The sequence below is a fragment of the Equus przewalskii genome, unplaced genomic scaffold (genome assembly GCF_037783145.1).
Source record: "Equus przewalskii isolate Varuska unplaced genomic scaffold, EquPr2 ChrUn-1, whole genome shotgun sequence".
NCBI classification, from domain to species: Eukaryota; Metazoa; Chordata; class Mammalia; order Perissodactyla; family Equidae; genus Equus; species Equus przewalskii.
In genome coordinates, this window is record NW_027228758.1 from 70,806 (window position 1) to 140,428 (window position 69,623).

Consider the following 69,623-nt stretch of genomic DNA (forward strand, 5'->3'; position numbering starts at 1 on the left):
GTTCAGGCACCCATCTGAGGATGGGGCAGCAGAGGCCTGCCTCTCCGCGGCCTCACCTCGCTGCTCTGCGAACGCCCTTGCCCTGTTGCAAAGCCTAACCTCTGGATACAGTCACCTGGGATCTGCCTCCTGTGCTCCCATGGCTGTGAACAGCTACTTGTTTGGGGCTCTGTTAGTAAGAAAGTGGCGAGCATGCTTGAGATTACCCTTCTCATTAAATCAGAGAGGGAAACCAAAATTGCTAAAACGCAGCAGGTGAGCAGCTGTGTAGAAGCCTTGTACAGCACTAGACACAGGATGGGACCTGCCTTTCTTCTGCCCCTGCTGGGACAACCTCTCTCCTTCCAAATCCAGCTGGGCTCAGAGCTCCCAGCCTCACCAAGCTGTTTCCTGCTGGATACTAGCTGGCTGCCAGCACCTCCATTCCAGCCACCGTCGTTCATTTTCAATTTCGGACTGCATTTGCACAATGCTCATCTGCACACATTGCTCTGTGTGCTCGCTGCTTTGCATGTGCGTCCTCCGTGTGCACGCTTCCTCCTCAGGAACTTGGAGTTTCCTGAGGGCAGGAACCATTTTCCCCCAAACAAGACTGAAGAGCCCCATCCTCCACCCCTGACAGTGGGCACCTTTGATGGCTCTAAGACAAGGTGGACAAAAGGTGTTCAGATCCTGGGGTCAAGTGATTGATTTATTACCCATAGATAAAGGGCAGTGAGTCATGGGGCAAGTCAGACAAGGGGAATCTCTGCAGTTCTCACTCTCCACTTTTCCTCCCCACCCCCTGGCTCCAGTGATCCCACAGGGCCCCTCCCCGAGGGAGGCCCGCACTGGGCTGTTGAGGGGGGGATGGTACAGTGGGCAGGAAGGTGCCCTCCCTTGGAGCTGGTTGTTCTCACTGAAAGTAAGGCACTTGAGAGTGACACCTAAGGCCATGGTCCCACTGGGTAAACTGTGTGTCAGCAGAGGTCAGCTGCTCCTTAGGTGCTGGCTAAGATGGGTCCAAAAATTTATTCTAAGATGTATGGGAGATCCAAGGCTCTTCCTCAAAATATCCCAGATCCCTCTGGGAGTGGGGATGGAGAGTGGGGAGGACTCTCCCTCTGGTCATTGCCTCTGGCTTTGAGCTCCTATTTTCTCAGGTGTGATCAGTTTATGACTTGTCTTGCTGATTGTGAACTGTGGATTTCAGCCCTTTTCCTTGCAGATTCCCCCTGTTTCTTTTTGTAGAGTAATTCAGCTCTTTCTACTGCCTACCCACACTTCTAAGCCTCTCTATGAATTCCGTGAGGAGGGTCCAAAGCTTCTGGGTGTTTCGGTCCTTAGGCAGCCGCACCAGACCAGGGGTGGGGGGCGGTCTTCCTGGGCTTACACAACATCTCTTACATAAGCACACTTACTTACAACAAATTCCTCTTTGAATTCAGAAGCTGGGGGGCAGGGAGTTATCTTTATAGGAGCAGACCCAGTCCCACTAAGAGTATCATTTTGCCCAAATTTGGGGGCTTAATCTTCTCAAAGCCCTCTTAGATATATCTCATAACATTCCTCTCTGCACTGACCTCTGGAGCGTTTGCTGTGGGACCCACCTTGCTTCCACACAACTCTGATGCTGGAGGGAGGCAGCCAGAAACACCTGGAGCCCCCCTCACTATTTGTCTGACTCGGCAGGACTCAACCCCTGACCTCAAGGGAGCTTCCTGAGCCCGGAGGCAGGGAAGGAAGCCCTGAGCAGAGCATGGAGAGAAACATGGAGAAGACCCTGATTGTTATTTTCCCAGCCCTTAGCCCGACCCTGATTACTGGGCTCTCATTAAAGCCCGATTGAGGATGATGCCAAATGCCGACAGAATAACTTCAGATGCCTTGGCTCCAATGTTTCGACATAGGGATACACATCATAAATTCCTCCTTGAGTTTAGTATGTGTGGATGTGTGTGTGTGTTGGGGGGGTGCTATTTTAATAGACTAACTTGAATGCCTTCTTATATTTTATGAAGAAAACTATACAATGCATATATTCCTTTTTTTGCCTTGGCTTCCTGGAAGCTCAGGGGTAAATTTAGGGGTCAATAAAGTAACGAATTCAAACACATAAGCAAATACCTACCTTTATCTCTGTCTCTCATACTACTAATTGATTTCTGATCGCTAATATAATGTAAATACCCACATATAATTTCCTTTTTTACATGTCTTTTAATATTTTAAACCATTGCAAATTCTTGGAAGGAAGCAAATTATAAATTATAAGTCATAGTAGTTAATATATACTATTATAATACACCACTATTGCGTGCTAGGCACTAACCTAAGTACTGTAAACTTGTTCAATCCTCCTAACAGCTCTATGAAGTAAGTAGTACTATTAGCATCATATTATAGATAAAGAAACTAAGCACAGAGAGGTTTAATAACTTGCTTAAGATAGCACAGCTAGGATTTGAACCTGGGCAGTATAGCTCCAAGGCATGTGCTCTAACCACCACACTCGAATAAATAAATCATAAGCTAGTTCAAAAGTTTAATTAAGAGCCACTCAGGTCAATCATCAGAGCATGGCTGATACAATAAGCAGCTCAGATCACCCATTCTTAGTCCACAGAGAGACCGCTCCTCACCAGCCTATTAGTGAGGGGATGGAGGTGACAGGATTTAGAATCCTTTTCGCCCCTTCTTCAATCCCCTCCCCACCCCACCACCCAACCCCTTTTAGTGTCTTTTCTGACGTGTCCGTTATCCTATCTGTGCTTACTTTTGCCTTCAGTAGTCTGGGAAAGATAATGTTTTCTCTCTTTCTGTATCACTTGCACGGAGATAATTCAACTAAATTTAATAAAGTTTTGCTGATTACCTACTATATGCTTATTGCCAAGATGTGGGCTAGGCACAGAAGTACAAGTGTGAACCTGGCCTCTGTCTTCAAGGGATCTCAACCCCACAGGTCTACACAGCGAACTGTAAAACCAGGATATGAGCTTACAGACTTATAAGCAAAGGAGAAAGTGATTAATTGCAATAGGGAGTTGGAGGTGGTGGTGAATCTGAGAAGCCTTCACACAGGAGGTGACATAGAAGCCAGGTATGGAAGAATGAGTAGGCTTTTTGACGTGCAAAAAAGCATACTAAGAGAACGTGAGGCAGAGCAAATACTATGAGCAAAGGCACATGGTATCAAAATGCAAAGTGTGTGTTTGAGAAATTCTGAGGAGTGGTTAACTGAGTTGAGAGGTTGGATATAAAGGCCTTGAAAGCCCAACTACGAATGTGAACTTCCTCCTGTAGGGAGCCTCTAAAGGTTTTTAAGCAGGAGAGAGACAAGAGAAATCTATAGTTGGAAGGAGCTCTGCCAGCAGAGTGTGGACTGAGGGAAGGGCATGAAGGGGAGAACTCCAGGCAGAAAGACCATTTAGGAAGATGTACTCACTCGAGAGAAGTCTGATGGCAGGCAGCTCTAGTGGTGCTGAGTAGAAGACATCTCACAAGGATAATTGACAGGGCTGGGCCTCTAACTGCACGTGAGTCATCAGCTCAGGAGGTAGGCCTGCTGGATGTCCGTACGGTGGCCATTGATCACGTGTTCTGCTGGGGCCCAGAAGTCATCAGCATGGACCGTAGATCGCAGATGAAGGAAGAGACAGGGTGGATCTCCTGGCCCACACTCTCTTGTTACAGATAAGCAAACTGAGGCTCAGGGAGGTGACTCGCAGTCTGACCGCCAGGCTCCTTCCTCTGAACCATATGGATCAAATGCTTGGCCTCCCCTGACTCTGAGCCACAGAGCAGCCGGGAAACACTTTGGGCCCAGAGTCTGAAGGCCAGAGGTGGGAAGCTGGAGCACTTCTTCAGATTCTTCCTTGTGTCCCACTTTCTTGCGTCTGTCTTTCTCCACACTGCAGCCTCCACCCCAGGGGGTCTCTGGCTGTCCCAGCTGTGATGCCAGCTTCCTGCCTGCCCCAGACACTCAGCCCCAGGAGCCCAGCCCCATTATGGCTCTGCCAAAACAATATCTGGAGACGCTCCACCAGTCTCAGGGCCTCTTTTCTTGTTTTCTGTCTGGAGATGAAGGAGCTTTATCCCGGGCCCCCAGGAGTGAGGGTGAGGAGAGTTTACAATGTGTCTGTCCTCTAAGTTTGGGAAAGAGGCAATATATTTAGCTTCAGATCTGCAGGGGTCCATGTGGTCCCCTGTTGAGTTTCTGGCACATTCAGTCACACCTTCTAGTACTATTGGAGAAAGACAGGATGGTGAAAGTGTGGGAGGTCACATTCTCGGGGGACCTCCAAGATAACAGACTTTTAACAGACAGTTTCCATCCTTTTGCTTCTGTGATACACCTAGGGAGTCACAGACGCAAAAACACATCCCTGGGGACCTTTCCAGCTAAATACGGGTCTGGCCGTCTCTCCACATCTCTCTCCTCCCCCAGCTCCTACTGCACCTCTTACATACTCTCTCTCTCAGACACCCTGAACCATTCCACCTTCCTTTGCCCTTCCCCGACATAGGGCCAGACTGGCAAAGGAGGGGAAAGAAAGCAGAGCATTCCTCTGCCTGTGGGCCCTAGTGGGTCAGTGGGGCCCAGCAGCTGAGAAGAAACCCTCAGGGGAATATGTGTCTTTGAGGGAGCAGATTCCCTCCCTAGCTGGGGCCTAGAACACCGTCAGCCTCAGTTACGAGTTTGACGGATTAATAACACTTTCCAGCTCTCCCTCTAAGTAGAGTGAGAGCGAGTCTGTGTGAGCCAATGTGACGCAGGATGATGTGGGGTGATGAAGACATGAGTCTGAGGAGCACAAAGCAGCCCCTCTAGAGCCCAAGTCCAGGAACCTGGAGGCCTTGACTCTCCAAGCCACAGAGGTCACCCTGCAGTCTCTTTGCTGGCCCTTGAGAGCAAAAGTGGCAGTTCTCTGCCTCGCCCAACACTCTGGGTGTCATACCTCCATGGCTGAGCCTCTCCCTCCTAGGGCCCTGGGTCCTGTGGTCTCCCAAGGCCTAGTCAGGACTAAATCTTCACTGCTCTTTACACTGGCCACTGTCCAAAAGGCAAATGCCCTCATCCCCACACCACTCTATACACGCTGTCTGATAATGACTCCCACCACCTCCCTCCCACTGGGCCCTCTCTGGGTCCAGCAACCTCTCCAAGCATTTTCTTTACCTCCTGACCTTAAATGAAAGCAGCTGTCCCCTGAGGGTCCTCTCAAGGGGAGCTGTTTCTCTGTCACACTCCACACCCCTCAGGCTCCCGTGGTGGGGCAGAGTCTTCCTGGTTCTGCGTTCCCTCTCCCTGACCGTCACTCCCATTGCCTTCTCTGAAGTTTATTTTATCTTGCTGGACCATCATCTTTGGCCCTCCAGGTCACTCCTTCTCACTGACCCGAGATCTTGCCCCCCTCCCCACCTCAAACTCCTGCCATCACCTGAGGAAACATTAACATGTGTGTGAGCAGCTGAAGTCATTGTGCCCCCTGGCTCTCAGCCTCCTGACTACACGTTGCCAAGTGACCACGGCCTGCCCTCAGCCTCTCCAAAACCCACCACCGTATCTCCAGAGCCTGGCACCCAGGGGTTCTTGATAAATATTTCCTGAGTAAGTGAATAAATGAATGAGTGAACGAATGAAGCCAGTGTCACAAGAATGGAGTCTGACACAATGGAAAGAGCACTAGACTGGGTGGGAGATTGAGGTGCTGGTCCCAGCCCTGCCACCAAGCAGCTGTGTGACTTGGGGCATCTTTTTACATCTCATGGCTTCCTTTTCTTCACCTGAAAAATTAAAAGTTTTATGTAGATGATTTCTGAAAACTCTGCTTCTGACAGTCAACATAATAAGAGCTGTGGTTTGTTGAGCGTCTATGATATTCAGGCATTGTGCTAATAGGCGTATTTCTACAGGCGCGTTCTATGACCTCTCATGTACCCAATAACTGTGAAGGACTTACTGTTCCCATTTTTTTTTAAAAGATTTTATTTTTCCTTTTTCTCCCCAAAGCCCCCCGGTACATAGTTGTGTATTTTTAGTTGTGGATCCTAGTTGGATGCTGCCTCAGCATGGCTTGACAAGCGGTGCCATGTCCGCGCCCAGGATTTGAACCAGCGGCACCCTGGGCTGCAGAAGTAGAGCGCACGAACTTAATCACTCGGCCATGGGGCTGCCCCGCCTATTTTAAAAATGAGAAAACTGAGGTCAAGAGAGATTAAAGATTTGCCTTGTCATAAGATAGCAGGTGGCACATTCCTGCTTAACATCCAGGTTGGCCAAGAAAGCAAGTCTGTGTAAATGAGATCCAAGAAGCCTCATGTCTAGAGAGACTACCATCTGCTCTTCAAAACTAGGCCTCCGATAATTGAAGGTCTCTCTGGGGTGGCAGAGGCCTGCCTTCAGAAAGCTGGCTGGAGGCAAAGGCCTCCCTTGTCACACCCTTTGCCTGGCCTGCTGCCCACCATTCAGTTCAGCTGACAGTTCTGAGTGAGGTGCCACAGCAGGGAGGCTGGGTGCGATCATCACAGGAGACCCAAGAGGGTGGAGCAGCTTGTGGGCAGACACATCAGGTAACTGTGAGCTTGGTGCTGTAAGAGTGCCTCTAAGATAGCATGTGCTTAGTGGGGTCCGTGGGCCACTGCCTCAGAATGGCCTGGGTTCTTATTACAAATACAGATGCCTGGACCCCACCTCATACTACAGAATCAGAATCTCGGGGAGAGGCTGATTAATCTGAATTTTTACCAAACTCCCCAGGTGATCTGAATTACTCACCTAAGAAGTCCCATGGTATAGGGACTCGAATGCCAGATGAGAGATTTTTAATGGATGCTGTAGGCAACGGGAAGCCATTGAAGGTTTTTAAAGCAAAAAAGTGACATGATTAGAATATTATTCAAGGAAAATTACTGTAGCAAGGAGTCTTCAGCATGGAATGAAGGGAGGAGAGACTAGAGGGCAGAATACCAACCAGTAGGCTGTGGCAATAGTCTAGAGGGGACAGACGGACTGGGGCAGGGAGGGCAATGCCATGGCAAGAGGTGAAAACAGGAAAGACATTGCAAATGTTGACTGTCCAGGCCTTAGTGACTGATTATTAGAGGCAGGGGTAAAGATGTCTGCCGGATTGTGAGCCTGATGGCTAGAAAAAGAATAATGATGCTGTTGAGAGAGGAAAATCAGAAGTGAAGAAGAAGGGAGAAAAGTATTTTGATTTGTTACATGTTGAGATTAAAATGCCAGAAAAATGTTTCAAGGATGTCCAGTACAGCAGTAAAGTGAGGGTTAGACATGATGGTTGGAGATTTATTCTCTATCAGGAGACACAAATTCAGATACCTTCAGGGTCAAGGCAGGTGATGCAAATGAGGACTGAGGGTCAAGGATGAAAAAAACCCAGCATACATCCATGATAACTGGATAACCACCACTTGATCTCAGCAGGAATGCCGTAGAAAGAGGTGGGGACTGTGGCAAACTGGAGGACACACCCCCTGTCTTAGGCATCAGTCATTGCTAAGCAGGAATGTGGGACCAGTGTTAACAGATATTCTGGTTTTTTTAAGAGAAATCATAATTCTAGGGTTTTTTTAATATGACACTTACTAATAGTTAACTGTTGACAACTACTTTTTAAAATGCTTAAACACTATGCAAACTAAACAATATATATCTGTGATTGAGTCAGCTCTGCTCATAGCCTTCCAATTTCTGATGTCTGAGCCACACAGATGGAATTCAGGAGAGAAAGTTGAGCAAATTAAGAAGAAACCCAGGGACGGTCTGTGGAGGACCATGGCCATCTGGTGGGCTCCCAGGTTGGTGGTGGTAAATGGAGGCTGACTGGCCATGGCTATTTCTGGTCACTACATGGAAGTCATACGAACAGCCACTGAGCTGTGGACACTTCCCAGCTTAGGTGCTGCCTTGGGGAGGAGCCTGCGGCCTTCACCCTACCGCCAACCTCTGTGGCCGTTTTCATCCTCCACGGTAAAGATGCCCTATACCTTGGAGTGTCTGGGTCCTGGCTGGAAGTGGCATCTTGCTTAGCACATCCTAGATGCTCACATTCCTATCAGAAGTTTTTCTGTTGCCTAATTTAAGTACTTTTTGTACTTGAGTCTTCTTTTTGCTTCTGTCTTCAGAGCAACTGGAGGAATGGGTTACTTTTTTTTTCTGTACTTAACTTTTTTTTACTTTTTATTGAGATTATGATAGTTTACAACCTTGTGAAATTTCAGTTGTACATTATTATTTGTCAGTCATATTGTAGGTGCCCCACTGCACCCTTTGTGCCCACCCCCCCCCTTCCCCTGGTAACCACTAATCTGTTCTCTTTGTCCACGTGTTTAACTTCCACATATGAGTGGAATCATACAGAGATTGTCCTTCTCTATCTGGCTTATTTCACTTAACATAATACCCTCGAGGTCCACCCATGTTGTTGTGAATGAGACGATTGTATCCTTTTTATGGCTGAGTAGTACTCCATTATACATATACCACATCTTCTTTATCCAATCATCAGTTGCTGGGCACTTAGGTTGCTTCCACGTCTTGGCTATTGTAAATAATGCTGTGATGAACATAGGGGTGCATGGGTCTTTTTGAATTGCTGATTTCAAGTTCTTTGGATAGATACCCAGTAGTGGGATGGCTGGGTAATATGGTATTTCTATTTTTAATTTTTTGAGAAATCTCCATACTGTTTTCCATAGTGGCTGCACCAGTTTGCATTCCCACCAGCAGTGTATGAGGGTTCCTTTTTCTCCACACCCTCTCCAATATTTGTTAATTTTTGTTTTGGTTACTTTTGCCATTCTAGTGGGAGTAAGGTGATATCGTAGTGTAGTTTTGATTTGCATTTCCCTGATGATCAGTGATGATGAGCATTTTTTCATGTGCCTATTGGCCATCCGTATGTCTTTGGAGAAATGTCTGTTCATGTCCCCTGCCCATTTTTTGATCAGGTTGTCTGATTCTTTGTTGTTGAGTTGTGAGAGTTCTTTATCTATTATGGAGATTAACCCTTTGGGGAATGGGTTACTTTTTAGCTTTGAGACTCGTCTCCAGTCCTCAACATGTTCTCGGAAATGATCCTTATAGACTTGAAAATTGTTGTGACCTAGAGATTAGAAAGTCCTTTGCATATTTATATTTTACCAAGCCTGCCTTTAGTCCAGATGGGTAGTTTTCCACTTACCCTCAACACTAATCACCTTTGCATTATCTATTTCTGTTCCTGTTCTCAGTTCACTTTGGGGTGGGGGAAGGGGTTTAAAGACAGAAATTTTTAGAAGAGCTAAAATCCTCACTTTCCTACAGTCTTCATTAACAGGTTTTAGGGACAATGTTATTTTCTTCTGTCTTTGATTTCCATTCCTGATTCTAAAGAATAACTCCCAGGTGGCTGGCCTAGAGCTGATTTTGAAAGGTACAACTTTGTGAGATGATAGAGAATCCTAAAAGATGTTCTGAGGCTGGCCCTATGGCCTAGTGGTTTGGCGTGCTCCTCCTTGGCAGCCTGGGTTCAGTCCCTGGGCGCCAACCTACACCACTTGTCAGCTCCCATGCTGTGGCAGCAAACCACATACAAAATAGGGGAAGATCTTAGCTTAGGGCGAATCTTCCTCAGAGAAAAAAAAAAGATGTTCTGGACATTCCCCAATGATGCTTACAAAGACTTATGAATCTATTTAGCAGTATTTCCAGCCTGATTAGGAAGTGAGGAAGAGGCATTTGGTCCTCCCTGGTTGATGGTTCTTATCAGCTCTGGGCAGCAGAGGAAGGTTGCCAACTATGAGGTCTGAAAAGAGGAAAGATCAAACTGGCATCTATACCAGCCACACTCAGACATACCCTGCCAAAATGTACTCTCCCCACCAAAATACACACTCCACCAAAACATCCACACTTCACAAAATGATGTCCTTCCATATGTACTAAGTGCACATTAACATCTGCAAACACACATCCATATTCCCTCCCATACACAGACATCAGAACTCACATACACACTTAAGTAGGCATACTCACTCAAATAAACAGACTGCCCTCCCTGCCCACCCTGATACACACACACGCAAAGACCTACAAACACCACATGTTGTACAGCACAGGCGTGAGCTGACGTCATCCTCCTAGAATAGCTCAGCTCAGCCTCAGCCTGCACATTGGCTTTACTCAACCGCAGGTTTCTAGAGAGGTCAGGAAACTGGGAGGTAACTTGGCAAACAAGCCAACGGCCCGCGGGCCCAACAGGACACTGGGAAAGACAAGAGTCACATAAAACAATCTGGTTGCTCCTGACCGTGGAGTGGAGAACAGGCGTGTGTGATGACCCCGCAGGCCAGAGCTGAGGCCTGAGGAGAGGGACCCAGATCTGGGCGGGGATTTGGTCTCAGGAGGGCAGTTTGGGATTTGAAATCTGAATTGTCCTGGAAATTTGGGACATATAAGCATAATAATTTGTTTTTAAGCAGCCTGCAAACTGTTGTTGAGACAAGATGTCAATCTCCAAAGAGATCATTAACAATGCCAAATAACAGATTATAAATGCCAAATAAATGGTATGGATAACATTAATTCTGTAGTGGAAAATAGCACAGGTTTTCCAGGTGGAAGCCCAAGCCAAAACTGGGCCTCTAGGGCTCTGGGGACAAGGAGTGACGGGAAGGAGGCAGTGGGGCAGCCAGGAGAGAGTGGCACAGCCCAGGTGGAGCAGGCCGGGCATGCTCAGACAGGCATGAAGTGCGGCCATGTGACAGGGCAGGCATGGGGACCAGGGGCAGCATGTTGAAGGCTCTGGGCGGCAGAGCTGCCCTGATGATTACAGAATAGTGAGGAGAGTGACCCTGGAGCACACAGTGGCAGAAACTTAAAAAGGTAGATGGGACCAAATTATGAAAAATCTTAACTATTAGGCGAAAGAGTCCAGACTTAATGCAGTAGAAAAATGGGAGAGGGTGGTGTCTCATAACGATCTGAGCAAAAGAAGAGCAAGTGAAAGCAGACCTTCAGGAAGAGCGCTCTACCGACACTGGGAAGGGACCTGACGGGGTCCACTGCAGTCATCTAAAGGTGAAGCAGCAACGGGCCTTGGGACTGGAGCTGAGGGGCGCAGTGCAAGGAGAGGCCAAAAGTGAGTCTGAGTTTTCTGGGTGGCGTGACTGGGGAAATAAGAGTATCTCTGCAGAAATGGAGATCAGGCAGGAAGCTGGCTTTGGAGAAGACAGTGGGCTTAGACTGAGGTGGACATCCAAGGAGACGGACAGAGCAGATGGTAGGAGGAGCAGGATGAGAGGACAGGAGGACAGACTACGTAGATGCAAAAGCCAGTTGTAAAAAAGTAAACACCAATGTAAACACCATGAATAGGATCTCTCTGAGGAAGGAAGGAGGACAGCAAAGGGAGTAAGCAGACACAGTGATGGACCGGGGGCAGGAAGGGGGCCAGGGCAGACCCAGCAGGGAAGGAGGCAGAGAAGCCTGGGGTTCCTACCTGTCAAGGAAGAAGGAGAGACTGCCTCCAGAAGGTGGTCAGCAGGGCCCTGAGTTCAAGGAAAATAAGAATTTACAGAGGCTACTGGGTTTGACTCATTTTACAAATACGTATGGGGCACCCCTGCATGGATGGCGGTTAGAAATTGCCCCGGTTCAGCAGACATCTATGAGCGCCTGTGATGGTGCCAGGCCCCGAGCACCGTCCTGCATGCCGAAGAGGGAGACTGAGGCTGGATTCTTTCCCCTGAGGAGCCCGTGTTCGCAAAAGCGCCACTCCACAACAAGGAAGGATGAGGGCTGGGGGGAAACGGGAGGAGGAAGAGGGAGTGGATGGAAAAGCGAGTACAATTGAGAGCAGACCACTTACTCAAAAATTTGGGCATTTAAAGGAAAGCAAGGGGCTGGCCCCGTGGCCGAGTGGTTAAGTTCGCGCGCTCCGCTGCAGGCGGCCCAGTGTTTCGTTAGTTCGAATCCTGGGCGCGGACATGGCACTGCTCATCAGACCATGCTGAGGCAGCGTCCCACAAGCCCCAACTAGAAGAACCCACAACGAAGAATACACAACTATGTACGGGGGGCTTTGGGGAGAAAAGGGAAAAAAATTAAAAAAAATAAAAAATAAATCTTTAAAAAAATAAATAAATAAATAAATAAATAAAGGAAAGCAAGAACTAGAAAAATAACCTGAAGGCACAGAAAGTCTTGCAGCGCTCTCCCTGTCCCGAGCCCCGCCATAGGTGAGACCGGATGTTTCTCGGCAAGAGAAAAGGCATAGAAGAAGAGCAGAACCTGGGGGAGGTGGGATTATTGTGGAATAAATCCGAGACTTAGTCTCCTTTTCCCAAGAGTCAGGAAGAATCCATTTCTGCCTAGTTAAGAAACACAGCAAAGCGGTAAAATGCGGACAAAGCGTCCGGGTGAGCGGCTCTGTCAGTGAGTGGTTGGAAAATGTGGGAGTCAAAAAAGGGGCCCGCTTGGGAGAGGTGGTATCAGCAAAGTCTTCTTGGAGGAGGTGGCATTTAACCTAAGACTTGAAGGATGGGCGGAGAGGAGAGGCCTGGGCATTCCCAGCCTGGAGCTAACCAGGCGTGGCTCTCGTCCGCCGAGAGCGCCGGCCCTCCCGAGCTCCCCGCTCCGCTCCCCTCCCGCCCCACTCCGCTCGCCCGCGCCCCACTTCCCGGCACTGACGTCAGCGGGCGCTGACCGCAGCGCGGAGGCGGTGGCGGGGGCCGGGCCTTGGGGCGCGGGGGGCGGGAGGTGCTGCTCCTGCCCGCCCCCGCCGCAGCGATGGCCAATGGGCGGCGCTGCCACACACACCCCCACCCTCCCCGCCCCCCGCCCCGGCTCCGGGAACGGTATGAAAGGCACCGCCCGGCGAAGTCAGCTCAGTGTGAGCTGCCGAGCCGCCGACGTTGCGGAGTGGAGAGTCGCGCCGAGACTTCCCGTCGGTCCCAGAGCTGCCACCGCTCTCCGCAGCCGCGCACGACAGGAGCCAGGCCCGCTGGACCGGGAAGAGAACGGACATGCTCCCGGAGATCGCTGCCGCCGTGGGCTTCCTCTCCAGCCTCCTGAGGAGCCGGGGCTGCGTGAGCGAGCAGCGGCTTCAGGTTTTCGGCAGAGCTCTCCAGGAGGCACTCACAGGTGAGCACGCGCGGAGGGTCCTGGCGCGCGTCGAACCCGGCCGCGGGGCTCGGCCCCCTCCCTGCCTGGGCGCGCTTCCTCTCCGCTTCGGGGAGGGGTCCGCACGCGAGCAGCTCCGGGACTCGGTTTCCCTCCAGTCCCCCCATTCCCTGGGCCACGTCTCCGCTCCTCGGCCCTGCGCTCGGCTCTCCTTGGCAGTTCGGATTGGGCGCGCCCTTCCTCACTGTCGCGGGCGCAGCCTGTTGTCCTAGAGCGCGATCCCCAGTCCCCAGCTTATGCCCCAGAGGAGGGGGTACCTGCGTGTCTGAGTGCGGCCTCATCTTCCTCACTGGACCCTGAGACCCGCGAGGGACGCTGCGGGAGACAAAGCCCGGCCGGCCCAGGGGTCTTTATGGGAGAAGGCGGCACAGTTGAGCCCTCTCAACAACTGGAAGCCGCCGCGGGGCTTTTTCCAGCCTTGCGGGACTGCGCTGTGTCTGGACTGCTCGTGGAGTCGCTCGAAGTTGGGATCCGGGCTCACTTAGTGTTCTCTGGTCCCTCTTAGCCATCTACTACATATTATGGTCCACAGAAGTCCTTGTAGGTAGTAACTGCGCCCTACAGGCATGTGTGTGGAGGGGTCGGGGTGCGGCGGAAGACAGCAGGGTTGACAGCCCTGGGTTGACAAGAGATAAGCAGCCTCGCTGGGGAGAACCCTATCTCCCAGCTGTTTCAAGCCAGTTGGCTGGAGGTCTTGAGGAGCCATAGCCATCTCTGAACGTGCCGGCACGTATCTTGCGCACGTGTGAGGAACAACATATGTTTCAAGACAACACCACATTTGGACTCTAATAGCCACTGCTAAGATCTCTGAATTTTGAAAGAGGAAGTGGGAGCCACTGGGCGGAGGGTTGAGGAGTAGTAGCTTACTGTAGATCCAACAGTGACAGCAGCCTTCCTGGCCTTGCAACTGCAGCTCGTAGGTCTCCAGAGGCCCTGCCTGGACACGCTGGCCGCGGTCATATCCCTCCTCCTTAAACTGGGGATGTGCCAAAAACAATACACTGGTTACTAAGGATTGCCCCAGAACTCTGGGACCCCATCCCAATATACTCACACACCCCTGTCCTGGAAGGGGGGCTTCCTTCCAGATCCAATAACATTTTCTCTGCTACAGTGGCAGGAGTCCTGGAACTCTGGAAACCACCTTGCTTACTTGCTCACAGGGTCCGTCCGTCCTTCTCCTCCTGTTCTTTCATCCCCATCCTCTGTTCTCATAGCATCCCTGGCCCAACCACTCTAACCAGGGCCTCTCCCCATTGTCCTGTCTCCATAGAGCACTATGAACACCATTGGTTTCCTGAGAAGCCATCCAAGGGCTCTGGCTACCGCTGCATCCGCATCAACCACAAGATGGACCCTATCATCACCAAGGTGGCCAGCCAGATCGGACTCAGCCAGCCCCAGTTGCACCAGCTGCTGCCCAGTGAGCTGACCCTGTGGGTGGACCCCTACGAGGTGTCCTATCGCATCGGGGAGAATGGCTCCATCTGCATCCTGTATGAGAAGGCCCCAGTGGCCGCCTCCTATGGGCTTCTCACCTGCAAGAACCAAATGATGCTGGGCAGGAGCAGCCCCTCAAAGAACTACATCATGGCAGTCTCCAGTTAGACCCCCTGCCATCCCTCTCCGGCATTCTACTGTACTCATTCTGCTGTGACAACAGGACACTGCATACCTCAACCTGGGGAACAGTATTTTAAATGAAAAGCTATTTATATATATATATATATATATATATATACACACACACACACACATATATATATATATATATATATACACATATATATATTTTTTTTTTTTTAAGAAAATGGGAGGAAAAAACCAAAAGATTTTTTTAAGAAGAAAATCCTTAAGGGGAGTTGCTTGAAAGCGGCCTCCCCAGGTGCCTTTTTGGAGAGAACTGTTGTGCACTTGAGTCTGGGAACCAGTGTCTGCCTATGGGAGGGGGTCATAGCTGGGGGTGTGCCTGGCCAAGGTGAGGTGGGAGGAGCTTGGCTAGCACCCTAGGAGGCTGTGAGAAGGAGCAAGCAAGTTTAGCAACTGTGAATGAGAGGTTAGGATCTGCCCTGGTCGGGGAGAGAGGCTGAGTTCACAGCTCTCACTCTCCCCACTGGGACATCTGCATCCCTGGCTCGTCTTACTCAGGGCGTTCAAGCCTGGACTTAACTCTTACTGTGCTGCCTAATCTTCTCTCTTATTTTTCTGATGAGATCCTGGGCAGAGAGTGAAAAGGTCTCTCCTGGTTCCTCCTGTCCTAAGCAGCTTTTCTTGAAATCATGATTTGTTTCTACTTCTATCCTCAGGGGCCTGTAGACGTCACTTCCCAGCTGGGACTCTCAAGCTTTTTGTTTTGTGGGGTCTGGAGGGAGCGGGGTGGAGGTGGTTGGGGTTGGGACAGTGGGCACTCCACACAAAACCTTTGCTGCATTATTTGCTGCTCTGTGAGTAAGTGTGGCGAACAACTTGAGAATGATTTGCAATGGAATTTTAGGACCCAAAGAATATCCCCTGGGGATGTTTTTTTGGCCAAAACCCTTCTTTTTGGAACCATGTGAAAGTCCTGATGTTGCTGTCATTATCTCTTTGCAAGGCAGCTCAAAAGCTGCAGGGCACTCAGGTCTTTTATTACTGGCTTCTTTTTAAAAGCACAACACTCCTCTCTAACTCTCCCTGCTCCGCTCCTCTTCTGGCTAGGTCAGGGAGCTACCCTGTTTTCTAGGACAAGAGTTCTCAGTCACTGTGCAATATGACCTCCTGGGTCTCAGGCAGGTCGGAAGAAAACTGGCTCTAGGAGCCTCCTGTGCCCTGGTGGTCTTGGGGAACGAACTCTCCCTCTGTCCTTGGGACTCTGGCTGGCTGAGCAGCCTTGCGGGTGTTCCTTGGCCGAAGGGGAAAATGCCCTAAGTTCTCCAGGACTGCTTGGTGTTCTTGTAGGGCTGACACTAAAAGCCAAACCTTGGGCATTGCTTTTTCTCCCTGGTGCTCAGAGCCCTGTGGGAGAGGTTGTCGTCTCTCTCGGTACAATCCAAGTTTGTCTCGAGTTGTGCAATATTTCCTGGAGAAAAATGGGAAACTACACTGGAAACAAATCCCCTTTCTTGGGTTTCTCAGTGACATTAGTGAGGGGTCCTCAGAAGGCTGCCAGTTTCCCAAACCCAAATCACCTTGAGAAGGATGCAGCTAGAGCACAGTCAGCCTGGCTGCCCTTCTACTGTTGTGCTGAGTGAGGAACCTTCCTCCAGCACCACCCCACCCCCTCCAGACCCCTTCCTCGATTTCTGAACTGCTCAATTCTGACTACAGGTGCTATTTACCAAACCCTCTACTCATTCCTGCCAGTTCTGCCTCCTTTTCCATTCTCCAGATTCTCAGCTGCCTTCCCAGACCCTGCTTCCAGTCTTTATTACTTTCAAGTTAACTTCGGGCCCACAGACCCGAGCTCGGTTTCTGGCCTGTGAGTTGAAACAAAGCTGTGAATCGCTGCGGAGCACCCTGTTGCATCTTGTCTGCAAACAGATCCCTGCCTTTTTAGAAATGACCTCATGGTCTCATGCCTAATATTTTCTCTCTTGTCTTCTTTTTAATGTTCACTTTAAACATAAAACACCCAGAACTGGACTGTTGAGCAGGACTGTCTCTCCTATTAAGTAAAAATAAATAATAGTAGTACGTTTGTAAGCTATTAAAAGACAAAGGTTACTAATTGTGTAATAGTGTATTTATGTAGAAGAATGTACAGCTTTATGGACAAATGTATACTTTTTTGTTTCTTTAATAAAAATGTAGTGGATGAAGTCTTATGTAGAGAAGTTTCCCACATTCTAATTTGCATGTCTCTCAGATCCGAATCCTTTCTTTGTTTCTTACAGCATTTCTCTTCAGTTGCACTCAGAAGATCCATAGCATGTGGCTGGTATAAAAGAAAAATCTAGTTGTGTAGTGGGGCCATTTCCAACCTTCCCTCTTCCCTGGGAAGTTGCTGTCCTCCCTTTAATGTGTATTCTAATGTTTCCCTGTGAAAATGCTGGGCGGGGCAGGGTTATTCCAGACTGAACTTTCCTTAGTCCAGCCAGGTTGCACTTTACGCATCTTACCCCTGCTAGGCCTCAGTTGCACTCACTCATCCATTCATTCAGCAAGCACGCGTTGTCAGGAAGTGCTAGGCACTTGAAAATGCTTATAACGATTAAGACACACAGCCTGCCTCTCACAGACTAGGGTTGTCAGCAGAGGGCACTGAACCCCTTCCCAAGTCGGGGCAGGATTGTTTGAAATTCCTGGTACAGGCTCTCTTGTCTTATTAGACGAGCAGTTGGGCCCCAGGATCTACACACTTCAGCCCAACAGTGAAGGGCAATGACAGTCAGCTAAGAGCAGCTACTTCTGACAGCAAACACTGTGAGCCAAAGATTTGTTACCAATTTATAACTCCCTTTGGCTATGTTAATAGGATCTATGTAAGGAAATGAGAACAGTCTTTATTATCCCTGACTCCTGGGTTCTTTCCATGAGGTTTTGACAGATTTCCCAACCACCACCCCACTTGATGGCTCAGCAGTTCCCACTGAGGTCACAGGTACAGTTTTGACCTGGGCTAGTTTTTTTTTCTTGGCCCTAGTGAGCTGTATTTAAACCAAATTTTAAACAAATTGACTCATGAGCAGTGGCACTGTCCTCCCACTTCATTTCATTTTTCCATGACCCTCATCAACAAACATGCAGTTTGACCCAGGTGTACTAGGTGGGAGGTGGGCCAGGGAAGCTGTGTGTGGTACACTGGGAGGAGAAGGGAGCTGGGAGATAGGGATGCGGGAAGCTAGTTCATCTGCATCGTAAATAGAATTGGTTATGGGGACCCACTTGGTGTCAAAGGAACGATCCCATTTTCACTTGTAGCTTCTAACACAAGTGTCCTTTGTTAAGAACCCACTTTTTTGGCTGTTAGGGTTGAATTTTTGCCCATTCTGGCATGCTCTTCTCTTCTTCTGTACAAAGTCAGCATCTATCTTGTTTCCCAATAGGCCCCAAACATGAATGGTATTTCATTGTTTAGTAGAAAACCTAAAATTCAGGGAAGGTCATTTGAAAGCTGGGGAAACCACAGAAAGGCAGATTTAGCTTGGTGCTGCTCTCGGCTCCCAGTGGACTAATTGTCCCTCAATTTGCATGAGAGGGTTCTGTGATCAAATAGAGTGTTATTTATTTTAGATCTGAGCAATTTCAGTTGGGGTAGAGAGTGCCCCTTCTACAGCTGGGGGACAAGGGCTGTGGACAGGAACTGCTTAAGGAGTTGCAGTTGGTGGCCTTCATATGTCCAGAGACTGGGCATTGATTGGTCTGTTCTGCTTCCAGCTTCCCCACTTGGTAAACAGTGCCAGCCTGGGAGAGCTGTGGTCCGTCAGCTGTTTCTGGATGATAACGCACCTCCCCTGAGAGTGTAGACAAGGCCTTGTGAGCTGCAGATTAAGAGCCCGTCCTGGCTCCTGATAAGGCGTTTTGGGTGGGGGAGTCCTTGGTGCTGCAACAAACAAGCCCCAGAAAGAGGAATCCCACTCCTGTGAGTCTGACATCTGCTCCTATGGCAGCCTGTGTTAAGGAAAGATGGTGCGAACTCCTGGCTTCCAGGCTGGTAGCAGCACCCCTAGCCCAGCAAAGCATGGTGCAGTAGAAAGAGTTCTGGGCTGGGAGGGAGAATATATGGGGTGTGGTCAAAATTTCTCTTCCTAACTAGCTGTGTGAGTTTGGACAAGCCCTTCAATTTTCCTGTCTCAGAAATTAGGCGTTAGATTAAATGACCTGTTCCTTTTTTCGGCTTTTGATTCTAAATCATCTCCATTATCCTGGCAATCACTGGAGGGCAAATTAGCACAATTATGATCATTATTCTCAATTAGTTGAACTGAAAGGTCACTTGGGGTGGGAGTGGGGTAAGTAATAATCTGCTCTTACTTGGATCGGACTCCTGCCTGATGAAGTTTTAGTTCCAAGCGTTCCGAGGCAGTGCTGCAAAGAGGCTGGCAGCTCAGGCTTCTCAGAGCCTGACCTCAGCTCCGCCGCCTCCATCCTGGGTGGGCAACGGGGGGCGAGTTGCTTCACCAGCCAGGCCTCTACTTCCCCATTTGTAAAATGGAATTAAGAATAGAACCCATCTCCATGTGTCATTATGAGGATTAAACAAAATCCATAAACTTCTTAGTTAGTGCTTTGCACATTTAAATACTCAATAAATGAGAATTGTGGTTTTCAGTTGAAGTTAACCTCATCTCTTCAAGGGCTCTGAACGATCCTGAGATAAATAAAGACACTCTGACATTCTGAAAACTGAAATCATTGTTAGAGTAATAGTTCCTCGTGCGTCCAAGAGCGGCTGCAGTTAACAGCATCCAAGCAGCCTGTGGCCTCTCCCGTAGAAGGATGATTTCAGTTCTTTGTTTAAAGATTCTCACAGTCCAAAAGCTCCTCCTAGTGCCATATGTAGCCCATAGTAGGCACTGTAAGTATCTGCTGAATGAATGAACAAACTCATGTCTGAGCTCTCATTCTTGGTGAGTGTACAGTATCTTTGCCAGATCAGATCTCGTTGGACACGGGGCAGCTTTGACCTTTGGACTCCATGGTCTGCTTGTGGATTAGTACCAAAATGGGTTACGTTCTCATTCACACATAAAGTGGTCTGGGAAAGGGATTTTCCAATAATAATTTTACCTCCATTCTGCCCACCTGTGGAATCACGCTCACGTACTCTCCCTTGCCAGAAGAGAGAGCAATGGGGAGCTGACAAGGGCAAGCCTGATGAGTTCTGGCTTTCTCTATGCACCAGTTCTTTGCAGAACTGGCAAGAAAAGCATTTGAGCTCAGCCTAAGAGGACCCCCTGGATAACAACATAACACAGTCGAGTATATATGTCCCAGGGGTGCAGCCATCCTCTCCCCTTCTTTGAGAGGAACATGGCTCTCTGGGCCCCCACCGGCTCCAAGTCACTTTATTCCCAGCTGAAGCCCGGCTCTATCACTCTCCACCCTGACTCCTATGAACAAGGCTGGGCCTCAATTCAACCCTTGTTCCATAAACCTGACAGGCTGCCCAGAGCACATCAGATAAGAGGAAGTTATAGCTGGGCAGGTTGGCAAGGACTAACTTTATTTACCAGCACCAGCAAGGAGAGGCCATTTAAAGGTTTTTGGGCACCAGAGGAGCAAGGATGGGGCCAGTCAGTCAATGAATGAGGATAGCTGGACAGAGGCTGTGGTGAACTTGGAAGGCAAGCTCAAGCCTTGTCTCAAAAGGGCTCCCTCCTTACCTCAAGTCCATTGTCATCCGAGGAGACCAGAGATATCTGATATTGTGATTTTTCAAGTAACCTAAAATATAGACTTTTATTTGACATCTCGCTAAATTCTAATGACCGCAACTCATTTTTAAAAAGTGTTAAACATAAGTACGTATCTGCATAGGCCCCCAGTTTGTGACCTATGATGCACCTGGGGCCACCTGGCAGTGGGAGTGTAGGGTTTTCTGCCTCCCATACTAGGAGTAAAGCTCTGCACTGAGGACATCCAAGGCAACCAACCTCATGGTGGCGTGATCTCCAGGAAGGGGCAGCCCAGCATCTTTCTGATAGAATCGAAGGCACACAGGGGGCCCCTGCTTCCCTTCCAGGGGTTCGTCTAGAGGCAGCTCTCCCCACCTTCCGCTGGGATCCATTCACCTGTGCCTGGGACTGCGGCCTCGGGCCTGTCCCCAAGGGATGCCCTGTCTCCCTCCTGCCCACCCACTTTTATTTGGTTAACTCTTGTCTCTCAAGATTCGGACAATCTCTTTAAGGCAAGTTTTCAGTGACATCTTCCCTTCACAGTCTGGGCTATGTGTTCCCATGATACTCAGTTCTTTCTTCTGCCCTAGTCCTTACAACTCCAAATTTACAGCTAGTCTGTAGGCCGGGGACCTTGCCTGAGCAGTATTTGGTGCTTAGTAGGTGTTAGTGAATATTGGGTGAATGGATGAATGTCAAGGTTGCCAAGAATAGAGGCTAACAGATGAAAGGTAAGTAGATCAGGTGGAAGAAAAACATCAAGTCTATTCAGGGTTTGCCAGCCAGGGGTCCCAGCTCAAAGCAGCCAACCTGAGATTGCACTTTCTTAGGAAAACAATCCTTTGAATCTTGCAGGCTCTTAGGTCTTTAAACACCTGCCATTGAAATGTAAATATAACTTAAAGGGGAGTGGACACACTTTAAATTATAATATGGGAGAACCTTAGTTATCAATTAACTCCCTAAGTGGGTTTATCTGGAGAAAAGGCTGGGCCGCTGTCACGAAGGAACTGATGGAGGCGGCAGGAGAGAGAGGATAGACTGCAGCTACTGCACACCGATCCTGCCCTCAGGAGTCCTCCTTCCCAATGTCTTTGTTGGAGGCCAGCTTCAGGGAGGGGGAAGTAGCTCTGGGCTTAGGAGTTGGGAAATAGGGGCCCTAGCTTCAGGTCTGACAAAACTAGTGATAGATGTCTTTTCCTGGTCCCTTCCTCCTTCCCAGCCTCAGTTTTCTCATCTCTCGCCATTCCATTTGCACTTCCAGATGGAAAAGGAAAATCTCTGATTCTCAAGTTCACAGATGAGGACAATGAAGCCCGGGCAGAACCAGGGGGAGGTGGTGGGAACAGGCTTCAACCTTGGGTGTGTCTCACTCCAGCCCCCTGCAGCCTCTTCAGGACGCCTCCCCTCGACAATTCCACTGTCCTCTTGAAAACCTTCCTACCTCATGGCTTTTCAACATTTATACACATGGTTTAAAACTGCTCACAGTTTTACCACATATTTCTTACTCCAGAGCCTCTTAATGATATATACACATAGTTTATTGCTGTTCACACTTTTATAACAAATACAGTCAGCACATTTTCACGTATCACTTTTGGTTGATGTCTGGTGGCTTTGCAAGCTCAAGTCCCCTCTCCATGTGTTACCACATGCACCCCCCCATAGGAGGAACCATTGTCTTCTGTTTCTTTTTATTCTCCCATGTGCTGTCAACACAACTTGGCACAGGCAGTCTGGGTATACTGCCTGAGTGCACTGGCTGCTGAATGAAAAGATATGGGTTGAGTAAACCGTGATATGCTCACAAGTGGCTGTGGGATAAGTGCCCTCTCCTCTCTGCCCCGCTCCAACCCTCTCACTCCAGACATAAGAGGGAAAGTGCCTTATTTGGGAGTTTCCTAAGAAGGGGTGAGGGAGCCCTGTGAGCTGAACCCCGCTGCATACACACATAGTTCCCAGCACACGGTCTACACGCTAGCAGACATGCTCTTGGGTGGATGCTGATGGTAGGGCTTCATTTGATCATCCTGGTGAAGTCTGTTCCATCCTGAACCACAGCTACTTGGAATCATAAACAGTCAGTGGGCGGATATGGATGAAGATCTAGATAAATAAGTTTGGAAATAAAGGAGACGCATCTTTGGAATACGCTTTCACATAACACAGGCCGAGACATTGGTTAAGGATTCTGTCTTCACGCCTGGACCACGGGTTTAAATTTACATGGTCCAAAGACGATCAGATTCTCTGGCTGGGGGTGAGGAGGCCGTGGAAGGAAGGAGAGGAGCAGAGGCAAAGCCCTCTGCAGAGCCTCCTTTATGAGTGTTCTTGCTTTGGCTCTAGGAAGCTGGTGCTAGAGGGGGCTGATTCCTTTACAGTGGGGGTGGGAGTGAGGGCACATTTGAACAACTCAGCTGTCAGTTCTCAGCAGCTGCTGGGAGCCAAGAGAAGGGCAATTAAGTGTCAGAGCCCCTCCCCCAGTTCCTCTCGGCCAGCTCCTGTCAGGAACTCTTTCTTCTCTTGGGCAGAGCGTCCCCTTGCCAGCTGCCTGCTCCTCCAGGTGTTTCCTGTGCTCTCTTTGTTCGCCAGCTAGGTGGCTGAGGGTGGCGAGCATGACTCTGTTTTGGCTTCCTGTTAGCCAATGGCCACCATTGTGGAGGAGGCCAGGCGCTCTGGTATCTGGGGAGAACAGACCACAACCAGCAGCTGCCTCCTGACACCTGCTTTTCTGAGAGCAGGTAAACAGTCACAGGCCCAAGGAGGAAGAAGGCTTCTTTGGCAGAGCAGGGGCTTCTGTTAGGTCAGACCAGAGGGAATCATTTCATGAGTGAAATGTCCAGAAGCTCCCCACTCCAATTCCCCTTTCCCCAAGGAAGAGGGCAAAGGCCCAATTGCCCCAGACTCTAATCCCTGCATGACAAGTGGAGGTGTGCTGGGTCACCCTCCACTGTAACCCCTGCCATGCAGTGGATGGCACTGCTTCTCAAGACAAAGGCCAAGAGTGCACAGAGGCCGTCTTGGCAAAGCCTCCCTTTCCTTACCTCACACCTGAAACAGCTGCACAGCCATGTTCACCAAGCCCCCCAACCCTAGCCAATTGGTGCAAGGACAAATGCTGTCTTGGGCTTCTCCCTGGCCACTCTTCCCAGGAAGGCAGGGCAGTGTTTGTGGTTCAGGTTTCTCCTTTGCAGTTGAAGCGACCCGCCCACCTGGGAGATGATCTTATTTATGTCTCCTGTAGGCCATTGGCTCCAGAGCCAAGCTGGCCCTTTCATCAAAAGGGCATGGTATTTCCAGGGCTTGCTTAGAGCTTGCACATGGTAGGTCCTCAGCAATGTTGTAAATGATAAATGAGAATGTTACCTCTTTTTTTTTTTAATCTTTTTTTGTGAGGAAGATTGGCCCTGAGCTAACATCTCTTGCCAATCTTCTTCTTTTTGCTTAAGGAAGATTGTCCCTGAGCTAATATCTGTGCCAATCATCCTCTATTTTATGTGGGATGCTGCCACGGCATGGCTTGATGAGTGGTACTAGGTCCATACCCAGGATCCAAACCTGTGAGTCCCGAGCCACTCAAGCAGAGCACGTGAACTTAACTACTATGCCATGGGGCCAGCCCCAGGAATGTTCCCTCTTTAACCCTTGTCTGCCTTTATGTTTGTGATGGACCAACAGAACAACACAGTAACAAATAGCACTAGTGACCACTCACCATGTACATGATCTCATTAAATTCTCAGAATAACTCAAGGGGCTGACATTATTACCCTTAGACTACAGAGGAGGAAATGAAGGCTCAGGGAATGTGAAACAATTACCTATGGGCACACTGCGAGTAAGTGGCAGAGTCAGGCTCAAATCCAGGAATGGCTGAACAAACAAAGGGGGAAAAAAAGAAAAATTAAGGCAAAACTGGACTTAGGGTTTCTTCTATTCTCCCTGTCACCCTCAGCCCTCTGGTTTTCTGGATTCCAATAACTTTTACACCAAGCCACATTTCACAGTGCAGATTGTTAAAAAAGGGAGGAAGTCTGGAATCTCAATCTTACATATTTTCCTGTGGAACACCCTTGCCATTTATCCTGGCCTTAAGTAATTTTATGAACCCTTCCGAACTATACAGGGAGTCACTGCCCCTCCCTGGTTCACGTACATGGAGTTCTGTGTGTGCATCTCTTCCTTGGATTTCTTTTTCATTTATACGTCATATTTCAACTTGAAGGTGAGGTTCTAGAGATCACCTCTGATCCTGCTCTGTCCACCACAGCATCTGGGTCTCACCCAGTACCTGGGGTAAGTTTGATAACAAAAAGGACTGGAGAACCACAGAGTCTAGTCTACACACTTCAGGGCGCCCCCCTCTCTCTTTCTCTTTTTCTCTCTCTCCTTTGCACTTTGCCTCCTTCTGGGTGGAGAAATCTCAAGCCAGTGGAGACACACCAGCCAGATGGATTGCTTCACCCTCAGCAGCTGATTCCCCAGCCCTGGTGCAAAACACAGAAGCTCCTTGTGTTCACTGTGACCCAATGCCTTTCTGACTTGGGCCTGCTAAGGGTGAAGCCTTAGGTCTCAGCAGCTTCTCTTGTTTTCACAAAAGGAGAATAATCTCCCTGTCACAGTCACTGCTTGACCAATAGGCTTTTCCCATGGATCCTCCCAGGTGGAAAAAAAATGGAACACTAATTGTGTCCTGGGATGAGATTCAAAGATACCTAGAAAGGTGGAAAAGGATGTAAAAGCACTTGTTAAGATGTTATTTGAATGTGAGGGACTGAAGTGGATCAGTGCTGGCCTTGGAGTCCAGGGTCTATATCTGGGGTCCAGCACATGGCCAGCTGTTCATGGCAGCTTGAAGGACATTTTTATGGTTTTGAGCTTTTAGCCTTCTGCCTGGCAGGCAGGCAGTGGGTATCCTGGAGTAAGGGCCCCCTTGCGTCCAGAGACGGGTCCTTGTGAGAAGCACAGAGTGAGGGAGGGCAGAGAAGAGAGTTTTTGTCCTCAGGGTGCTGCCAGTCCAAAGGAGGTGGTGGGAGGATTATGTGCTAGAGTTCATAAAATACTGATGACGCAGGATTAAATGCAAACCAATGGAATTACACAGAACAATATGTTATACATAAGTAAGTGCTCAGATTGTTGCCAAATGGAAATGATCAGAGATGGGTGACGTTAACTTAAGGAAGGATTGGGAAAGAGAGGTGTTTTGAGAAATGCCTTTATCTTATGCCAGAGAGAAGGAACCCAAACCAGCTCTGGGCACAGGCACTTTGGCAGACACAAACAACAAACAGGAGGTCAGGTGGGTGGGTGGAAGCACAGGGCATGAAGCCAGGTAGGAGGAGAGCTGTGAGCTGTGTTTCCTGGGCAGCCACTCTGCTCCCCCTGCCCCCGGCCCTTCACCCCTGCACCACCAGCTCAGCCCTTCTGCATGAAGAGCAATGGGGAGTTCAGCCCAGAAGAACGCCTGCCTGTGGCCTCAGAATCCTAACTCTGCATGTGCTACACGTTTTACTGTCTTAGGACAGAGGGAATGGCTCCCTTTTATTCTGAATTTATTGAGATCCCTTAGCACCTTAGAGTTCCCATTAATCCTCCCCATTCAGACTGGGCTGATGTTGGAAGGCAGAAGGAAAAGGGAGACAAAAATCAGAGATTCAGGAGACTAGTGGGGCAGGGGGAATCTCTAGCCCTGCTCTCTAAAAAGAGATCTTTGCATTGCCCTAGACCTTTCTGGTCTCAGTCGCCTCACAAAATAATACATATGAAGTATTTTGGAAAGGTTTAAAGTGCCATGCCCACCACCCTCTGGGAAGTACTGGTGTGGGGAAAGTGAGAGTCCTGCCTTACATTGCACAGCCTCTCCTGTTCACAGGGCACTGGATCGATCGCACACCAGCTTACTCTCTGCCATGCTGGCAGGCAGAGGTGGTGGGTGATTATACCTCCAATTTACAGAGGAAACTGGTGCTCAGAGAGAATAGATGGCTTGCCGAGAATTACATGACAAGCAGATGGCAAGCTGAGAGTGGAAGCCCGATCTTCTGATTCCTGGTCCGTTCCTTTCCACCTAGCTTCTTAATGTTTGAGGGCACACATGGGTTATTTTGGTGAAGTCTCATTCCAGAACGACTCAAACTTTATTATGTAATGTCAGAACACCCAGATTCCTCTATTCTCTACCTGTTTCCAAGACCTTGGATTTTTTTCATTTAACCCTGTTTCTGAAGAGATGGAACAACACCCAGCCAAGGGATTTTTGCCTAACGAAAGCCTCAAGGCACAAAGCCCCACACTACTGCAGGGCAGCACAGCTGCCCAGAGCAAGGCCTCCCTTCCCGGGGCCCTGGCCCTGCACAGAGCTGGCCAGAAGCCCAGGGGGAGCGTGGGGCAGAGCTCCTCAAAGGAGGACAGATGGACAGGCTGGCCCCGGTGCCAGCACTTTGAACCTTTCTGATTTCCAGCCAAATTTCCAGCCAAATGTCCAGCATAAGTTCCCCTCTGGGCTCCTCCTCCCTGGCAGCCTCCCCCCATTCTGTCTTTGGGCTGGCTCTGAGGAGCCTATGAGCTCTGGAGGGATGAGGGCTGTTCTCCTTTATGACTAGGAGATGGATGAAAGGAGGCTGGCAACTGGTGTGGGGCAACTATTGCCATCTGTCTGGTGGGACATCGCCAGGGACGGTCTCGCCCACTCACTCCTTCACCAGCTGCTGGGCTGGAAAAGGAGTGCTGCGGTGGGGCAGCGGATGAAAAAAGCAGCAGCTTCTTTGTGTCTGGACCAAACTTTCAGTGAGTCGCTAAGATAATACACAGGAGGAAGCCGCCCATGCCCCAAACCACTCAAATGATGGACAACCTCCAGCCCTCCCCTCATTTCACACCTCTCCTCCTCCGCCTTCAGCCAGACAGCTTCCCAGGGTCAGAGGGAGTGTCCCCAGCTCCTTGCAGGGATGAGGAGCAGGAAAAGCCGGCCTGGTCCTCTGTCCCCATCCCTTTCCCAGCTTGAGGTAGCTCTGGTATCTTCCTCCCTCCCCACCCCTCCCCACCCCCATTGGTCCCTTACAGCTCTTCTTTTTGTTTGGTTTCTGCAGACTAGGTCTGGAGGGCCGGGAGGCCAAAGCAGAACAGGCCCAGCAGCACAGCTGAGCAGGAGAAGAGAGGAGCTGAATAGAGGCTCCTTAGAATTCCCCCAGCCTGGTGGGGCTGGCAGCCCTCCAGCCCCTGGTCTTTGAATAACACTCCGGGCCAGGGGCTGGGATCAGTGTGGGGGAAGCTTTGGGGCATTTAACTATTTAAAGGTCTCAATAAAAGGAGCTAAGTCCCTGGGAAAGGGGGAGATTAGCAGATGGCGTGCCCAGGAGCCGGGAAAGGGGTGCAGAGTAGGCAAGGATGGGGTGGAGGAGGGAGGAAGGGCCGAGTAAGAGAATGGGGGATGGGAAGGGAAACAGAGGTTGCCCTCCACAGCCAAGCATGCCCTGTGTAGCCTTTCCCTACACCAGCTGGGGGCAGGGGCTCAGCCTCTGCGTCCTGTAATCCTGCCCACCACCTCCAACTCAAAAATACATGTCTGCCCTAAGCGAGATCCATTTTGGAAACACAATGAAGCTGTGAAGTGTGAGGCATCACCCCTTCACCTCTCTTCTGGCACCTGGTGACCAGGACTAGGCAGATGAGTGAGATTTTCTCTGGTTTCTTTTCATTCATTCATTCATTCATTTATTGAGGAAGATTAGCCCTGAGCAAACTGCTGCCAAGCCTCCTCTTTTTGCTGAGGAAGCCTGGCCCTGAGCTCACATCTGTGCCCATCTTCCTCTACTTTATATGTGGGACACCTGCCACAGCATGGCTTGCCAAGCAGCACGTATGTCTGTGCCCGGATCCAAACCGGCGAACCCCGGGCCACAGAAGCAGAACACGAGAACTTAACGGCTGTGCCACCAGGCTGGCCCCTTTTTTGTTGTTGATGTGGTAAAACTCATATAACATAAAATTCACCATTTTATCTGGTTTCATTTTGCATGGTGAGGCCATATAGTGATTCCGTGTAATGCCTGAGAAGGCAGATAATTGGAGGGCCTGCTCTTGCTTCAAAAGGCAGCCCATTCTAGCCTTTTGTCTCTAAGAATACTGCAGGAAGGGCTACACTTGAAGAGTAAGGTCAGATGGGGTCCCTAGGGAGAAGCATACTACCTGCATTCAATTCAGCTCGGCCATTTACTAGCTCTGTGACCACAGGTAAAAGGTTACCTAACTTATCGAGGCCTCAGTCTTCTCATTTTTAAAATGAGGATAAAGGGGCCCACCCAGTGGAGAAGTGGTTAAGTTCACATGCTCTGCTTCGGGCCCGGGGTTCACCCTTTGGATCCCAGGTGCAGACCTACCCACGGCTTGGCAAGCCATGCTATCGCAGGCAGCCCACAAATAAAATAGAGGACGATGGGCACAGATGTTAGCTCAGGGCCAGTCTTCCTCAAAAATAAGTAAATAAGTAAGATCATTTGCATAAAAATAACTGATTCTGATTTTAAAAAGTTCAGTGAATTAAAAATAAAAGTGGAAAAAACTGAGGGTGAAAAATAATTCCCCCTCAGTATTGTTGAGGGGACTGACTAACATCCGTGATGCGCTTGGAAGAGTTCCCCTCTTGGTAAGCACACAACAAACGTTATTAAATATTATTGTGACCATTACCAGCTCAGGAGGCATTTACACAGGCCACACATGGAAAGAGAGAAGTCGGGCACTTCGGAGCTGGGTACGAGGCCACAGGAGAATTCTGCCAGGGGACATTTGCTTCCACCCTTTCTCCCCTTTGTAATGGGCCGTGGTTGGAAATGAGGTCTTCACTGCTCCTAAAGTAACAGTCCTGTGGCGGTCGCCCCCTTTCCCAGCGGGACCCCTCCCCTGCCAGGCTGCCCAGAGCCAGGTCCTCAGGCCAGGCCGCTTCCGACCCCGCCTCTCGGCAGCCTGGGCCCCATCACGAGGCCTACACTGCTGATGGAGTGACCACCTCAAGTATCTTGAGATTTGATTCTTCTGCCGCCTGGGGCTTTTCCTACTCTCTCTAGTCCCTCCCAGGCTGCAAGGTCACCTGGCATGAGGTGGTCACTTGGTCACTCTGGCGCACACACTGCAGGACAGCATCTTTGTTGGCCCGTCCTCATTTCTTGGTCTGGTGGGCCCCGCACGGGTGAGTGGCGTTCGTTTTCCGCACCTTCCAGAGGAGGCACGTCTCCCGTCCTCCACGTGCCTGGGGGACGACGGTCTCACCTTCCGGCAAGGACAGCCGAGGCCTCGCCGCGCTGGCCCAGGAGCCCGGCCGCTGCGGGGCGGGTGGGCGGGCGCGGGCTCCCGGGCTCCGTACACGGGCGGGGGGAGGAGCCCTCGGCCGGCCCCACTCACCGCAGCCCGCCCGGTGAGCCCGGCCCCGCGCAGCCCCGCCCCCGCAGCGCCGCCTTGGCAACAGGCTGGTGATTGGCTGGCGGGGTCTGGAAGGGCCAATCAAAGCCGGCCCTGGCGCTCGCGGTTTGGCCGAGGAGAGTGAACCGAGGGGCGGGGGCAGCGGCAGGTTGGTTCCGCAGGCCGACGGGAGGCAAGGGCACCGGGCGAGGCGCCTGGAGTCCCTGCTGCCGGCCGCCTGCTGCCGAGTGCCCCGTGTCCCTAAAGCTTCGGTCGCTTCCCCGTTTCTCAGGCCCAGCCTCAGCCGTTCTTAAGCAGTTCTAGAGGTTCTGGGTTTCTGAACCTCGAACACTTCCCAGTCCTCTCTCCAAAGACCCTGTGGCTTTGGGCATTTATTTCCCCAGCTTTGTCACGCAGTGGGGGGAGGGGCCCTCTTCCTCCGCTTCTTGGCTGTGGGTGCTCGCCCTCCTACGGCGCGTTACCTGAGCCTTCCTCTCCGTTAGCCATCATCCATCTTCTAAAAGCAAAGTAACCAGCCACTTCATAACGCTGGACCTCTTGGCTCCAGCCTCCTATCCTCTCACAGAGGATGCATTTCCTGAGGACGTAGGCTGTAAGGTTTGTAAGAGATAGTATCTTGAATAACTTTGTTTCTGCACCCCAACACACACAAACATGCGCACGCATAGAGACTCAAAGGACCTACAATGGTAGCGTCGAGATTAAAATTAGAGCCAGGTGGCCCGGGTTTGACTCTGCTGCTTACTGGCTGCGTAACCTTGAGCAGTTAACCTCTCTGAACTGCAGTTTCTTCTATGAAAAATGCTAATGACACTAGCTTCTACCTCCTAGCATTATTGTGACAAAATGCCTGGCACATAAATGCCTGATAAACGATATTATTTTAGGTATTGATTACGAAGGAATGAGTCTTCCTTTCCCACATTTAATCTTAGCCCTCCATTCCTGGTTTGGCTGGTATGGCTAACGCTAGATTCCAGGGACATTTAAAATTCCTATCAGTCAAGCAGTATAAGACTCAGACTAAAACCGTGTAGTCTTAAAACCCCCAGCCCTAGCATGGGTCCTGCTTTTAGATCATGGATTTTGCCAAGGGAGAGATCTCTTGGCAAGACAGGAATCCTCTTTTCCTCAAGGACTTTTCTTCAAATTGCTCCCACTCAAAAGTTACAGAACAGCAGTATCTGAGGATTTACAATAAATCTCTTTTTTTTTTAAATATTGGCGCCTGAGCTAACAGCTGTTGCCAATCTTCTTTTTTTTTTTTTCTGCTTTTTCTCCCCAAATCCCCCTAGTGCATAGTTGTATATTTTAGTTGTGGGTCCGTCTAGTTGTGGCATGTGGGATGCCGCCTCAGCATGGCCTGACAAGCGGTGCCATGTCCGCGCCCAGGATCCGAACCAGCGAAACCCTGGGTCTCCGAAGCAGAGTGCACGAACCCAACCACTCGGCCACGGGGCTGGCCTCAATCAATCCCACTTTAATAGGATTTAATATTGTCCTTGTTTCGTGAACTCATGGACTGCCCTACCTGATCTCTCCACATACCTGCATTAACACCAAGATGTGATTATAAGTTTTTCCCAAACTCCTCTCCTGAAGTCCTTTCTTGTCTCCAGAGACTCATCTCTTCAGCAGTCTTTGCCTCTCCCGCAAACACTACAAACTGATGCATAAGTTTTCTTCAGTGAACACAGGGACTGGCAATGCAGTGCTCACAGACACCTGGTGGCCATTCCAGCTCTAGCACCTGCTGGGTCCTGTTGATGTCAGAAGTTGGCCTTTGTTGATGTTTTGCATTGTTAAGAACAAAAGTAATGATGTGTTGAGGGACACCTCAGTGGTGCCAATGATGGGAACAGGGAGGAGGGCAAGGAGCACACAGCATTGGGGTATGGTTCATGGGGAGCCAGGAGACCTGTTTCAGTGTTGAGTCTATGCCGTTTAGGGCAAGTTGATCCAAAGTGGTAGGTCTCAATTATCCTATCTGTAGAATGGGGTGAATCATACTTGTCTCCTTACTGTATAGATATTTTAGGAAAAGAAATTAAGTCATACGATTGAAAGCACTTTATGTTTTTTGAAAAGAAAAAAAGATGGGTTTGTGCGTGGGAGGGGGTAATGGGCTATTAAATCCATTCATGGCACTATTTTCACTGGGCCCAAAAGAATATGATCCAACAGATGTTATTAAAAACTTATGAACCCAGCTCTGTGCTAACTGTTGTGGGGTATGTGGAGGAGTCATATGACATGATCTCTACCTTTAAAGAATTTACAGTCTAGCCCATTGCTCAGCTGACACGTGAACATTGATGTGTGGCACTGACTGTGGGTTTATAACAATGATCCCCACCCTATCCTATTCTTTTCTACAAGGAAAGGATAATCTGGTGATGTGACAATGGAGCCCAGAGGTGGATGTGCCCTACTCAGACCAGCACCACTGCTGGCCTCTTCCCTCTCCCTTTCTGTCTTTGGCAAGGCATGGGGTCTTACAACCATCCTCACTGCTGCCTTCACCAGTGCTCGTGAGTCGTGGCCTGAGGCCTTGTGACCTGGCCTTGGGGGGATGCCAGTGCATTCGCTGGGGCCTCCTCTGCTGCTCATCTTTGATACTGCCTTTCTCCTACAGTCATGTAGGTACCTGTTCCTGATGCCTTCTCACCTGCTCCCTGCCCCTGCTGCTGGTTACAAATGCATCACAGCCACTGTAGCTGCAGCAGCTGCTCTGGAATGGGCTCTGGGTGACACTGGGGGCGCTGTCCCCACCTCTCCCGTGCTAGGCAAGAGCGGCCACCTCGCTTCCCCCTTCCACAAGAAGAAGAGTTCTCCTGTCTGCATTTGCCCCCAGGCCAGGTAGCCTAGAAAAGAGGCAAGGTGGGCTTTTCCCACAGCACAGAGGCCTGTGCCCCCTTCAGGAACTCCCCCAGGCTTCTTAGTGGAAGGAGCTGGTCTGGGACGCGGCAGAGGACCGGTACTGTTGCTGCGGGTCAGCAGATCCCAGCTCCAGATTCCCAGTGATGGGCTGGTAGGTTTAGCTCTATTTCTTCTGTGTTTTTTTTTTTAAAGGTTGGCACCTGAGCTAACTACTGTTGCCAATCTTTTTTTTTCCTGCTTTTTCTCCCCAAATCCCCCCAAAGTTGTATATTTTAGTTGTGGGTCCTTCTAGTTGTGGCACGTGGGACGCCACCTCAGCATGGCTTGATGAGCGGTGCCATGTCCGTGCCCAGGATCTGAACTGGTGAAACCTGGGCCGCCGAAGAAGAGTGCACGAACTTATCCACTCGGCCACAGGGCCGGCCCCCAGCTCTGTTTCTTTTGAGAATTGCCAACAAAACTGAGCGTAACTTCTGAAAAGGGAAAGGTCAGTGTAATTGCTATCATCTTGAAAATAAAAGATAGGACATGCCAATTAAAATAAAAATCAATAGCGAGTCTCGCCCAGCAGACTGCCAGAATTACTGAAGTCTGGGGATGGGGGATGGGCTCTCATGCGCCACGGTGTGAGTGGACGTGTGTGAGTCCCCTTTGGAGAGCAGTGTGACGGCATCTAGTAAAGGTGCACTCTTCACCCTTCCCAGCTCAGCAGTTCTCTCCTAGGCACGGGTAGCAGTGGTTCTTAACTGGGGGTGCTTTTTCCCCCTAGGGAACATTTGGCAACTCTGGAGACATTTTTTCTTTGGACTGGGGAGGGGGCAGTGCTACTGGCTTCTAGTGGACAGAGGCCAGGGATGCTGCTAATCATCCTACCACACACACTGGTTCGCTCGGTCCTCCCCGCCGCTGTCCAGCAAAGAGCTACCCCGACCCGAACGCCGAGAGCACAGCGCTGAGAGAGCCTGGTGTGCGCCCAGGCTCGGTGCCGGCCCAAGGCAGGGGAAGGATGCTTTATTTGTTTTCTGCATTATTTGTTTCTATCAGTAAAATACTGAAAATGATCTAAATGTTTCTCAAAAGGAGAACAGAGAAATAATTTCAGGTGTATCATACAGTAGTTAGAGTGAACGACCTGGAACTCCAAGAATCAATACGGGTGAGTCTTGAGCACATAATGTGCAGTGAGAACAGCAGGGCGGTCCACAAAGCACTGCTGTGCAAAGTTGAAGGACACAAGCAACTGTGCTTCACTTATGGATACGAAAATATGTAATAAAATGATAAAAAGACAAGCTCGGAAGCGAGTTCATCTCTGCATCTATGTCAGGTCTGGAGTTTTGCAGCTCCTGCCTTGGAATAGCTCTCCCCTCACCTTCTTGTGCAAACTGCCCTTGTTGGCCCTAGTGTCTGCCTCAGCTCTCCCTCCCGAACTGCCAGCTGAGCCCGGCACTGATGGCGTATATCGGTCATAGTCCCAGCCTATCTCCAGAGCCATATTTTGGCAAGATCTGCAGCTCTGTAAGCTACCTGTAGAGGAGAGACACGGATTATTGGGGTAGAATGCTGTCTGCTGGTGGGTTTTAGGAGGGATTAAGACTAACCCCACCTGCTTTTCAATGCTTTTGCTTGTGTAGGTAGGTCTTCTTATCTCCTCTTGAGACTCTGACCAATTTCCTGTTATTATTTCTTAAACCAGGTCACGTGTAATTTCGTCTGTTCTCTTCTAAGCGTAGCTGGCAACCCAGACACGTGGGTGAGAGCAGCTCATTTATCTTTAGTGTTTGCACTTCCTGTTGGAGCCCAGCATAAGTGGGCCGGGCGTGCTTAGTCCTGTGTCCCTTTCAGCCCTTCTGAGCTAGTTTCTCCTCTTCTTCTGCTCCCTGGGCCACGAAGGTCAGCCAAGCACTTGGTTCAGTGTACCGTCCCGCGTTGCATGTGGTGTTTTGGTCAGTGACAGACGGCATGGACGACAGAGGTCCCATAAGATTAGTACCACACAGCCTAGGGGTGTGGTAGGCTGCACCATCCAGGTTTGTGTGAGTGCACTCTATGATGCTTGCGTGACGGTGAAATCAGCTAACGCCACATTTCTTAGAAAGCATCCCCATTGTTAAGCAACGCACCTCTGTGTCATGTCAGCCTTCCTCACGTCACACGTGGGCTCTGTCCCCAAGGCACGGCCTAGTTTCCGGGAAGGATTGCTGCTCTGGAAACTCGGGCTGCCATGGGATTGAGCCATGTGTTTGCTCCCTCTGGTCACCCGAGGCTCAGTCAGCAGTGGGAGCCATGTCTGCCAGCTTCCATCTGTCTGTCTGAGGCAGAGGACTTCCTGGGAGAGTCTGAGCAGGTCTACACAGAAGACTGAGTCTCCTGATGGCACACTTCTGCCTGGGCCCTGCGCTGGGGCGCCGTGGGGTGAAGGGCTGAATAAAGGAGTGCTTCCCATTCCCCAGGGAGAGGCTGTGTGCGGCTGCTCCTGCAGCCTTCCACCCCAGCCCTCATTATTCCTTTCTCTTTAAAAAGAATGAAGAGACATTTTGTCCCTGTTGCTCCTTCGGCACTTACATCAAACTGCCTCAGGGGTTCTCAAAGCAACTGAGTGTCTTTTAAAGGGCTGAGGCAAAATACATGTTAGTTGTTATTATCTCCACCAGACTCCACAGCAAGTTCTTGGAGAGCATCACCTTCATTTGTTGATATCCTAAATGTACCAACTATTGACACATTATCCGGCTCAGGGTTTTGCATACAGTATAAATTTGTTGAATGATTGAGCTGCCCTCACAGAGAGAAGACCGTGATTTGCCTTCCCTCTATGATGCATCTGTCTGTCTGTCTTTTCATGACTTAACTTAGAGGGGGCCCATGAACTTGGATGAGAAAACACTTTCTCTTTTTCAGTTAACTGAAATTTAGCATCCGCTTCAATTATGAAGGTAACAAATCACCGCTGTATGAGCAGTACCCGAGGCTTTGTCACCAACTGAAATCACAGATATTTTTATGTCGCATTACAGTTGTTGAAAATACTTCCAAATGCCATTTATGTTCATCAGGACTTTGAAAGGACTGTAGTTAATTAGACTTGTTGCTAGATCTTGTCGTTTGTTGCATTAATAAACAAACATACATACTACACAAAAATTTATATATTCTATATTTTGATAACTGTATTTCACTTTATTTGGTTTCCTTTGGAATCCTATGTATGTTATTCTATGCCTTTAAAAACATTTTGAGAAGAGGTCTGTAGGCTTCAGCAGACTGCCGAAGGGGTGCACAGCACACGAAGCTCAAGACCCTGCTCCCGCTGTGCCTCCTGGTGCCTTGATTTTTGGCAGGTGTCCAGGGGCTGGGGGCCCATGAGAGCAGGTTGGGGAAGGTAGGCTGGACTGAAGCCTTTCAAGGTTTCAAAAGAGTCTCTGATGGTGCGAAGTGAGATGCTGTTTACTAGCGGCTGGAAGACGGAACTGTGAGATTGTGTATAACATGGGCCACTGGTTGGGGAGTTCAGGATATGGTACAGTTTCTTGGTGCTTGTGTCTGAAATAAGAGAATAAAGGCAATAGATGGTTTAACCCCTGCCTACACCTCCAGCCTCTCTGCAAGAGGCCTGTGGTTAAAGTTATATTTCCTTCTTATCTGTGTACACACTTACATTCCTGCTTCAAAGAATTATAATCAAATTAGTTTACTCTGGCTTGAGATGGTGTTGTAACGTTTGTAACATGCTTGGCACAGAGTATCAGTTGTTATTTCCCTATCAGAAAGTAGTGGATTGTCCGGAAGCTCCTAACTTATACAACATTTGCTAAGCCCCTGGCACAACATCTGCACTTAAAGACTTCCCAGAATCATCCATTGAGGAAATGAATGAAAGAACGATGGGCAGCTGAATGCTCATTTTCCTCTTTCAGGCCCAACTGCCAAGGCTTGGCAGTGCTTGACAGCTCTCAGTTCTGGTCAGTTGCCACTAGAGGGCAGGAGCAGTGAAGACGGCAATACACAGGACCCACCAGACCCCAGAATTACTGGATTGACAAGGGAGGGTGGTCCAAGGAGAAAAGTGTTAAAATGATTGGAAAAACCCAGTTGTTCTTTATCTCTTGGGGACCAAATGGAAGGAAATGTGCAGCTGGTGGGATAGAAGTTAGACTTAAAGAAGAACTTTCAGAGCACAAAATTTGATAACTAGAGCTTTTAAACAGGTGACTATTTTTTAACCCCTTAGCTACATCTAACCAAGCAGAATAGATGAGAAAGTGGGCCCTTCCAGCCCGAGGCCTATGTTCCCCTCTGGTGCCCTCAAAGTAACCCTTCTGTGTCTGCCTTAAATAACTCCATTCTTGTGGATGCAATCGTAAAATAACTTTATTGGTCGTAGGCCACCATGCATGCTTTTCCTGTAATCAGGATCCTTTATAGAGGCATGATGGCGTCCACATGCAGATGCTTTTGGAAGAGCCCTGGGGCTGGGGCGGCTGGCCCTGCCCCTCGCGTCAGAGCTCCCTTGTTGAATGAGCTGGTTTGGCTTTTGTGGATTTCAGGGTCTGGAGCCAAGAACATAGTCCAAGGATCCCCTACTTCGCTTCTCAGGGAAGCTGCCTCAAAGCATACCCAGTATCCGGGACATGACAGCATCTGGGCAGGGACCAGACAAGGGCTCGCTCTCCTCAACCGGTCCCTGCCCCTGGCTCTGTCCCACTGGAGCAGGTGGGTTGTGCCCCAGGCAACAATACCTTCAGAAATGGGAAGAATTAATTGTTCTGCAGCCAAACTGTAAAGCAACAGGCATCTTCAGTGATGAGGGCGTAGCTCAGAGATGTGAAAGCAGAAGGTTTCCTACTCAGTGCAGGCAAGATGTGGCTGCCTGGCCTGGGCTTCACAGGCCCAGTGAGCATCTCCGGCCAGAGCTGGTACTTTTAACTGTGGCCTTAGGACAAATCAATTAATAAGAAGAACCACAGCCTCCTCCTTTGGGCTAGCAGGCAAGCCCAGGGCTGGCTGGAGTCTGTCTCTCCTATCAGGATGTGGGCATTTCTGCTGGGAGGAGAGGACAAGCTACCTTCCTCATGCTTTGAGAACCACATGGCCTCTGCCTTTGAGGATAAAGACCCAAGTAGGAGCTGCTGGGAATGCAGAGAGTGCTGGACGAGAATGAAACCTGGAGCTGCTTCCTCAGGTTAGCTGATTGGGGGTGGTTTGCCCCACTACGGATGCTGATGATCAGCAAAGTCTGGGCTTTCCTCTTTTGAAGCCTGAGCCATTTTCAAAGAACTGCCCAAATGCTAAAATATAGCTCCATACATTTATCTACGCCTGAGGTTGGTTGCCTCCTCCCCCATCAGGCCCTGAATATTGTCATCATACTGGTGACCCCCAATCTGGCGGTTTTCAAGAGGAGAGGTTAGGGAGGCATAGAGGTGACTCTTGGTGTGCTTCCAACCTCAGACACAAGTACGAGTTCTCTGCATAGGCTGCTGGGCAGAGAACATGCCTGGGGTCTCCTGCTTCTGTCTAAGGCTTAAGCGTTGTGGAGCGAGACAGTGCGGAGGTGGACTTAGGAGGAGGCTGTTGGGCAAGAGGTATATTCTGAGGAGCAGCAGTGGGAGCCTCGACCATCTGCACTACCAGCCCGCACGAGAGGGCTGTCCAGCGCTGCTCACAGAGAGTCAGGGGTGGTTGGAAAAGTACAAGGACGTATTATTGCCCGAGCAACTTTTAAAGTTCACGACACCAGATCAGTGGGCAGTGAGATTTCTGGGGTTGGGACCTCCAAGGATTACTCCCTCTGCCACCACATCTGTCTGGAAAAGAGCGCTTCGGTCGTGTCCCTCAGCAGAAGCTGCCTGTCCCCGCATCCCACCTAAGCCCGCCTACAGGGAAGAAGCCTGTGGAGAGAGCCCGTGGACTTCTGTCACATGATCTGTCCCAGACCTTCCAGCAAAAGCCAAACCAAAGTATCAAGCCAAATGCAGTGGGGTGGGGGCTGTGGGCCGCGCCCGCGCGAGGGCCGCTCAGATCTCGATGAGGCTGGCGAGGCGCAGGCAGAGGGGCGCGTCCGCGGGCATGGCGCTGCGCTTGATCTCGTTCCCGTCCAGGCGCAGCACCTGCAGCTTGGAGAAATTCATGACGTCCACCACGGTGCAGAAGCTGCTGATGGAGAACTCTGTGGGGACAAGAGGGCGGGGACGGTGGGAGAAGCCCAGATCAGGGACCCGGATGCACATTGAGGCTAGTCAGACTCTGTGAAGCTGCTTAAATACTAGTGATGTGCGGGGTGGAACTGGGCTGGGAGGGGCAGGCGTTCTCCAGGAGAGGAGTCATACCGACTTTCACCACTGGGGGGCGGAACTAGGGGCAGAGGGGGCCCTGCCTGCGTCTGCGCTCAGCCTCCTGCCGCCCCCCAACCTGTGCATTGCTCTGCAGACCCTGGATGTCCTTGAGTGTCCTTCCAGCCAGCGCCTGGTCTTTTCCCATTTGTGGGCAGCAGGGGGAAGCAGAGGGTAGTCAAAGACCAGCTCTAGCAGCTTTGAAGTACTTGATTGGTTTTGGAGGAGGGCTTTGCTGAATTGCTGTGAGAAGGAAGATCGAGGAAATGGAGGGACTTAAATCTGGAATATCTTCTGCCACTGTGCAGATAGAGAAAGTGGCAGGAAATTAAAACGAGAAAGCCTGGGCCGAGAGACAAGCGTCTTTCCGTGCCAAGCTGTCGGGGGTTGCCCGGCTCCCTTCCGAGTACTGCCAAGGAGTGAGCAAGGCTCTGAGGTTCAAGGAGAAGGAAATTCATAGACGAACGGGACTGCTATGGACCTCAAAAGTCAAACAGATAATTCCCTCGCCTCTTGCATTTTATATGATTACGGTTTGCCTTTTCAAAAGAATTCCCCCTTTTTGAAGCTTTCCCCACAAACCATGTAATCCTAATAGATAGAATAATTCTGCTTGGTTTTAGCATAAATCCTTCTGCTGCCTTTCACCCCGTTCCAACTCTGGTTGTCCTCTTGGGCAAATCAACCACCATGGTCTCGAGTCTACTGGGTCAGGAACTTGAAAGGGGAAAAGCCAAGAACTCAGCTAAAACTCCAGCAGAGATGGCAAATGTCACCACCGGGAAGCGGCTGCCGCCTCTGCAGGCTGCCCTCACTGTGGTGCATGAGGCTTCAGGAAGGTGCTCCTGTGAAAGGGGCTTGGGGGAAGTTACCCATTGTGCCCTCAGGGGAAGATGGCTCTGGGACATCTGGAGGGCCGATATGCCTGGGCAGACCCAGAGCTGGGCTGGCTCTGCTTCCACTAGAGGCCTTCCTGCGCTCGTCCAGTGGGGGAAGCTGTGTTGCCAGAGCTGTGCGTGGAGGGTGGGAGCAGGCCTTGCTGACTCTCTCCCAGAGGGATGTGGAGGGTGGCCCGGAGGGAGAGGTTATACGTGTGAAAATGAAGGTTGCAAGGAAGACTGCATGGAAAGCTTGAATAGGCTGATGAAGAAAGTGGTTTTAAATTAGCTCTATCAGTTGTTTCCACTGTGTGTTAAAAACTGACAAAGTGGGATGGGGTGAGGCTGCAGACAGTTAACTTGTACTGCAAACGTGAGACCGAAGATCCAGACCCAGAGGATGACGAGACACGGAGAGTGGAGGAGATCGGGAATGCCCTTCTTTGGAGAGCGCTTGGAGTGGGGAGGAGATCTGGAATGTCTCCTTTCTGGTCCTAAGGAAGAGATCAAGTGGCCTCCAAGTGAGCAGGTGGGGCAGAGCCTCGGCTGAGGCTGGTCTGCAGTGTCTGTATAAAAGATGGAGTGGGGCAGAGAAATACAGTGGCCCAGCCTCAGCACCACTTCCAGCCCTCTTTGGGACTGTGCTAGAGGTTCTGTGATAGAGTCTCTCCCCACACCTGGAGCCCTCAGACCGTCTGTGAAAGTCCTGCATCCCAACTTGGCCTGGATAAATATGGGGGATCCTTGTGGGCTGCTGGCCACACCGTGTACGTAGATTCTGTCCCCACACCGGACACTGTGAGCCCTCCTGTTTATCTACCCCAGCTCAGGAATAACAGAGGGCTTCTGCTTGGAAACTCTACAGGACATTTTCCAGCCCAGATTAAATACTGACATAAGTCTTTCCAAATTCCTCCTCGTATACCCGCCCTGCTCCACTAGGTCCCAAAGCTACTGAAGAACATTCCGGGCTGTGTTCCTTTGCTGTTGCCAGGCTGGAAAAACTGAGAGAGACACTAATGGAAGAAGAAAGGTGGGGGGAGAGGACTGCGCCTGATCCCGCTGCGCACCCTTTAGCTCCTGTCCTTCTTTGAGCTCCTCCCTCAGGGGGTTGTTTCAATTCCACCTTCACCCCCCGCACCCCTGGGCCCTCACAATTGCCCTATGAGAGCAGGCTGAGCTGGGGGCACTGTCTTTCCTGCTGGCGGTCTGAATCAGAGAGAGAGTCCTCACGTTCTCAGGCAGAGACAGCTGGCTCTAGGTCCCTGGATATGGAAGGTGGGGCTTCAGGGTTCTAAACTACATGGTCTGGGTGACATGAAAAGATTGCTTTTCCTTCTCTGTGTCTCCATTTCCTCATCTTTGCCGTGCAAAAAATCCAACAAAACACATTATGCCTGTCACTTTCAAAGTGGCAATGAGAAGAAACGCTAATAAAAATAATTAGTTGTGCATTGGTTTTTCAGTTATGTGCCAGGCCCTGGAGCAAGCACTTTACACGTACTAATTCACTAATTTAAGGAAAATTAAATTAAGAAATTGGCGTTATTTTGCCTAAACAGAAGACTGGGAGAGAGACTAACTGATAACTAGATAAAGGGAATTTGGCTTACATTACACAAGAAAGGATTTGGGGTAGACCCTGAAAATTTTGAGGTTGTTTGACTTAAGGGGGAACTTTCTTGCATGACCTTGGGACACTTTACTAGAGTGATTTTATCCTCTGCAGAGGTTTGGGAAGAGGTGGGCCACCTGGTGTTCGAGTGGCAAGGCAGTTTTGCAGGAAGGCAGCGTGGTGCCGAGATGCTGGATGAAACCTCTCCCACCCCAAGTGTCTCTGATTGTGTAGTTATTCAGTCACTAATGGGTTCTCTCCCATGACAGCTGCTCTTTGCTGCCACATTTTCAGGGTCAAGCGCAGCATATTATATGACATTTCTGATGTGACAATGCTCCTGGATTCAGAGCGGGTGGCAGGTAAGTAGTGGTGACTTCTGGGTGGGATAGTGGACAGCTACGAGGAAAGGTCAAAGCCTTTGCAGCACGCACCATCTTAGAGACGTCTTAGAGAGCCACCCCCTCGGGAACAAGAAGACCCAAAAGAAAGAGAGCCTTTAAATACAAAGCAGTTTGGACCGTGCATGATGGTGTCTTACACTTCAAACTAGAGGACCACACACATCTTCGCCTTGCCGCCCTCCACCCCCTGGTCAACCTCTGGGACTGGTGCCTCTCACTCAGAGGGCTGTCCAGCTTGTTAACATCTTGCCATGTACTCCCTGAGCACAGGGAGAGAAAAGATGGAGAGGAGAGAGCAAGACCCTGCTTTATCAGCACTTTGATGGAGCTGCCACTCTCAGCAGGCTCTACTTCAGAGCCCTCTGCCGGTGGTCATTAATGAGTTCTTCTTTACCCAGGGAGAGGCAGGGTTTGCGACACAGGAACGAAGGTTAAATGCTGGCTCAGTACTTTCCAGCTGGGATTAAGACGTCACAGGCCCTGGGGTAATGTAAGCACATTCGAAACACAAGATCCCGAGAAGGAACTGAAAAGCAACTCGATATCCCAATCTGAAAGGAATATTTTAGTTCTTAGGGGCAGGGAGGGAGCCCTTTTGGTTCCTTTAGACCTTTTCAGTGCTTGGAAAACAAGAAGTCCAGTGTCCTTGCCCACCACCCCAGGGGTCTGTGGTTATCAGGCTCAGGACACCCCAGGGGGAACTCTGCCCTGCCCTGCCACCAGGGACTCCTTGTGCTCCAGGGAGAACTGACCAGAACGAACACCTCCTTCAGCTCTGAGAGGCTGCACATTCTCATCCACCAGCTGTTAGGTTTAAAAAGCAAACACCCAAACACAAGACCAGGCTGTAGAGGCAGGAGTAGATCGTGTGGAAACAGAGAGCTCATCTCATCATCTTCTGGGTTGGTGAGTAAGTACAGATACCATGGTTTCTTAGCAGCCCACCTTCCTTCCAAGATGGACCCTAGAAGTTCCAGTGAAATCCCCCTCTCTATGAACTACCAAACCTCTCCAAACTCATGTCTCACTGCTCCTCGGTGCAGGACCCCTTCATCCTAGACACATGAATTCCCTGGTTAAGTGACTGGTTTAACAAGGTGATCTGTTAAATGACTGGTTCCTTTGTTTGTGGCAATTTCCCTTCCCAGAACAGCTTTGTCCTGTGTTCCTCTGGCCCATGCACACTTATCTCTCATGACCTAGACTGAAACTTACCTCTTCTGGGAAGTCTTCTTCCATACCAGCCCACTCCCCACTGAATTTTCCTAACACAGCTGTTTAGTCTAAGAGTATGCCATTTTGCCCTTTTAGACAGGAGTATGACTTGGTTTTCAGGTAGCTTCATTTGTACTCTTTGGTTCCCCTACTTTTTTCCTTTGTATTGCTACCAGCACTCAGAACAGGGTCTTTCTAGAGAGATAGACAGCCACTCCCCACTCCCCTTCACCAAGGTCTCACCATTGATCCTATTGCCTTGGAGGTAAAGGTTCTCCAGGTTGGTATTGACGGGGGGGATCTTCTGCAGCTGGTTGTAGGAGAGGTCGAGCTCAAGGATGCTGCTGGAATTGAAGGTGTTGGAGGCCAGGCCATTGTTGGTAAGACTGTTGTGAGACAGCCGCACATACAGCAGCTTGGGTGAGCCCCGGAAATAGCTGTCAGGGACGGAGTAGACGTTATTGTGCTCCAGGTACAGCTGCTCAAGGGCTGAGGGCAGTCCGTCAGGCACCTTTCGAAGGTGGTTGTAACTCAGGTCCAGCAAGATCAGTGACCGGAGGCCCTTCATCGCACTGCCCACTTCCTGGATCTCGTTGTGTTGGAGATACAAGGCTGTAAGGTTCTCCAGACCCTCCAAAGCATTGTTGGGGACCCTTGAGATCTGGTTGTGGTCGAGATGGAGCTCCCTCAGGGATCGAGGCAGTGGGCCGGGCACCCGGGTCAGGTTGTTGTGGTCCAGGTACAGCCTCTCCAGGTGCTTCAGCTTGGAGAAGACCTTCCTGCCCACCTTATCACTGGTGATCTGGTTGCCATGGAGAGCAATCCAGAGCAGCCCAGTCGCATTGTCAAAGACACCTTCCTGGATGGAGGAGATCTGGTTGTTCTGGAAGTATACATACTTCATGCGAGAGGGGACGAAGGGCAGGTACTTGAGGTTGCGGTTGTCACAGTACATGGCTGTGGGGAAGTTGGGTGGGCAGTCACACTCCTGGGGGCAGTCGCGGGGCTCTGGTGGGGGTGGAGAGCCGTAGGCATAGGCTGGACCTTCCTCCACCCCGTAGGGGTAAGGCTCATAGGGCTCATAAGGGTAAGGGTCATAGGGATCATAGTAGGTGGACTGCTGGCTGCGGAGGTAGTGGAACCACCAGTGGGGGTCTTCGTCATACTGGGCCCGGGAGAGGGAGCAGAGCCCTGCCAGCAGCAGGAGAGAGGCCCACTGCATTTTGTCTCTCTGCAAGAAGGGAGAGAGAACAGAGCAAGCGAGCATGAGTGAGACTCTAGGGAGGCAGGGAGGCAAAGCAGGCAAGCCTTAGGCTTAGAGCTAAGCAGATCTGACTCAGCATCTGAGAGCAGGAGCTTTGCTCTCACCTCCTCTGTGCCTCCTCCCAGTGCCGGCTCTGCGCACTTGGTCCATCTGGACCTTGGCTATCTGGGGGAGCTACGTGCATTTTCCCCTGGTCACAGAGTCACAGAAATAGAGACTTTGAGATGAGAAGAAACTTGAATTGGGGAGCACTTCAGTTTTTGGAGGGACAGGTCCTTAGGAGTCTCTAGAACCTGAAGGTTCTGTTGGGGGAAAGCATACAGCAATCTCTGTGGGGGTGGGGCAGGAGGAGAAGGGGAGAGAGGGATGCTCTTTAGGCCTGAATTCCCGTCCAGTTTGGACTCCCCAGGAAAATAATATTTTTCAAGAGTCCAAGGAAGAAGCCCTCTGGCTCTTTCCCTGTCTCTGGGAAACCTCCAGAAGTGGCTTGAGACCTCGAAGAGGAAGATCTGTACTACTTCTGGAAGATCTTCTCCTCTCTTGGGCAGCCTGGGGGTTTGTGGTTTTGAGTCTTTGGGGAGGGGCGTGGTCCCTTTGCAGCCACCACAAGGCTTGGGCTACCCTTCAAAGTGCCAGCGTCTGTAATGGTCTGCTGGGTGAGAAAGCTCTCTGGTTAGCAGTTCGTGGCTATGCACGCAACTTGGCTGGCATAGGGTCTTCATATAACAGTTACAGATCCCCTCCAGAGTGGGGACACTGGCAGCCAGGTATAGCACTTGTCTGCTAGGGTGGGTCCTGAGTGTATGGAGTCTGAGCCAGAGCACTTGGCTGTCTTCCATGGTGTCTAGTAAAGTGTTAGCACTCCTTATGCTCCACCTTAGATATATACAAGAGCCATGGGTGACCAAGAGAAATGAATGAGGAACACTGAAAAATAGAATGGGAATTGAAGTCTCTTGTGCATGCCCAAGGGAATGCAGCTTTAGAATGGGTTTCTGGCACCCTTCCTTCCCAACACAAGCTACCTATGATGACATCTGGGTTTCCCTCCCACCTTGCCAGGCAGGCTGTTGCCTTTGAGCTCGTATGCTAGCGAGATGAGAAGAGGGTACTTGGAGAGAAATGTGGGTTTGGTGCCATCTGAGAAGGAAGCTAAAGGCATGGAAGATGAGGGACCAGGGGCTGGCATTTCAGACCCGGGCACCCTACTCCAAATACTTATAGCCAATGCAATGCATAGCCACTATGAGCAATAGGCACCTTCCAGAGGGGTGAGTGCCACCATTGGATGGAGAAACCTTAGAAGCTTTCTCGATCCTAGAAAAGTCACATATATCCCTCACATTTTTGTTGGGCCTTGCTGGGGTTGGCAACTGTGGACAGGAGAAAGAAAGGAGTCGAAAAGCCAGCATCAAATCCACTGAACTGATGAGAAGGACCCTGACTGTGACACTCAATCTAGTCACCATCTGGCCAGTCCTCCCTCTCAGACCTCCCTGTCCCCTGAAAGCAGTGCCCTTAGGCCCGCTTCCCCCCACCAGCCTCTGGGCGACAGAGGAGAGGCTCCCTGGCTCATCCTCAGACAGCCTCAGGCCTCAGACAAAGAGCCCACAGTGTTTCTGAGAAGCTCACTCAACTGCCCACTGCCTGGCATGCTGGCTGGGCCCTTGCTCTGGCCAGGAAAGAAGACGGATGGAGAGGCCCACTGCCAACAGTGCATTTTTCCATGCACAGTCCCGGACTGCTGCAGGACCAAGGTGGTTGTCTGGAGGCTGGCACAGTGAGCCTCTGTCTCCATTTCTTCCAGACTGGGCACCTTGGCAAACAAGAGCCACCTTCCTCTCTAAGACTCAGCTCTCCTGGGGCTGTGCATCCTGACCGCTTTGGCCTCTCCTTAGGGGCCATGATGGCTAAAAGGGTTTGGTGGGGAGCTTATGCCTCTCCTCACCTCACCCCCTTCTCTTGGCAATGTTGCTCCAGGGTTGTATGCTCTTAAATTTCCCCCTATAATGCTAGAGACCCTCCTGTGCTCGGAGTTTTGTGAGGTGGTAAGTTTCCAGGCAGGCACTCTATGAGTTGAGTCTGGCTCACTCAGGAGTTACTGCTGGTCTTTCATTTCTCTGCTCTAGAGGACCGTCTCTCCCTCCTATCAGAGTCGAAGAAGTCAAACCAGAAGCCATCCCCTCACTGGATTGGACCCCCACTTCACAGCTCCCTGGACACAATCGATTCTCAATGCTTCTCTTTATTCTCTTCCTCTCACCCCAGAAAAACACGTGCACACACACACACACAATACACAAACTCCTCCTGCCCCCCAAACAGCACGTAGGTCCCACAGAGAGACCACAGGGACACGGCGCTAGGATGGTGGGGTGAGTGGTGGGTGGGAGGGCAAAGCTGGCTTCTCTGGATACCTGGTTCTTCGCTTCTTCAAGCCCGAGAATTGGAGGCCTCCCAGCAACCAGAAAGGAACTGTCAGGCAAAGGCAGCCGCTGGAGCCCCTTCCTCCTGCTCCCCCTCGGCCCCTCTCCAGCCTCCTGGGATCACGGCCTAGAAGAGGAGAAGGAGGAATGGCTCCTCCCTGCCTGCCCCTGCCCTACTCCCAGCCCCTTCCTTTGTTTCCTTCATGGGACTAGAAGGCACAGAAACTGAAGTAAAATGCTGAACTTACCTCAAGTTGAACCTTTCAGAGTGACCACGTCCCTCTGTCTGGCCTCCTTGGTTGGAGAACGTGTGTGAGAGAGAGAGAGAGAAGGAGTAGGAGTGTCCACTGAGAGTGTGCGCGTCTGTGCCAGGCCAGGTCCCGCCCCCAAATTCCTAATCAAATATTGTGAAGAGAGGGGCTGAGGAGCCCGGAGCCTGGATTTTTCGGCTCTGCTGCAGGGGCGGAGCTCACACTCAACCGCGCAAAATCCTTCCATCTGCCTGATGCTATAAAAACCACCTTCTTTCCACTCACTTATCTTCCCTGAAGCATTGGCAGCTGTGGGCCTCTTTCTGCTGAATGAGTTAGTGGCGCCCTAGAAGTTATTTGCACAGTCCCTTACAGAGTGCCTGGATTTCTCATTAAACCACAGGGCAGATGTGGGGATGGGGAAGGCCAGGCTTTGGGGAAAGGCATCTTAACTCTTTAACAACCCCTGTGCCCCTCAGAGAGCTAGTGCTCACCCGTCTTGGCCCAAGCGCCCCCTATGGGCAGGTGGTTAGACCAGTGGATAAGAGAGCAGGACACAGGACAGCGTCCCTGACCAGGGTAGACTTCTCGGGGCTACAGATGTTCTCCCCCGACATTGGAGCAAATCTAGCAGTGACCCATCACTTGCTGGCACCAGCATTGTGCGCTCTCATTTAATCCTCACTACAGTCTTAGGATTCCTAACACCGCCTTGGGCTATAGCCAGGACTATCTGAGGTCATGTGTGTGAGGCACCTGGCCTAGCACCTCACTGATGCTCACTACCTGAACATGATTGCTGTTGTACCTATTTTACAGATATAGAGACCCTGGGTGAAGGGAAGATGAGGTCAGAGAAGCAGGCAGGAGCTAGACCATGAAGGGATATTTGGCATGGAAAGGATTTAGTTTTTATTCTAAATATTTGAAAAACAGTATGTTTTAAGCAGGGGAAGTACCCAATTCACATTTTTAAAAGCACATAGGAGAGACTGCTGAGTGGGGAGAGGGAGACGAGGGTGGGAGCCGGAGGTGCTAGCCAGCCTCACAGAGAGAGAACGGCAGCCTGGACTGGTGCAGTGGGAAGGGAAATGTATTTTCAGAAAGGGGACTGACACATCCTGAAGACGGACCAGATATGGGGAGTCACGGAAAGTCAAGGATGAGGCCTAGGGTTTCAGTTTGAGCCACTGAGTGGGCAGCAGCTCCATTTCCTGACGTGGGAAAGACGGGGAGGGAGAGGGCCTACGTTAGAAATGCCTGTTGGCTCTCCAGTGGAGACGCACACAGGCAGTTAGATGGATGACTCTGAGTTTGAAGTTCAGGGGCTAGAGGAAAACATTTGGAAGCCATTAGAATTTGGGTCACGTAGAATCTCAGTAGCTTAGACGAACCTGTGTGTCTTAAATGCTCTCTCCTCAGCTGATTGTCTCCTGCCAGCATCCAGGAAACACTCCTTATTTGTTTTATTTTTAATTGTGGTAAATTGCACCTAACACAAAATTTACCATCTTAACCATTTTTAAGTGTACATTAGTGTTGTGTATTCACAGTGCCATGCAACCAGCCTCTAGAACTTTTTCATCTTTCGAAACTGAAACTCTATATCCTTTAGACAAAAATTCCCATTTCACCCTCTCCCCAGCCCATGGCACCCACCATTCCACTTTCTGTTTCTATGAGTTTCACTACTTTAGATGCCTCATATAAGTGGAGTCATACAGTATTTGTTTTTTTGTGACGCACGTTTCACTTAGCATAGTGTTCTCAAGTTTCACTCATGTTGTAACGTGTCGGAATTTCCTTTCCACAATATCATATTGTATGTATAGACCACATTTTATGTATTCATTCATTCATTGATGGACACATGGGCTGTTTCCACCTCTTAACTATTGTGAATGCTGCTGCTATGAACATGGATGTACAAATATCTCTTTGAGAACCTACTTTTAATTATTTTGGGTATACACTCAGAAGTGGAATTGGGTATATGCTCAGAATATGGTAATTCTATTTTTAATTTTTTAGACTTGTATACTGTTTTTCATAGCAGATGCACCATTTTACATTTCTACTAAGAGTGCACTAGGGCTCAAAGTTGAAACATTCCTTATTTTTAAAAAATGCCAATTGAGAAAGCCTCAGATTTGAATTTGAAGAATTTAGAGGTGTCAAGGCAGATGGCACTTTCAGTTGCTCCAATAGGTTTGAGCTGTGTTTTTGATGTTAGTGCCATTCCAGCTCCTAGTGACCCTGTGTTGAGCAGAGCGGAACCCTGCCCAGTCTTTTTGTGCCATCCTCTCACCTTCCAGCGCTCTATCAGACGATGCTCTGCTGCTATTCATAGGGTTTTCATGGCCAACTTTGTCGGAAGAAAGTGACCAGGTCCTTCTCCTAGTCTTTCATAGTCTGGAAGCTCCAGGGAAAACTGTCCACCGTGAGTGACCCTGCTGGTATGTGAAATACCGGTAGCATAACTTTCAGCATCGCAGCAACATGCAGCCGCCACAGTATGCAACCAACAGACAGACAGGTGGTGTGGTTCCCTGACCAGGAAAGGAACCTGGGCCATGGCAGTGAGAGCGCTGAATTGTAACTACTAGACCACGAGGGCTCGTAGGCTAGCCCTGAGTGACATAGGCTGTCAGAAAGTTGCTTGTTGGGGACCCACTCTTCTTAGGACTTACAAAGAGTTTTTAAAAAGATTAAACATAATGAGTGGGCCTCTACTGAACACCTACTATAAACTGAGTGATTTCCTTATGTTATCTCATATAATGATCTCAGGAGGTATTTTGCATTGGAAATAGGTGCTCAGAGATGTAAAATGAGTAGCTAGAAATGGTAAAACAAAGATTTTAACCTTGATCTAAAGCCCACATACTTTCTCACAAGCAAGGGCCAGAGGACTGGTAGAATGGAGGGGTGATGAGCGTCCTGCTGTCAGGGCTGGACTCAGTTTATACGGAGCCAGTCTACTGGAATCTGCGGAAAGGGGAGTATAAAGATGAGAGAGGGTGGGGAACAGGGCTTCTCTTTCTGACCTCACATGTAGTTCATTTCAGTTTAATAAACAGATAGTATCTCCTCTGTGCCTAGCAAGGTCCTGAGTGTAGGGGACACAAAGAGGCTTCATTATAATGCCTGCTCAAAATAAAGCAGACGCATATGCAGCAACTCTGATCTCGTGAGTGGCGCAGGGTGTCCTTAGCTGAAGATGGCTGTGAATAATGCACAGATGACTTTCTCATCATTTTTAAGTCCAGAAAGCAGTCACTTTTCAATGGAATTCATTGATTCTGGCAACCTGGCCTGAGAGACACTTCTTAGATGGGCCTAGGCAGCTTGCGCAAATCCACTCATTGGTACAGATATTTATTTTTTTAAATCCCAGCATGCTGGATAATTACTGTATTTAATAACGGTTAAAGTCAGTAGAGTCTGGGGACCAAACATTGACTGGGATCCTTTCCAGTACGTTTCACCAAAAAAGGCAGAATCTCCACGTGGTTTGTTGACCACTTCTAAAGCAGTGAGATTTGCACCAGTTCCTTAGTCATCTGTCCTGTTTCAAGATAGGTTTCGGGGGAAGAAAGAAAAGGGATGATTGGGATCAGGTCAGGAGGCAGAGTTCCAGGGAACCATTCTGAACCACTGTTCAAAATTCCTTTGTCAATGGGTTCTAATCTCCGTTTTGATGATTGCTGCTCTGTTTGCCTGGTTCTGGATCTAGGCCCTCTGAGCTCAGCTTTGGTATAGGAAGTAGGGGATCCTGATGTTGCCCAGATTGCCACAGGAGTCCACATGTAAAGGAGACTCACTGGGGACGCTGATGCTTTCTGGGAGGCGTCAAGCCAACGCTACCCAGTCATGAGACTATAAGGCAAGTAAAGAGAGAGGCCACGTTGCCCATTTCTGTAGCTCTGGTCCCCGGCTGGGTACACAGTGCCTGGCCCCTGGAGGTAATCAGTAAAGAGTTATGAAATGAATTGTATTTTTGGCTCCCTGCAGAGTCTACCTGTCTTCAGCACCTAATACTGGATGGAATGTCCACCACCAACCAAGCCAGGCAAACCCTTAGACTTTTAGGCCAATTAGACTTTCCAGGGGTTCAGGCCACTGCTATTTCCTCCTGACCTGGAAAAGTACTGGGCAAAGCTGATTGCCTCTGACATTGGACCCACCCTGTTTGGGAGGGATGAAGTGTCTTCTGATTTAAATTACTGCCAGCAAAGACACAGTGAGACTCCTGTGGCGGCCAGCCTCTTCCTCTTCATCCCCATAGAATCCAACTGTCCGTGTTTTTATATCATAGCCTCTGGTCCCAAACAATCAGGGGAAGAGGGGCAAGACTGGAAATCCACCCAAACAGAATTATTGAGTTGGACATAAAGAGTCAGTAGAAAGATGATCATGGTAATATGATTCAGGCCCCGCTGCCGGCCCATCCTGAAAACTGTTGACGCCAGACAGCGATTGTTTACTAGTCTAATGTTTCGATGGAAAGTCTTGGCTACACTGACACCCCATAATGTGTCCCAAAGTTTCCAAGGGAGATGTTTTCCTTATTCCCTTGGCACTGAGGGGTCATTAGAAGTCCTCACCATGGATAGTCTCCTCTTTCCAGAGGATGAGACCAAGAGTTGGAGCTGGGGGAAAGACTTGCTTTCTTTCAAGTGCAAGCCTCTTTCAAGTTCCAAGTTCTGGGAAATGCATTAAGAGCTTCAGAATTTCCTTCTAATAAGCTCTTTAAAAATAAGGCAGAGAACAACCTTTCTCTTTTAATGGATAGCATCTCTTATTTTTACTGTGTTTTTACTGCATGCCTGGTATTATTAAAATGATGATGACGTGAGAGATTCCAGAAGTTCACCTTCTAGAAAGTAGGAGTGTATTTGAGTCAGGAAAGGGGCATTGGTTCAGGGAGAGATACCAAAATGAGGAAGGAGGCAGAGGAGACAACCTGAAACCTGAAGCCTGGAGGGTTTGGTCATTCAGTGGCTCAGTACATGACATCCATCTTTATTATGCAAATGAGCTAAGAATTAATGGTGTCCCTCAGACTGTCCTGGGGATGTCTGGAGAGAACCGATGTAAGACAGCCCAGTTCCCAGGATGCTGGCACCAGTCACAGAGGTCACCTAGCTATAGATGAGATCAGGACTAGATATCAGCTCTAAAACACCAGCTACCATTTCTGAGATTTTCACCACAAACCTATGAGATAGGTATTTTCATATCTTATTTTCACAGATGAGGAAACCAAAGTTGAGACAGACTAATTAATTTGTTCAAGATAGTATAGAAATTAAGCAGCAGAACTAGGATTCTAAACTCAAGTCTTTTTGCTTCTAGAGCCTGAGTTCATAACCACTATGCTACACAGAATCTCCAGTGTAAAGGAAAAAGCATGGGCTGGGAACACAGGTATATGTTCAAATCCCAGCTCCACCACTTGTTGTCTCCGTGACTTTGGGCTAATTGCTTAAGCATCAATGAGACTCAGCGGCCTCTTTTGTAAAATGGGGGTGATAACTCTAACCTTATTAGATATTGGGAGGACTAAATGACAGGAAGAAAATAGACTCCTAGTAGGGAGCCTGCCACGTGGTGGCCCTTCAAAAAATAGCAGCCTCTTTTGGTTTTGGTAGATTGCAAGCTGCCTGAGAAGGGAGGCAATGTCGTTGTGCCTCCATTAGCACAATGCTTTGCCAAGTGCCTGGCGTGTATTAGGCCCCTTCTAAACATTAGTTGAATAAATGAAAGGTGAAGAAGTCAGGCTTTACTAAAGGGTAGTAAATATACTTTGGTAACTTAAACCAATCAGAGAGAAGCTAGGCAAGGGTGGAAATGGGACTTTCAGTGGCTGGAATTATCGAACCCTTTCAAGGAAGGGCAAGAGAGGCGACTGCAAGGTCAGTGTAGAACCCTCTACAGACGTGGAAAAATATCTTTGGGGGATATATAGGAAAATATCTTACTTACCCAGGGGGTCATGGAAAAGGTCAGGATCCAAGAGCCAAGTGCAGAGCAGCCCAGAAGAGGAGATGCCCCAGCTTTTTCCAGACAAGAGGTTAAGCATCAGGTTTGAGGTGGGGAGAGGGGAGAACAAGAATACCACCTAACCAGTAGCACCATTCTGAATCCCTTTGGGCTGGGGACAAAGGTTAGCTCCTACCTAGGGACAGGGCTGATTCCCCAAAACAAGAACTAGTGACATGTCCCATGGGCCCATCTAAAGGTCTACAGCCTTGAATCTAGTTCTACTAGAGGTCAGTAAAGACCAGGAATAATGATCCTAGTAATGTGTAAGATGTCCTGAACTCTAGTTCATCCTGTTGTCTGCTTACCTCTGTATGGTCCCTGTAGCAAAGCATAGTTTAACAATTAAATAAATAAGGAAAAACCTCTTAAAAAACAAAAGAGTTTTAGGAAAGGCAATGTACTGTCATTGTCTTCTAAAGGGCATGGATTTTGAGTGAGACAAAATGGCTTTGAATCCCAGATGTTCTTTAATTTCCATGGTCCTCAGGTTCCTTATCTGTACAATAAGGATGGTTAACACCTAGCTCACTGGGTGGTTTTAAAGCACCTGTAAGTATCTGACACAGCACCTGGCACATGTGCGGCACTTGGGAACTATGTCACTTCCTTTCCTCACCTTGGGTGTTTGTCCAGGAACTGGTTGGTGGAGTAGAAAGGAGGACCGTGTGCTCTAATCTATGGGAAGTCAGAGGGAAGATGACTTTAGTAGGAATGTGGCTGCCAGCAGCCTGGAAAGAAAATAGACTAACTACCTGACACCTGTAAGAAAAAACAGGACTGGAGGGTTAGCAGGCCCAAGGGGTCAAGGACCCTGACAGCACAGCCCTCCATTTAAAGGAGTGGTTCTCATCCTGGCTACAAATGGGAGCCACTGGGGCAGCCTTGGAAAATGCCGAGGCCCAGGCCCCACTCCAGATGAATGAGCAGAAGCTCTGCAGATGGGGCCCGGCATCTCTGGATTGATTCACTGATGATTTAATGTGTGGCCAGGTTTGAGAGTGCCATCTGGAGGCAGCATGATGGACGCGATGGCCGCTGAAGCAGAGGTCATCACTTAAACTTCCAGCTCCAAAAAGAAGGGCTTTTCAAACTTTTCTTTAGGAAGTATCTAGAAAAGGAGAGGAGAGTGGAAGTGTACCTTCCAGTGATCACAGGGCGTGATCCAAAGCAGCCCACTCAAGTGGAAACGTCACTTTAATATTAAAAAATCATGCAAGTTTTACATTTTGTTCCATAAAACATTCATGTTTATTTCAAAAGAAATCCACCCAACCACCCCCTCCCCCCCAACACACACACACAAAAGCTCCTTGGGTAAAACTGGTGGTCCACATATAGCATGCTTATCTGGGGGCATTGTGAGCCCCTGCAATCCCAAACTGAACAGCTCAGGTTTAGGCCATTCACCTTGCCTGGCAAGCTCCTCAGTCACTGGAGGGTCAGCTGGGGAGCTGCCCTGTGCACCTCCAGGATGCACCCTGTCTGTGAGGTTACCCAGGGCAGGAACTGAGAGACTGAGCTCCCTCAGTCTGGTCCTGTAGCATGAGGAGGGGGCCCTGTTGCTTCTCCAGAAGTTTCCTGCTGGAGAAACTGCCAAATGGCTCCCAGCCAGGCTGCTTGGTAAGCTTTGTGAAGAAATAAATTCCTTTCTCGATCCCCATGAGGCTGTATTTCTAAGGGAATTTGCAAGAATAGAAGTTGTTTTGATCTTCAATCAAGATACAGAAAGATGCATTCCGTTCCCATACCTCCCACTTCTTAGATCCCAGCCACTTTCAGAAACACACCCTTGCGGGAGAATTTGCTTTCTCCGCCTTCCTGCCAGCAGCCAGCCTCACAGGAAGCACTGGATCCTCACCCCATGGAGGCATTTCTGTCTACATTTTCTTCAGACCTGCCCCTCTCTCCTGCCCCGTTGGCCCTGCTTCCTCCAGCTCCCCATTTCAACAAACAGCATCTTCTGGGAGTAAATGTGTTCTGGTTTGTGGGGATAACTCGGGTGCGGGGTGCAGGATTAGAAGGAGCCGCCTTCTCTCTGGAGAACTAGAAGGAGGAAACAGAAGGGGATTAATATCGTTTAAGGCTTTAGGCTAGGTCCTCTATGTATATCATTTTAGTTAATCTTCACAAAACCCTGAAACACAGCTACAATTATCTCCATTTAACACCTAAGATAAACAAGGCTCAAAGAGGTGAACTACGATTTAAACACAAGCCGGCATCTGGCGTACGGTATGAATGAAAGCGTCATAGATGAGTGGGTGACGGATGGTGGAGTAAACTGGGAAGCAGAGTCAGCATTCTTTTGATTGCACCACCTGCCTGTGAGCCACCAGGACTCACTGTTGTCGCGACTCCTCAGGGAAATATACTGAAGGAGATCTACCCGGGCTTTTCACGCAGGCCAGCTCTTCACTGTCCTTGTTTCTCTTGCTGCTGAGCCTCCCGTCACCAACGGCAAACAAGAGCAGCACCGACAGCACTCAGCAGCGGCGCTGAGACCTGGGTTACAACCCACATGGGCTAAAGCAGCCTCCTGCGCCCACCTTGGGATGCTGGGAGAAAAAAACTCTCCCAAAAAGCCCTAACTCTGGAAGATCTGCTCCTGGGGTCTCCACCCCAGAGTCTGGGGTTGGGGGACGTCCCCTGACCGGCTGCAGCAGACCCACCTTCCATTGTCACCTTCCTGCAGAGCCAGGCTTCTGTGAGAACCAAGCCTGAAGGGTATGGAGTGGAAGGGCGTGCTTTCCTTCTTTCTTTCTCTCTTTTCCTGTATTCTTGCCTAGTTTTCCTTGACTTTGGCCCTGGTTTGTGCTGACACTGCTGAAGGAGCTGTTCCCCTAACTCTGCACCCAGGCCCAGGACACTGTGGGCATTCAGTAAAGGCTGGACAAATCGCGTGGAGCGGACAGCTGCCAGACACACCATCTTACCTCAACAGGAGGGGAAAAGAGCCCCAGACATGCCAACGAAGGGAGGAGGCAAGGGAGCCATTTGTGGGGGGTCAGGAGGAGGCCCTGAGTTAGAAGGGTCTTCAGTTGGCTACTGTGGGCTTGTTGGAGGAGGGGCTAGTGTCACTAGTTAGCGGGATTGCACATGGACAAATGCTGTTGTTTGGAAGGGAATGAAGAACGGAAAGGTTAGTCGCTGGGACATGTTCTTACCTGGGGTGTTGTGCTTAGAGTCCTGCGTCTGCAGCCCAGGGCTGGGAGCCCCACAGAGGCTCAGAGCCGTGTGGGGTGTCATCAGGCAGCATTTTAAGTGAGTGGAAAAAGTGCTTGGGGTTCAGGCACAAAGCTGATGCTTTCCTTAGCGTCCTCTCCTCTGCAGGGTGAGGCCCTCTTCTAATTCAGTGTTGCAGAGGGATGGGGAGAGAGCACTGGCTGGCGGCAGGTGAAGGAAAGTCAGATTTTGTTGTTGTTTCTTTTTTTTGTTAAGCTGGATGCCTCTCCAACTATGGAGGAGCACCTTCTGACAAACCCTCTCCTCCCTTCTGCATTATTCACCCTCTTGGTGGCATCAACATTTGTCTCATGTGTGCATGTATGTGTGTGTGTAAGTGTATCTGTATGTGTGCGAGAGCACGTGCACAAGAACAATGGGGAGGGCAATGGGTGCAAGCAGTCTACCCCTCTCCCTTCCCACAAGGCCTCATTTAGACTGTTGTCTGTGCCTGATGGAGGGCCGACCGCGTGGCAGCCCTCAGGTTAGGCACTGTTCCTCGGGGCTGCCAGCAGCTTCTCCTGAAGTCTCAGTGCCTCCCAGGCCTGGGGTAAACGAGAGGAAACAGTAAGGAGCCATTACCTAAGGCCTCCAGCATCCAGGAATTGAGTGGGCTTGGCCACCAGGCGGGGGAACCTTGAGAGCTGCCAGCAGCCCCAGCAGGCAGCTCATGTGCTAACTGCAGTGCCAACCCCGCCAACCCCGCCAACCCCAGCAAAGGGGCCGCATGACCCCTTAACCACTTCACTTAAAGCTTTGCAGTTCAGAGAGGTCACCTGGCTCCACTCATCTGGGGTTACTAGGGCCATGGCCTCAGGGGCAGCAGGCAGCTCATCCAGAGGTTGGTGAGCCAGGGCCTGCTAGCCCCCTGTGTACTCTGGGGCTTAGAGCAGGGAGTGGATGGAGGAGAGCTGGGGACCCTCCTGCTTGGCAGTCTAAGAAAGTAGCCCTTTTCCTGGTGAGCTTGCAACCCTGACCTAACACACAGTGCCCTGTCCACCCAGCCCGACGGGGGTCTTCATGCAAAGTAATAAACCCGGGCCAATTGGCCGAGTAGGCTGGGTCCCAACCCCGAGTGACCAGAGCGTCACCGAGCTGCTGCCCCTCCTTCCCACGGAGCGCATCCCAGCCCTTGAGGCTCTGGCTCCGTCCCCCACCTCTCCTGGGACCCTCCCCAAGGACAGCAGTTCCCTTTGAGCGCTAGGAGATCAGCGGGGAAGGCGGTACCGGGAGAGTGGGGTGCGTTGTTGTTCCTCAGCTAAAAGCAAGTCCTGTCTGCGCATGGCCTGTCTCACGGCCTCCCACACCCCACTAGCCAGCCGCGTGCTATTGTCTCCAGAGCCTGTCTCGCCTTTCTGTGAGCCTGGATGGGCACTGCTGTGTACGAAGAGGCCCGATGCAAATAGAAGCTCATTGTGTTTGCTGAGAACTCCCTGCTCCCTGAGATGAGTAAATTAGGAGCTCTTGGCACCTTTGCTCACTGCAGAGGGATGGATGCTCCATGTGGGAACGGTGTACTTCCATGGGCACATAGCCTGCGGGCACGTCAGTGTATGCATGGGTAACGCATGCCGCTGTGATTGGCAACAACACTGACCCAGGAGGCCAAATTCAACCATATGTGGTGGAGCACGGCTGCAACGCGCTTCAGCAAAAAGAGAAGGCCAGCTGCCCTCTTCTCTTCTCATTCTAGAGGAGCAAGCTAGCCAGTGGCCGTGACACTAACGGCTCCACACTCTGCAAAGACATATATATGTATCGGTATACATACATATGTATGTATAGGTATATATTTTATTGAGATGAAATTCACATAATATAAAATTAGACATTTTAAAGTGTACAATTCGCTGTCATTTGGTGTATTCACAATGTGCAGCCACCACCATTCTCTAGTTTTTTGTCACTCAGAAGAACATCCCTTACCCAGTAATCAGTCACTCCCCGTTCTCCCCTCCCCCCATTCCCTGGTAACCATTAACCTGCTTTCTCTCAATGGGTTTACCTATTCTGAATATTTCATATGAAAGAAATCATAAAATATGTGATTCTGCTGGCTTCTCTCACTCAGCGTGTCTTCGTGATTCATCAAATTGTAGCATGTATCAGGACTTCGTTCCTTTTGTGGCTGAGCAATATTCCTTTGTATGTGCATACCACAGTTTATTTGTCCATTTGTACGCTGATGGACTTTCGGATTGTGTCCACCTTTTGACTATTGTGAACAGTGCTGCTGTGAAAATGTACGTACACGTACTTGTTTGAACACCTGTTTTCATTTCTTTTGGGTGTATTCCTCGGAGTGGAATTGCTGGGTCATATGGCAATTCTATGTTTAACTTTTTTGAGGAAATGCAGTTTTTAATGGATCCTCACAGCACCCCTGTGAGGTATACAGGCCAGATATCAGAGAGGATGCATCTTAAGTATCCAGCTCATTCCCTAGCACATACCATATGCTCAATAAATCGAAAAGTGTTATCATTATCAGATGCAGAAACCAAGGCTGAGCGAGGGGCAGGGACTTGCTCGAGCTCACCCTAAGCAGTAGTCAGAGCTAAGTTGAGGGCTTCCAATTTCCAGTCCAGAAAGCTAGTCTTCTTGGAACTGGTTTCAGGAACTCAGACTTTTCCCGGGAAAACAACCCCAATAGTATGAATTTCCCCTCGGGCTCAGGGACCTGCCTCTCCCTTCCCCAGGGAGAAGAAGCAGGACAACTGAGCAGAGAGAACCCTTCCAGTCCGCTGTCCTGCCCTCTCCAGGCAGAGATGGCACTGATTGTAACTGACAGCTGGCTGAGCTGTCACTTCCCCTGAGCTCCTGTTGCCCCTCCAGAGCCCTTGTCATCCTGCCTTGGGTCCCATCTGCAGAAGTAGCCACACTGAGCCTCCCCCGGGGCAGCCAGGGGCGTGTGGACCTGGAGGCTCGTCCACTGCAGAAGGATCCGTCTGCTCATCTCTTCTCATCTGGAAGCCAGACTGAGCATCTCATGTCTGCATCAGTGCTCACTCACCACAACCCCACAGGCACTTGACCGGGGCCCCTGCGTCAGAGGGCTGGACCTGCCGCCCAGAGGAATTAAGTGACTTTCCAGAAGTCAGGCAGGGAATGACAGCTCAAATGCCTGGCTGCAGCTTTCTGACTAGTCCCATTCTCTTCCTCTGCCCTATTCCCATGATACCAAGAGCAGGAGCACAGACTCCCAGAGAAGAGAGGAGTCACAAACTCGGGCAGAAAGGATCCAAGAAGCCCTGTGGTTAACCCCTGCCTCCAGGGGAGATGAGGCTAAAATCCTGTGGATCTGGCTGGCTCCTGACATTGTAGCAGAGACGTCTCTGAAGGAGGAAGGAGGGTAAGCTGACAGGCTGTTCTGAGAGATATGGTACTTCCTGTCTTGTTTCTTTAACCACCCATGATCCCAGTCCTGGGCCTGTCCTGCCCTACCCCCACCCCTGCTTCTTGTTAAAAGTCTGCGGTTTGCTTCAAAAAAGTGGCAGCCACTCCCAGCTTTTATGGCTCTGAGAACATCCAGACCAGTTGGGAGATTTTCTCTTCTCCTACACAGAAGGATGGGGAGGAGCCCTGGGGGCCTCACCAGGGAGTCCCTGAGTCTTGGGGAGGACAGTCCAGAGGATGGGCCTCTGCCTTGTTACTGCAGCCTCCCTTGATTCGTATTGACTCAAAGGTCAAGGTGGATGTGTCCTCTGGTGTAAAAGCACCAGCCTGGTAAGGCTGGCAGTTCCCTTGGGGTAGAGGGAAGGGAGAGTGATTGGTGGTTATGTGGGTGCTGCTTTCCTTGAGTTTTGTGTTTTGTGCATTTTTATGTATGTGTTATTATACTTCACAGTAAAAAAGTTAAAAGAAAAAGAACCCTGACTTAAGAGTCAGAGTATTTGGGTTCAGTCTTAGCTCTTCCATTTATTTGTCATGAGATCACAGGATAATCCGTTTAATCTCTCTGGTTCTCAGTTTCCACATCTATAAAATGGGGTCAACAAAACCTAAAACTCTCAGGGTGGTTGTGAGGGTTGAGTGAAAACTTGGATATTCTTGGTGCCCTGTAAGCTATAAAGGATGATTCACATGTAAAATATTATTTGATTTCAGGGAGATCCATATAAAGTTGGAGACGAGCAGAAGAGCAGAGGCTGCTGATGGGACTGGGGCCAGCAGCTACCCTCCACTTTGAGGGGTGACGGTCGTGTTAGCTTCCCAGGCTGCCAGAACAAACTCCCACAGACTGCGTTGTTGAAAACAGCAGAACTGTACTTTCCCATAGTTCTAGAGGCTAGAAGTCTGTAATCAAGTTATCAGCGGGACACGCTCCCTAAGAAGGCTCCAGAGAAGGAGCCCTCCTGGTCTCTTCCTAGCTTCTTGTGGTCCCAGCAATCGTCAGTGCTCCTTGACTTGTAGCCACATTGCTCCTATTTCTGCCTCCATCTTTCCATGGCCGCCTTCTTTGTGTGTCTCCATATCCAAACCTCCCTCTTTGTTCTTTTATAAAGACACCAGTCACTGGATTCAGGGCCCACTCCAGTCCAATATGACCTCATCTTAACTTGATTACATCTGCAAAGACCCTGTTTCCGAATGAGGTCATATTCACAGGTATCAGGGGTTAGGCCTTCAGTGTATTCTTTTAGAAGACACAGTCAACTCACTACATTGGGATTCTGGGTGGAGAGACAGAATTTGTACTCAGGCCACACTTCTACCATTTTGTGGCCTTAGGCATTGGCTTCTCCAGTCTAAAGGAGAAAGTAAATAGGAAATTAGAATGTGTTAGGTGCCTGTGGTGTGAGGTGAGGGCTGTGAGGTCAACATGTCTTCCCTATTTTGCAGATAAGGAGACTGAGGCTGGGACAGGGCATGACAGTTACCCAGTCCCGCTGCCAGTAAGAATGGTTTCCTAGAACATGAGTGGTGATGGAGTGCACGTTGACCCCTTCCGGAGTTCAAATTCAACACAGTCAAAGCTTATGACTTCATAAAATACCAGAGGGTTGATTCCTGGTCCCCGAGTGAATCAAAGGATAGGAGATTAAAAAAATAAACAGTAGCTGAAAGCAGAAAACAGGACTTGCACTGCCTTGTGGAAATGATTAAGAGTGTTAGACTCCTGAGAGAGGATGCACAGCTATGCAGTTCCCTCTGTGCAGCAGCCAGGTCAGCTTTGGTCATGTGATGTGGCCACGAAGGACAGTACAGATGAAAATCTCTGCTCTGTCTTCATCTATAGAGGCCCACAGCGCCAGCCCCATAGTGCCCTGACCCCAGACTAGGCGACAACGTAGGTTCCCATCTTGGTTTTCATGTCGCTGTTGGATTTTCTGTGGGTGGTGGGCCTGTCCATGTGTCCACCACAGACTGAGAGACCCCCAGAGGCCATCTGGTGGAAATTCAGCACAACCCACCATCCTGGCACCTTCTGAATGTAAGCACTGTGCTAGAGATCCAGACGAGAGATTGGTTTCCGGCTCCAAGGAATTGGCCCTATTTCCTATGGACATTCCCTCTTCCGAACCCACTGCCCAGCTCCTTCCCAAGGGTCCAGTTCCCCAGCAGGTGAGGATTAATATTCTTTTGCTGACCCTTTCCCAGGGCCACAGCCACAGCTGTCAACAGTTCTGGTCACAGCTCCAGGTGCAGGGGAAAGGAAAAAAGTGGTGGTGTTTGCTCATCTAATAACTTTGAATAGAACCTTTCAGATGGACTTTGGGCAGGCTGGCCGCTGTCTAGCAGCCACAGAAACTGTTGCCAGGCATAGCAATGCCTTGGAGAAGTTGTTCCCTCCAGCAGGCCAGTCCTCTGCAGAAGGCTAAAGATGTCCTAGGGCTCACCCCCCACCACTTGGGCTGCACTGGATGTGCCCAAAGGAGCCACAGCTGGAATTAGAATTCCGGAGAGCCCTTGGATCAATGGCTCCCAAACTCGAATCTATCTCAGAATCACCTGGGGAAGTGGTTCTCAGACTTGCATGTACATCCGAAACACCTGAAGGATTGTTAAAACACAGATTGCTGGGCCCCCCTCCAGAGTCTCTAATTCAGTGGTCTGGGGTGGAGAAGGAGGATTTACATGTATACGTTCCCAGGTGCTGACGATGGCACTGGTCTGCAGACCACAATTTAAGGACACTGGTGTAGGCCAAAGTGTCGGGCCCCAGTCCAGGGGATTCTTAGTGAGAATAGGGTGGAACCAAGGAATCTGTATTTTTAATAAGCTTGCAGGTGATTCTGAAGCACAAGGTTTAGGAAACCAATGTCTTAGATCTACTTTGTTAAGTCGAGGCCCTAGGACTCCCAAAGATACCTCAGGAGATGCTGAGGAGGTGGACTTTGAGCCCAGTCAAGGCAAGCACAGTATCATACATAGAGACATCTCTGTGCTTGGCAACAAGCAGCATGAAAGAAGTGTGAAATGAGTTTATTGCTGAATGAAAGCTGGCACTTCCCCTGAGGTGAATGGGGATTTCTCACTTTGCTTTTTCAGTCGGGGGGACATTGGATACAGCTGGGGGTCCTGGTTGCAGTCTGGGACTTTGATCAGCCTGATTAGAGGATGTCTCCCCACTTTGCATCTTATTTCTCCCCCAAATTTACCTCTTCTTAAAATGGGTGATGTCAATACCCCTCTGAGATTAGGAGGGAAAAAGAGTTGAACTCATAAGCAGAATTAGGAGCTTTGGGCTTCTTGTCCTATTTTGGGTTCAGCCTGGTGAACTGCAGTGGGACAAGAGAGACAGTGAAGAGCTGGGGGCTGCCCCCCAGGGTGTCAGGAACCTACTGGAGGATCCAGCTGCCAGGTCTGGGAGGGGTCCAGACTGGCTGGCAGAATATAGTGCACGGAAGGGGGTACAGCAGGTGACAGTCCAGGAACCTTTAGAGTTGGGTGTCCCAAAGCAAAACGGCCAGGTTGTCCCTGCAGGTGGGGCACAGTACAGAGACATGGGGTACACAGATGGGTGTGTACGGAAATTGTGGCAACCCAGTCCATCGAGGGGGCTTAGCCACTGTTAGGACTCTGGGTCCTGGAGAAGAAATGGAAAAAGCAAGGAGGGCAGACAGGTGTCAGCTCCAATGCTAGGTATAATGGATTGGTAGTGGCTGTCTGGAGCTCTGGGTCAGGAGGATTTTAAGTGTGGCTTCAGCAGAAAACGTGGGAAAGAATGATGTGACTGACTACCAATGAGTGCTGTGGGTGCTTTGTGGGGATTTTCTTCTGCACCTTTAATCCCTCCTGTCCCGGTCCAGGACTTGGACAAGGACTGTGCTGTGGCCCCTGCTGGAGTAGGGATGAGGCAAAGCCACCTACAGGGACAGCCTGGACTGACTCATTCTGGAAAGAAGACAGATGGGCTCCTTGGGGCTCCCAAGTCCTGTTGGCAGGGCTGACCTCTCAGCCTAACCTCATCCATCCAGGCTCCTCTGAGGGACTGGCCAGGCCTGGAGAAGTCATTTGGGGAGTGTTTAAGATCAGAAGAAAAAGAAAATAGCCAGGATCTGGGAGATTCATTAACTTTTCTGTGCTGTGTCCTGACACCTGGTTTTCCGTTGGGGAAATTCATGGATGACTCTGCCTCCTTCTTGACCTCTGTGGTCCTGGCTGGGCCTCCTGACTTTGTTACTTCAGCTCATCCTTCAGAAGACAACTGTGCACCTCTTCAGGTAAAAATTAACACCCAAGACCTCCCACCACCCTACTCTCCAGCCTCCTGTCCCTTTGTAACCCCAGTTTCTGCTATAAGCCTGTGCACATTCCTATCTGAGGACAGAAGGGGTCGTGATGGGCCCACAATTAAGTCCCTGAAGCTGCAGAGTGGAGCCAATTAGTATGTAAGGCCCAAACAAATGTTGTGCAGCAGCCCGGGGAGACATCTGGTCTCAGGTTCCTGGGCTCTGAGCAGAGCTGGCCGGGGAGAGGCAGTGTTGAGAAAGCAGTCCCTCCCATCCTCCCACCCCCTCACACAGCAAGATTAGAGACAGCAGCCTCAGACTGGCACCCAGACATGAAAATCACCCCTAGGAGCATTGCCTCTTCCCAGGCTGGCTCTCTGAGAAGCCCCTCATTTCTTCACCAGGGGCCCAGGGCCTCTGTCAATTTTCCTCCCCTCACTATGGCACCGCCTACCCTACCCCTGGGAAGTGGCCTTTCCAGCTCCCCCTCCCTGGCTCCCACCACCCTCCAAACGAAGGTTTTCTATTTAAAGGCGTCTCCATGTGGAGACAGATAGGAGGGAACAGAATGCTAGGGAATATCCCCAGAGGTTTCCTGAACCCTTTCTCCCAGGAAGAAAAGAGGCAGCTGGGCAGTGGCTGACCCACAGTGACACAGGAGGCCAGTGATACCCCCCACTCCAACTTTTCTTGGGGGCACATCTGCTCCTCTTAACAGGATTGCACAACATCCACATGTCCTCAGAGATCCACAAGGCCTAGTGGTGTCTGGCAATAGTAGGTGCTTGATAAATGTTTCTTCTCTCACTCATTTTCTTCAGCAACATTTATTGAGTGTCTTCATGTGTCAAGCTCGGGAACTACAATGATAGACATGATTGTGGAGGCCCTGCTTTCAAGGAACATGTGACTCGAGAAAGATGTGAACACATGTAATTGCAAAAGAGGGTCCAATAGTCACTGTAGGCCATGTTAGGGTGGAGAGTTACCTGAGGCTTCCCAGTGTAGGGGAGGAAGATAAGTCCTCTACCCTGTGGGTCCTTCTGGCTGGGCTACAAATTAAAGTCACATGAGCCAGAATGACAGGAGAAAATCAAACAAAGCTTTATAACATGTATACATGGGAGAAACCCAGGAAAGCTGAGTAACTGACCAAAATGGTGGATGCTCTCACCTTAAACGCCATCCTCAGCTAAAGACAGAGGAGGATGTTGGGGTGGGGAGAGGCAGTTATGGGAGATTACCAGAAAAGCACAGTAAACAAGAGTAAGGTTATTATGCAGACTTGAGTCCTTGCCTTCTGCATTGATAAGAGATTCTAGAGATAAGGTCATCCCCTCCTCCTGGTACAGAGAGGGAGACACCTTCACAGATGGAGATGTCCCTTACAAATGTATGTCTCTTACAAAGGATAGCTTCTACTTTTCAGAGCTTCTACCATGTCTGCAGTTTCTTAAAAGTAACCAGCCCAAAATAATCCTTATGCCAAAGAGACACATTTTGGGGTGGCCTTCTAGTCCCCAACACCAGGGAGCCTTGAAGGATCAGGAGGATGTTATCAGGTGTCTACGCAGAGAAAAGACATGGCAGACAAAGGGAGCGGACATTGCCATTCCTCAGGAGCATGGGTGAGCCAGCAATAAGTGATGACCTGAGTGGCCAGACTAAAATATAAATGGGGGAGGCCTGCCTTTCTCATCCCCTCCTCTCTGACCCCTTCATCATTCTTCTCTTGCGAGTGTGGTAGGCACTGGGGACAGACAGGTGGGAAAGATAGAGCTCAGCGGTCTTCCATCTTCTTCCTCTCAGCTCTTCTCTAGACTCCTTTTCTCTTTTCAACCCCACACCTACTAACAAGGGAGAAAGGGCCTGTTAGGGTGAGGCAATTCTATAGCACAATGGAGCTGATAAATGAATGACAAGCAATAGGATACTGGAGTATTTAAGGAAGCCATTTGGTGTAAAACTAATTTGGCCTGAACTTCTTTTTCCAAAAGGGCCTGATGTGGCCGTTGAGCATGCATTGTACATCTGCTTTAAGTATGCAGTATGTCCCAAAGACAAGAACAAAGCCCTTAAAGATAAGGATGTAACTCCCCCCTCATTTGCATTTCCTTAAGGATAGGCATCTAGACTAGGCATCCCTAGACTAGGAATTCACTGTTGGCTTGCTGCACTCACCTTGTGACCACTCACATCAAGACCACCAAGCTGCGGTGTTCACAGAGTTATGGAAATGCTGTATTGGCAAAGCCATCTCATGACTATTGTAAAAGTGACATTCCAATCATGTGTGATACATGCTCTTCGACAGTATATAATCACTCTGCCCACTCCCCCTTCTTTGGAATGCTCCCTTCCTTTGTGAAAGGACTCTCCTGGGCTATATGGTCCTCATATTTGGCTCTTAATAAACTCACCCTAATTTTGATTTACAGATTGGTTATGGATTATTTGCATCAACAGAGCAGAGACTTTGGAGTAAGACTTTCTGAGATCAAATTTAAGCTTTGTACTTACTAGCTGTGTGATCTTAGGAAAATCCTATCTGTACCTCAGTTTCCTAATCTGTAAAATAGAGATAATAGTAGTGCCTACCTCATAAGGTGACTGTGGGAAGGAAATAAAAGATTCAGAACACTTAGAAATAGCACTGGGAAGTGGCTAGGAAGTGCTGCTATCATTACTGGCCCCCCTCTCCTCCTCTCATTCTAGAATTCTGAGTTATGACATCTCAGAGTCTCTGGAGCATCTCTCATCTCAGACTCCGTAGAACCAACTCCCTGAGTCAATAGTTCTCAGATGTTTCTGTGCATCTGTATCACCTGCAGACCTGCTGGCCCAGCCAAGGGGACTCTACTCAGAGATTCTAATTCAGTGCTTCTGGTTTGGGGCCCACAAACTTATAATTTTAATAGCCTTTCCAGGTGTTTCTGATGAACATCAAGGACATGAACTTTGTGGAAGCCAGTGGTTTCCCTGCTCAGGCTTAGGGACTGGACATTATTACTCCTGCCGGATTAACTGGTCTAGATTAACTGAGACTTCATTACCTTAGAGAAGTGGGGGGAGGGATGGGGAGACCTGCATGTGTTTGCATTTTGTTAGCCATCAGAAAGGGACGTGGACAATTTGGTGTGATAGAAAAAGGGTCAGTGCAAATGATGTAGATTTCCATCACGTGTGACTTGAACACCACGACCTCAGCTTGCAGTCCTCTAGCCATGGTGGAACCGGGGAGGGGCTGAGTGTCAGAAGAGACCAGAGAAGCAGAGGCCTCTGAGCCAGATTTCTTTACCACCTTGATAAGACCTGCACCGCCTTCTGGCTCAGGACTTCTGGCCGCCCTCCTTGCCCGTATTCTCCAGCACAGCTCCATGGTTCTCCCTGCTCAACCCAGCAGGCTGCTTCCTAAAACACAGCTGTATCATGCCACCCACCCCACTGCTCAGTGTTACTTGGGTCACAGGACTGCCTTTTTTTTTTTTTAAGACTTTATTTTTTTCCTTTTTTTCTCCAAAGCCCCCCAGTACATAGTTGTATATTCTTCGTTGTGGGTCCTTCTAGTTGTGGCACATGGGACGCTGCCTCAGCGTGGTTTGATGAGCAGTGCCATGTCCACGCCCAGGATTCGAACCAACGAAACACTGGGCCGCCTGCAGTGGAGCGCGCGAACTTAACCACTCGGCCACGGGGCCAGCCCCAGGACTGCCTTTTAAGGCCTTTCATAATCTACTCCTCCTCCCTGATTTAATATAAGACAGTTCTGCTCTTCAAATCAGCTGAGAGTAGCTAGAAACATACAAGCTGAGCACAGAGGGGTTAAAATGAAATGGGAAGTGAGAGAAATGTCCTAGGGGTGGCTGGAAGGACATGATATCAAGGTGATGGGCCTCTGGGGAGATGGCACCAGCCATTGAGCCACTCGTGAAATAAACACAAAATGATGCTGTGGAACAGAACAGCCAGTAAATGGTACCAGTGTCACCACATTCCTCTGTACCAGTCAATCCTGGCACTCGAGACCCAGTGAGGCCTCAGAATGCTTCTCAAGACATTGCCAAGGGGACCAGTCCAATGGACTTGGATTAATGTAGAGATGACATCTAGTGACCATCCCCTTCTAGAAGAACGAGTGAAGCAGTTGAGCTTCTCCCAGCAGTAGACCCAGCCTTACCTAGCTCTGGGGAAGATGCTACAGGCAAAATAGAACCATGAGAGGTGCAGACGTGGGCAGACTGGTTGCTCTTCTTCCTGGGCACACAGCTACCCTACATATTCCAGCCTCCCTTGTGAAATCCCTGGGGCCATGTGAGTGGGTTCCAGCCAAAGGAATGAGGAGAAGCTACGTGCCAGTGTGGGCCTGGCCATGAAGGCTTGAGCACAGTCCTCTGTGATCCTACCCTTCCATCTGTGGAGCCAGAGGCTGAAGATGGTGGAGCCATAGGATGGAAGGAAACTAAATACCAGCCACTGCTTGGAGGAGGGCTGCTTGCCAGTCAAGAAGACCCATTATGGACTTTACGTGAGGAAGAAATAAATTTATATCATATTTTAGCCATATGTATTTTTAGGTTTATTTGTTATAGTAGTCGATATTGTCTTAACTAATATAAGGAATGAGGGTAGAACGTCCAAGCCTGAGAGACCTTGACTAAGAATGAAAGAAGGACAATGCAGCAAGGTCTAGGTTACAGGAGGAAAGTCCTTTCTTGTCCAGGGCTCCAGGAAGAAGAAAAAGAAGAGGACCCAGGAGTGCTGGGGGAGCAGAGTTAGACATAGGCTAGCCCGGAGCAAGGGGGTGGAAGGGAGGGAGAGAAGCAGCGCGTGGAGCGGCTGAGACACAGACCCTGAGAGCGCACAGCAGCCCTTCCCCTCGCTTCTCAGGGCTCCTGACCTGCTCCCTCCTTTTTCCTCTTTGCAGCCTCTCCACCCCACCCTCTTTTTTGGCTCCTGCATTCCTCCCATTTTCTGCCCAGAGGAGAACCATGCCTCTTTTGTGGAGGAGGGCCAGAGAAGACCAAGAAATGCCAGCCCCGAGAAAGAAAGAACTTAAAATGATTCTAATGTAGCTGAGGAGAGGCGCTGCCTTTCACAACAAATGTGAGGCAAATCAGTCACCCTTCACGGCTGGTTCTCAGAGGAGGGAATTTGTGCTCTGAGGCTAGGAGTCTCAGCTGAGATTTTCATGCATTTCAAGGTGGAGAAAACTTTTTTAGTTAAAAACTGTCTTAGTGTTGATCCAAAGGGAAATTGAGCCAAGTGAGCTACAAAGTAATTTTTGACCTTGGGGAAGTGGAAGGCAAAACCCAGCCAGCCCGGAGGCCTGGAGGGAGGGCTGAGAGGGTCATTGTGTGCCTGCAGGTTCTGTTCACTCGGATAAGATGGTGTTTAAAGGTAGTGTTTACCAAGCTGTGGCCTCTGAGGGAGCATAACGGTTTCCAGAAGGGGTAGGGGGGTCTTTGTGGTATGCACGGCAGAAAACCTCTGACTTCTTCAGGG

General features: G+C 49.8%; 2 protein-coding genes and 3 long non-coding RNA genes across 6 annotated transcripts in view; 3 read left to right on the plus strand and 2 right to left on the minus strand.

The window, feature by feature from the left end:
• The window catches only part of LOC139081771 (uncharacterized), a 2,443-nt gene extending 522 nt beyond the window's left edge, over positions 1 to 1,921 (plus strand). The window contains exon 2 of the long non-coding RNA XR_011537061.1: positions 1,672 to 1,921. This is a non-coding gene — a long non-coding RNA (uncharacterized lncRNA). The remainder of the gene's footprint in view (positions 1 to 1,671) is intronic.
• A 10,949-nt stretch (positions 1,922 to 12,870) lies between these two features.
• On the plus strand, positions 12,871 to 16,974 carry BTG2 (BTG anti-proliferation factor 2). The gene is made up of 2 exons (XM_008539331.2): positions 12,871 to 13,129; positions 14,445 to 16,974. The coding sequence occupies exons 1-2, from the start codon at positions 13,012 to 13,014 to the stop codon at positions 14,777 to 14,779; spliced, it is 453 nt and encodes a 150-aa protein (XP_008537553.1). The 5' UTR covers positions 12,871 to 13,011; the 3' UTR covers positions 14,780 to 16,974.
• Positions 16,975 to 22,009: 5,035 nt separating this feature from the next.
• Positions 22,010 to 29,860, minus strand: LOC103563862 (uncharacterized). The gene is made up of 3 exons (XR_547955.2): positions 29,582 to 29,860; positions 24,312 to 24,363; positions 22,010 to 23,286 (listed from the first exon to the last, which is right to left on the minus strand). It is a non-coding gene; the product is annotated as an uncharacterized lncRNA (long non-coding RNA).
• A 7,283-nt stretch (positions 29,861 to 37,143) lies between these two features.
• On the minus strand, positions 37,144 to 47,692 carry FMOD (fibromodulin). Of its 2 annotated transcripts, XM_070608787.1 has the most exons (4): positions 47,173 to 47,285; positions 46,916 to 47,051; positions 43,478 to 44,465; positions 37,144 to 38,959 (listed from the first exon to the last, which is right to left on the minus strand). In XM_070608787.1, exons 3-4 carry the CDS (start codon positions 44,454 to 44,456, stop codon positions 38,808 to 38,810), a joined length of 1,131 nt encoding a protein of 376 aa, XP_070464888.1. In that variant the 5' UTR covers positions 44,457 to 44,465; positions 46,916 to 47,051; positions 47,173 to 47,285; the 3' UTR covers positions 37,144 to 38,807. The 2 variants fall into 2 exon arrangements, with proteins under 2 accessions (XP_070464888.1, XP_008537554.1); XM_008539332.2 differs by lacking the exon at positions 46,916 to 47,051 and having other exon boundaries at positions 47,173 to 47,692.
• Positions 47,693 to 56,040: 8,348 nt separating this feature from the next.
• The window catches only part of LOC103563864 (uncharacterized), a 19,128-nt gene continuing 5,545 nt past the window's right edge, over positions 56,041 to 69,623 (plus strand). The window contains exons 1-2 of the long non-coding RNA XR_011537066.1: positions 56,041 to 59,797; positions 60,553 to 69,623. The exon at positions 60,553 to 69,623 is cut by the window's right edge and continues 407 nt beyond it. This is a non-coding gene — a long non-coding RNA (uncharacterized lncRNA). The remainder of the gene's footprint in view (positions 59,798 to 60,552) is intronic.

Excerpts from the sequence above, each read along its gene's own strand:
- FMOD (XM_008539332.2), bottom strand. The coding sequence starts at position 44,456 with ATGCAGTGGGCCTCTCTCCTGCTGCTGGCAGGGCTCTGCTCCCTCTCC. Across the intron at positions 38,960-43,477 it reads CCAAGGCAATAGGATCAATG|AGTTCTCCATCAGCAGCTTC; the intron begins GTGAGACCTTGG and ends TTGTCCCCACAG.
- BTG2 (XM_008539331.2), top strand. The coding sequence starts at position 13,012 with ATGCTCCCGGAGATCGCTGCCGCCGTGGGCTTCCTCTCCAGCCTCCTG. Across the intron at positions 13,130-14,444 it reads TCTCCAGGAGGCACTCACAG|AGCACTATGAACACCATTGG; the intron begins GTGAGCACGCGC and ends CTGTCTCCATAG.